This window comes from Cajanus cajan, chromosome 11 (assembly GCF_000230855.2).
Source record: "Cajanus cajan strain Asha chromosome 11, NIPB_CcT2T_4, whole genome shotgun sequence".
Taxonomy (NCBI): Eukaryota; Viridiplantae; Streptophyta; class Magnoliopsida; order Fabales; family Fabaceae; genus Cajanus; species Cajanus cajan.
In genome coordinates this window covers 7912014-7984102 of record NC_138527.1, presented here as the reverse complement: position 1 = coordinate 7984102, position 72089 = coordinate 7912014, and the positions used below count along the sequence as shown (strand labels likewise).

Here is a 72089-nt window from a genome sequence, read left to right as displayed (position 1 = left end):
ATAATATATGCCATAAATTGGGTGCTTTATTGAAACAACTAAAGTAGGAAGAGTCCTACACAAAGGAAGACTATCTACCTTGGGCACCACCAAAAAAGTAGCACAAGAAGTAGACTAAGTGAAGTCCACTTCTTCTTCACTAATTCTTGAAATTGAAATTCCTTTTCTTTAGGGATAATGGATTTATGAATCTCCTCATCAAGACTAGTGGCAGCATGAGGGTAAAAGTTAAGGTCTTAATGAATAAAGAGAATATTTTTCATAGGATTTTTAGTGATAAAACAATCCTCTTTAGTCATAACTCCCTTAGAGGATACAACTTCCTCTTTACTCTTCCCTAAACAAATTGATTTCTTTTTCTCTTTCTCTTCTTTTCTTTCGAATTTCATTTGTGCTTGATCCTCAGCCACTTGTTGAGGTGAGAGAGGATAAAGTACAAATTTCTTTTCCTTATGAGTGAAGGTGATTTCATTAGTAAGACCATTGTGTATAGTTTTCTTTTCAAATTGTCATGGTCTTCCTAACAAAATATGACAAGCTTCCATTGGTACTATATCACATAAAACTTGGTCTTCATACTTCCCAATGGAAAACTTGACATTCACTTGTTGACTAACTACTATGTCTCCATCTTTATTGAGCCATTGTAAGTGATAAGGTTGAGGATGTGACATAGTAATTAAACTCAACTTGTTAACCAACCTAGTGCTACAACAATTGTACCATGAACCACTATCAACAATGAAAGAACAATCATTATTTAAAACATTACATCTTGTATGAAAGATGTTCTCTCTTTGTGATAGGGTACCACTAGGTTGACTATTAAGGATTCTCCTAAGCATTAGGAGTTCTCCTTCATAAGGATAAACTGACTCCACTTTGGACACTTGAAGCTATGTTTCATCCTCACTCTCACTTGAAGAGGAGGTAGTAGTCTCTTCTTGACTACTATAAGTGTCATGCCCTCTTAAGATCATGACTTTCTTTGTAGGGAATTGAGAATCAATGTGGCCTCTCCCTAGACACTTGAAACATTTTATATCACTAGTCTTTGTGCTAGTGTGTGGAGTGTGGGTACCTTTACCCTTCTCTTTGTTCTTATCCTTATTCTTAGCTAATTCCTTGGAGGGTTCTAAAATATTTTTCTTTTCAAAAGATTTTTCCTCCTCCATGTAGTCTTTCTTAAGAGATCTAGAGTGGGAGCTTTCTCTTTTAGAAGAAGATTTTATTAACATTTGTTGTTCTACCCTTACACAAAGTTGGACTAAGTCATTTAAGTCCCTGTAGGGTAGTAGCTCCACTTGGTCTCTAATCTCTAAGTCAAGACCACTTAGGAATCTAGCTACAGTGGTGGCTTACTCCTCTCTAATACATGCCCTCATCATGTATAGCTCCATTTGTTGCCTATATTGTTCAACAATCATATCTTTTTGTTGGAGCTTTTAGAGATTGTTCATAAGCTCCCTACCATAATAAGAGGGAATGTGTCTCCTCCTCAATGCACTCCTAAGATCACTCCAATATTGGATATGAGGATGGCGCCTCTCTTTTTCCAAAGAGGTCCACCAATACATTGCATGCCCTTAAAAGCTAAGGGTTGCAAGTGGCACTTTTCTCTCTTCACTCACCTTGTGGCAAGCAAAGAGTTGCTCTACCTTCATCTCCCAATCAAGGTAGGCTTTCACATCATCCTTCCCAAAAAATTGAGGGAGATCCACCTTGGATTCCCTAGGTTTAATAGTTCTTCTAGGGGGAGGTTGATAATGGTCACCTACATTAAGGCTTTCATTGGGAGAAGAATACTGTGAAAGAGAGTTCCTACTTCTCCTCTTTTGTTTTCTCATTTCTTCTTTAAGCTTTTCTTCTTCTTGTCTAAGAATTCTCAATTCCTTTTCCAAGAAAGCAAGTTGACCCTCTCTTTCAATTTTCTCCTTCTCTTTTTGAATGACCTCTTGCTTTCTCCATAGTTTAAGTGATTTTAGCTCTTTAGTTAAGTAAGAAAGGCTTTTTGGAGAGCTATCACTTCCACTATAGTCAGAGTTTTGAGACATTTTTAAACAAAGTATTTTCACACAAAAATAGTTTTTGATAATATTTTTGAAGTGCTAGACTTGAAACTTAGAGGTCTAAGAGTACAAATTAAACTATGGAGGGAGGTGAGCTACAAAGAGCCACTTAATAACCAAGCATCTTCAAGTAAAAATCTCTAAACCCCCGTTGTACTTTGTCTTGCACAAAATGTTTTCACAAAGTTTTTTTTTTCAAAAAGAAAAATAACAAGCAAGTGCCTAATGTGTACAATTAAGCAATGCAATCAAGACTTGAAAACATAAATTGCATGAAAACATCAATTGCATGAAAACATAAATTGCTTGAAAACTTAAATTGCTTAAAACATAAAGTGCATGAAAACTTAAAGACAAGAAAACATAAACTAGGCGTATAAAGCTATAAACCTAGGTGAGAGCTTGGAAAATACCAAAGACTTCCAATGACCACTCTCACAAGTACTATACATATTACCCTAACTTGAAAACACTAAGGAGAGATGGAAATGCACCAAAGGCACTCCAAGACACTCCTAAAAAGGCCTTGTACAAGAAATGAAAGTAATGAAAATTACAAGAAATAAAATGTAAATTCACACCAAATGAAATGTAAATTCACACAAATGAAATGTAAATTCACACTAAATGAAATGTAGTGGTTGCACCAAATTTTAGAAAACAAAATTCAGCCACTAAATTAGTGACAAATTTAGAGACGGATTTATCAAGGAAAATTTTGTGACAAACAAATTTCCGTCTCTAAACTAGACACTAGTTCTCACAAAAATTTTCTAAAAATTTTGTTGCTCCTTTATCTCCAATTTCAGCCACCAATCCATGCAGCTCTCACAAGTGTGTCACTCCTCTCTTAGGAATAACCTTGATGTTGGTTATTCCTAGGTGTTTGGACTTCCAAAGCTTTCCTCCAATGGAGAAGCAAGCTTCTTAGGCCACCACAAAACCTTCCAATGTTGGCTTCCTTTGTAACTTGGCCTTCCAATCCTTCAAGAAACACTCAACACACCTTAAGTTGCTGGAATATTTATGCTAAAACTGAAAATGAACAATTAGGAGAAGCTACACTAAATGGTGGAAAGAGATGAGACAAGACTAGAAAGAATTCCAATAAAATGACAAGCAAAAATTAAGGCACCAAAGAAAGGCTAGCACACAAAGAAAATCCTATCAATGGCACTAGAGTAGATTACAAAATAAAATCTAAGATTACAACACAAAATAAGACTCAAAATCATGCAATGTGTGGCTGGACAGAAAATTAATAAGGCAAGCATACACAAAATCCAAGAGCTAGTCTTACTAGTTTAACTCCTTTTGGCTTTTTCTTTTGTTCTTTTTTTGTTCTTCTTTTTGCAAGTTCTCTTTCGCTTATTTTTCTTTTAAAACACAGGAGTATTAATACCTTTTATACATATATAAGTCTTCATATTTAATGAAGTAAAATTGCTGCGAGAAATTTCACAAAACAAGAGGTATACTAGTGAAATTGTTTTTCTAGTGCTTCACAATTTTGTTCAACTTTTTAGGTCACTTTCAAGCACTCCTTTATTTTGTTTTTCTAAATATTTTTTGAACACTAATACCTCTGTTTTGCCTCTATTTTAATGGAGTAAAAAGATGAAAAAGTTTCAGCCACAACAAAACAATTCAAGAAAACCTAATAGGAAGAGTGTTTAACAATTTTCTTGACAAACTTTTTTAATGTGACATAAAAGAAACCTAACTCTATGAAATTTGCTAGAAATAATAGCAAATTAAGAACTCAAAGATGTAAATCAAAAGCACATATGATCAGGTTCAAGATTATAAAACAAAAAACCACACCAAATATAGACACAAAACAACACAAAAATTAAGGTTCAACAAGCTAGTCTAGGATTCAATGACATGAAAAGGACTACACATGACTCTAGACAAAAAATATGATTCAAAAATAAAAACACATGTTATTCATTACTATAATCCAATCACGGATTCAGATTCAAGGAATAGGCAAGACTCAAGCAAAAATAAAAAGCACAAGCACAAGAACCTAAAGCACAAAACCGGATTGATTCAAGAGTAATGGAACAAGCAATAACATGAATCAATCAATTCTCATGTGATATTTTGGATCCATCGAAATATGTATTAGGCATAGATCCATACAGAAAACACAAATTTAGACATAGACAAGGAAGGAACAACACGGATTCAAGGAAGAAAAATTAGAACACATAAACTCAAGAGCATTAAGGCTCTAGATACCAAAAATGATAGAACAAGCTTGAAGAACGGTTGATGATTCTTCAAGTTCCACCTTCAATCCCTTTCTTATCTTGTGGTTAGACACGCCAATGATGAAGAATCACCTTTGAAGAAGCTCCAATGGTGAAGAAGCACTAAGGAGTGCTCGGTTACTCCTTGAAGAAGTAGAAGATAGAGGCTCCAAGGCACAAAGGTGGAAACCTTTGTGAAGGAACTAGGGAGAACTTGTTCCCCACGGTTTTGAGACTTTGAGAAGAGAGAATTCTTTTAGAAATTCTTATATCATTCATCCAAAGTGAGGGAAAATGAAAGGTTTACAAATTTATAGAAGTAGGTAGCTTATGGAGCAAGCTAACCTTAACCATGGTTCAAGTGAACCATGGTTTGGTTGGCTTGACCATCCAAGCTAGTTAAGAGGCTTGTGGAGCAAGCTTCTCACTTAGCTTGCTTGGAAAGCAAGCTAAGGAGAAGCTTGTGCCACAAGCTTCTCAAAGCTTCCAAGTGTGAAAGCAATTCCGGCCATGGATGGGAGCTAGGCAGCCTTGGTCATTTTGACTCCATGAATTATTTCCAAAAATGTTTGATTTGGTTTAGTTAGGTTCATCCAAAAATGATGAGACCTAGCTAAATCAAATCTATGAAAAATTAGGAGCAAAATGAGTTCAATATGTAAAATTTTGCCTAGGCCCAATTCTAACCCAATTACTAGTCACACCCTCAAGTATTGTTAAATGTCACCCCACTTCTACTACTGAAAATAGAAAATGAGTGTATCAAAAGATGAGGTTAAATGGAGTTAAAGTCTTCAAGTAACCCACCCTAAAAATAATATACAATGACTAATAAAAGGAAATAAAGTGCCTCACAAATACAAAGGCAAAAATAAGCCTATACAAGGGAAATATGTACAAGTTTATATACAATATAAGAAAAGGTCTTCAAAATCATCCCGTTTCCTTTGATTCTTTTAAAGTATCACCTCTTGAATTCTTTGGCCTTGACATGTTTCTATCATAACTATATATATATATATATATATTATATATATATATATATATATATATATATATATATTAAGTAAAATTAAAATTTTAGTAAGACTAATTGCTCTCACAGGTGTGAGAATGAACTTTCATTCATAATAAGTTTATATTTTATATAATTAAAAGTTAAATAATAATACATTTTTAAATGTACAACTTATTTTTAACTATTTTTAATTTTAAAAATATTGAAATTTGGTGATAAAAAATAAAAGTTGGTATATTGAAAGAGATATATAATTAAAAAACTTAAATTTACATATATAAAAAGAAAGAATAATTCTTTGTCCTCGTTTTCATGTTATTATTGAACGAATATTTATTTAATTATTTATTTATAATCATACAAATGTAAATATATCTTAGATTTATTTCATGAGAAGAAAATTTGCTAAATATATACTTGGTATTTAAATTTATACATGATCTATACTTATATATAAAAGTAATTGTACACAATTTTTTAAATGTTTTATCTGAACTTTTTAAATAATAAAAATAATATTAGAAGTTAACTATTCTTATAAAAATCAAGCCCAAGATCTTGTAGTTCAAGAAATGGGCACAACATCAATTGATTCAATAAACATTAATAATTTTTTAACATATTTAATTAAATATAGAGACATAAAATATCTCGCCAAATAAAAAAAATAAATACTTTTTTATCTTCATCTCCATCTTCTTCATCGTCTTAATTCCTAACCTGATACCTTTTTTATTGTTGAGCGAATATTCATTTAATTATCTATTTATAATCATACAAATGTAAATATATTTTGGATTCATTTCATGAGAAGAAAATTTACTAAATATATACTTATATGCATAAATTTATATTTTATCTTGTTTATTATACATAATAAGTTTATATAGTTAGAAATTATATAATAATACATTCTTAAATGCACAACTTATTTATGGAAACAATACTTACATACATAAATATACACTTTGTCCCGTTTAATATGCATAACGAGTTTATATTTTTATATAATCAAAAGTTAAATAATAATACATTTTTTAAGTCACAACTTATATTTATATTTGTAATTTTAAAAATATTAAAATTTAGCGATAAAAATAAAAGTCAGTATATTGGAAAAGGTATACAATTAACAAATTTAAATTTACGTATTTATATTAATATATTTCCCCTTAGTTACTACATGTAGTCTTTATATTTGTTCAACCATTATACCTTTTAAGATTTAAGAAAAAGAAAATTTTAAAAAAATAGCAACTACCATTCTACTTTAATGATTACCCCTTCATTATCTTTTATTTTAAGTTATGAATTGTCCTTTTTCTCTCAATCAAAATAAAAGAAATATAGTCTAATAACTAATTGAAAAAGATTTATGACTAATAATGGATATAGTGATTTCAAATAAAAAGAAAATTCTGATTTTGCATAAAAATTTATAAATATTAAATTGTTAAAATATTACATATATTTTAAAAATTTATATAAAGAAATGAATTCCAATTATTTCAGAAAAATAAAGCTTTGATATTTTTACAAATTTTTAATTTTTAAAAAATTTGCCGTGTTAAGAAGTTATTATTTTAACATTAAACAATAACATTTATATTATAAGAAATCAATAATTAACTTTTAAATAAAAATATTCTAAAATTGAAAATTAAAATGATACTCAGACTTTATTTTTGATTATTTCTTCAAAATAAAATAAATTCTTTCTTATTTTATAAATTTAAAATAAAAGATTTCTTTCTTATTTTTATATATTTTTAAATTTTTGTAGTGTCACTTCTTTCTAGAATGGTTTTGAAAATTTGATTTGATAGGTATAATGATATTGATTTTTTTTAATAAGTGTAATAATGATAATGAATTTTTTTAATTTGAATAAAATTAATAATAATAACAATATAAAAATAATAATAATAAATTTTAGACAGAATTTTTTTTTGCATTAGATGGTAACATATTGTGTCTTGACTAAACATTGTTTTATTAATAGTAATAAAAATAGAACATTGATTTGATAGGAGAAATCTAATAAAGTATAAGTACATTGGAAAGAGGAATATCATTGGAAAAATGATGATAATGAATTTTTTAATTTGAATAAAATAAGTAATAATAAGAATATATATATATATATATATATATATATATATATGTATATATATATATATATATATATATATGTATATGTATGTATATTTTCAGCGAAATTTTTTTGCATCAAATGGTGACATATGTCTCAACTGAACATTGTTTTATTAATAGTAATAGATAAAAAAAATTAATTTGATAGAAAAAATGTAATATAGATACATTGGAAAGAGAAATATCATTGGAATAAATATAATAATAATGAATTTTTTTAATTTAAATAAAATCAATAATAACAATATAATAATAATAATAATAATAATAATAATAATAATAATAAAAGAATATTTTAGGTGAAAAAGTTTTTGCATCAAATGGTGACATGCGTCTTAATTGAACATTGTTTTATTAATAATAATATATTATTTTCAGATTTTATTCATTTATTTGTTTCTGGGTATTAAAATACATATGAAATACATACATACATATATATAAATATATATAAATATATATATATATATATATATATATAAATAAAGAATTGATAAATGATTTAATAGATCATCGGAATTTTATATAAACGAAAGGTTTAATTGTATCACGTTATAATTTTGTTAATTGGTTAACAGGATGTCATCTACGTGAAAGGACTAATTGGGTAAAATAGTCATAATTTATGAATAAAATAAATATTTTTTAATTTTAAAATTAGTGTTTTAAAACTTGGCTTGTATCCCCCGAAACCCAGATACATAACCAGTTCAAGCTTGGAGTCGGATTGCATTAAACCTAATGATTATGTCATCAAACTAGTAAAAAATGGTCAGAACTTGGGTTGAACTATCAAATATTGATTCAAACTTTTTTTAAAAAAATTATTTACTTAATTCACTTTAAATTTTTATTTGACACTTTTAATTTTTGTTTAGTGGTAATGTTTTTTTTTTAAAAGAAAAAGGAACTACTTACTTCAATAATAAGTTTATATAAATTTACTTTACTCGATAACTCATATTCTGTATTAAATTTTAACAATCTAACCATTGAATTAAAAGTTCTTAATACATAAATCAAGTCTGCAAATTAAAAAAATAAAAATTATTTGATATTTTGTTTCATTAATTCAAAATTTAAAATTTTTTAAAAATTTTAAAATTTAATTTATACATTAAGAATTTTTAATTTATTGATTAGATTGTTAATATTTTTATGTACAATACAAATTGTAGAGCATAGTAAGTTTAAGTAAATTTACTCTTAAAATAAGTAAATCCCTTCTCTTTTGTAAAATATACCAAAAATGGCTTTGGCAGGTTTGAAGCCTTGGTTCCAAGATTGAGGACCTCATAGACCGCTTTGATGAGTGCATGAAATATATGATTTCATCTTATAATTAACACTTTGTGAATCAATTAAACATATTTGATGTGAAATTCTCCTCAAATTTTCTTAGTAATTCAAAGGAGAAGTGGTAAGATATGTTTAGTGAAGTATGAAATAATCTCACCTAACTTTGTGCAAAAAGTGTAATGACCCGCCATGACTGTCATACTACAGATCACACTACACACTACTGGAATATATATACTAAAATAGTATAATAAAATATTTGCAACATAAGTTGCTAATCAAGCAACCAACAACAACCAGCTATATACAACAAAATATGCTACTCCTGTGGCCTCTAGCAGCTATCTCCCAACCTATGCCTGCCCTGCTCCCATACAACGTATGATCATCGCACTCCAAATCACATGAAAACATGCAAGGGTAAGCTAGAGACAATAAACAACTCATAATACTTAAATATGAAACACAACAACTATATAATCATCTCCACATCCGACACAGAAGACAAACAACACATATATTATACATCTTAACATCATTTCAACTTATATTCAACATATCAACACTGATTAATACCTCAACACAACTACTATACAAATCATTGGAATAGTTACCATATTCATCATAACAGCAACCAACACATGTATTACACATCTCTCAACAACACATGTTTAAAAGTAACTTACAACATAGGTAATCTAGCGACGCTAGCATCATCATCAACTTGTATACAAATAAGCAACTTACAACATAACAACACTATCATCATCCTCCAAGGGTCAACATACAACACAATCACAACTTAACAACACAACAACATATATACAACTCGTATCAACAACAAATCAACTCATCAACAACTTATGCGTCGTCACGCATTTTAACTCAGAGATTTCCTACAACGTGGTGAGTAGTCTAAGTGGCTAGGTCCTACCGAACCGACAACATAGAACCTTTTTGGGCTTGCTAGGTAAACAACAAATTTGGATAGAAATCCACAACACGATAAGGATTTCTCAGACTTTGCCACTTAAACAAGGAAGTATAATACTCTGTCAGGATATAACAGTTGGGTTTAGGCCTACCACGACATTAGCTAGCTCAACTAAGCCACCTATGGGATTAGCCTACCGACTAAACTCCAAATACTACAATCCTCTGATACTCAGTTAGGAACTAAGTTCTCGACTTCGTACTTTACTTGAATTGGCCGCTTGTAATTGGTATAGGTCGACCTGGCCCCTATACCGTGGTCACTTTGTACACGTGTGCCTCAACCTTGCCCACACACGATATCAACTAAGTCCTAGAGGAGAACAACACAACAGCCACTCCAAGGGAAAACTTCCCAAGGAGGGTTTTTCAACAAATTGGGCTCTCAGAGCACCACAACTATCTCAATCCACACAATGGGATGAGAAACTTCGAAAACATCTCCCCTAGTCCTAGTGATCAACAACTTATCATCACAGCTTAATCAACTTACAACTCAACAGCACAGCTCAACTCAACAACTTAAACAACACACAACTTTTCAACTCATCATCTCAATCAACTTTTAACTTAAACAACATGGTATATCAGCACAACAACTCATCAATACTGTTTAACAACACATTTTAACAACACAACATCTCATTTCAACTTAAAACAACACAACATCTCAATAGTTAAATTCATAATTTATAACTCAACCATCACAAATTAGTATCTTTTCAACAAATAGTACAACATACAACTCTCATCTAACAACTTAGCAACATGGTCTACTAATAAATTTTGTATAAATCTCAACACGTCTACACATTTCACATCATGCTTCTCACAACTCACAACATTATCATTTCATCATATTTCACAACATATAAATAATCCACACATAAATACAGCAACTTTAGCAACATACCATGTATTCAACGCATTTTCTATTTGGCACAACTATTCATTTAGTTTACAACACTATACTCAACATGCATCTCTTCATTTCACTTTTTACTTATCATACATCTCAATGTAATTATACAACTCCATATTAGTTCTTAAAGTCACACACAACCAAACAACATACAATCTAGCTTCCCTTACTTGAAAATTGGCTCAAAATAGCCAATAAATGAGAAGACGAAGAAATTTCCTCCAACACTCGACTCTCAGACTTCAATCCTCCAAAAGTAAACTTTCTAGTGGACCAGAGTCCTTCTCTCTAAACTTCTCTCCCTTCCTCTCTCTCTTTCTTTCCCTTTTCTCTTATCCTCAACGCCTATTTATAGAGGTCAGGAGTGGCCAGAACGACCCGTTTTGAATACAGAACGACCCGTTCTAGGCTCCTTCATTATGTGAAAAATTCACGTGCAGAATGACCTGTTCTGAAACCAGAACGACCCGTTTTAAAAATAGAACGGCCCTTTCTGGCACGTCTAGAACGACCTGTTTCTAAACCAGAACGACCCGTTCTGGAGTTAAATTTAACTCACAACAATCACGTTTGGAATGACCCGTTCTAGTCTAGGATTTATAGGCTTATTTAGTAGTCTAGAACGGCCCGTTCTAGGCTACTAAATCACCCTTGTTTTAGTAGTTTGGAACAGCCCGTTCCAATCTGGGAATGCCCCGTTCCAGTCTTCTAACTACGTTACAAAAAGAACTAGGGAAAAACTGAAGGTACAACGCCCCAACGCTCCAACACTCATCGAGCACTCCACTAGTGAAGGATTGAAGGGAGCACAAGGAGCCAAAGACTTGGAGCTATAACTAAGATTTGGTGGTTGGACAAAATTCCAAAGATCCAATGCTACATTGGTGATGCTGGAGTTGCGATGCTAAATCTCTATAGGGTAAAGGAGTAGAGGCTAGCCTAGTGCCCTAACACTTAACCTAACTCCCCAATAGCAGAAGGTTCCTTTAGCATGAAGAACTCCTCAATGTTGCAAGGATGAGATGAAGCTGCAACGATGGAGCTTAAATTTATAACTTTTCCCTTACTTCACACATAACATATAAATAGGGGATTGTAAAGGAAGAGAGGACTGGAAAATGAAGGAGAAATAGAGACTTGAGAGAAAATAAAGCTTCGATCCAAGGAGGCTTTGGGAGATCAAGATCCTTTGGGAAAAAAGGTCATCACCCTATCTATTCCTTCTTTTCCCATCTTGTAATTTCTTATTATATCAGTTGAAGTCCTCATCATGAGTGACTGATTTGTCTTGGGTTGAGATTAAATGTAACTGTCAAAAACTTATGTAATCCTTTGGATCTCATTTATGTAATTCAACTTTTTAGATCATGTTTTGGGTTTGCTTTTAATGCTTAAGTCGATTTGATCACTCATATTTTGATTTGTGGTTGCAAATCTAGTTGGAAAATATTTTCTAAACCTTGTTTGAACCAACTCACCTAGCAACTGCAGGTGTTAGGAGTAGATTTGACGTTGTTAGCTATTTGCATCCTCATGCTTAATACAGGTATCTAACCTTGATAATGGAATCATAAATCAAAGTTAAATTCTTAGAGAATCAAGTTTGAGGAATTAGCTTGAATAGTTATAATGTATGGGAGACTATGAGAAATTGAATTCATATGTGAAAATCATTGGAAAGAATAAGTTGTGTGCAATAGTTCATTTGAATCCCAATCTCTCTTGTATTTGTCTTATTAACTTGAATCTACAATATATTCTCTTAAATTAGTTTTATCATTAATCATCTATTTTAATTACATGATCCTCGCATTATATAAATATATGTATAGTTATTATTACGAGTTGAACTAGAAAAGAAATAAGAAATATCTACAAATCTCTAGGAACGATATCTTCAAATACTACACGGTTCCTTGTCAACTTGCCAAGTGAAAAATATATTCACCACACTTCTACACCATTTAATTTTGTATATATTTTAGACAAATATAATATTTATATTTAAATTAAATTAAATTAAGTTTTTTTACAAATATAATTTACTATTATATATTTAACTTAAATAATTTATATAGTATTTTTTAAATTTAAACATATATATTAATTTATTTGATTCAATCGGTCTATACTTTAGTTATTTTGAATAATATATTGATTACAATTTTTTTAAGACTTATGATCGATTTAATTTTTAAAATATTATTTAAAAGCACGGTGAAAATTTGTAAAAGGAAAAAAGAAAGTAAAAAGGGTGTATCTTAAAACAGTAACTACACAAAATGTCAGAAAATTATATCCCTATTTCCAAATTTCTTTTGTTGTCTTGTCGTACATTGATAATCTCGCTACGCAGCTTTGCTAGATTTACCCTCCCGCGCCCTCCCTACTCCTGTTTTAATTTGGGAAAATAATATTCGGACACCTACAATTTTATTTGACAAATGGTGGGAGAAAAAGATATAGGTGTCCTAAATAATAATAAATAGAATAAGATGAAAAAGAATCCAAAAATAATGGGTTTGTTTAACAGCTTTTTTTTTTATTATTTAAGAGAAATTTGAGGGGTGGAAGATGGATTAGAGGAAAATTAAGAAAATGGTTTGTGTCGGTGGAGATGATTTAAAGCAGAATTGAGATGAGTAGAAGTTGGATCTCATATAGTGAGAATCACCCTCTACTATGAAGAGATTATCGTGAATTTGTGACATTTTATGGATGTGAATGCATTATGGTATTAGCGTGTCTTTGTATTCCAATACGTTACCATGTTAATACAATATATTATAGCCAATATTCAAATACCTTAACTAGTAATGCAATATGGAATGTTTCAGTCAAGAGACATAATCAGTTATGCCAACTACCATCCTCTAATATGTTACTATACACACACACAATAAATAAATATATATATATATATATATATATATATATATATATATATATATATATATATAATAAAAAGAGTAAAATAATAACTGGATATATTATATGTTTTACGTAAAATTTTAATTATATAAAATATAATTTTAAAATATTAATTTTTAATTTTTTTTTATTTAATTCCACTCTGTCAAATAATTAAAATTTTCACTTAATTTCTTACTTATTCTTTATCAAATTAGTCCTCAACTATTCTCTTACATTCCCTTCAATCCCCCTCTCTCTTCCATACAAAGCATGTGTTTAAAAAAATTAAAATATGAACAAAACCCTTGAAGTCATTGAAAAATTTAGGATATTCAATTTTGTCCCTCAGGTATTTCTGTTTCACTAAATTTTTTCAGAAGTAATTATAGGTGGGAAAAACATGAAAAAAAAATTAAATAAACTTTTTCATAAATTAAAATTAGCTTGTACATTATTAATTATACTAAAATATTATTTTTAACTTATGTATTAACTAATTTTAATTTATGTGGAAGTCTATTTTGATTATTTTCTCCTATTTCTCTTTTTCTAATGAAATACCTTTTCATAAGTTAAAGTTAGTGTTCCGGGTGAAGAACACTTGTCTCCTTACTCCTTTCTTAGCTGTCTTCGAGTCTTTCCGAGTCTTCCGTGTCAACCGAATTACTAACTCCGAATGGTGGGGAGGGTACCTGCAAAGGTACTCCGACGATCAAGTCAGTGTTCGGTTTAGAGCAATAAATGTGCTAGTGGGAATAGTAACGTACCTCATTTATGTCATATCACCTGTATATTTATAGTGACATGTTTGGGCCTGGTGGGCCTTCATTCTTGGGATGCGGGTAATACGTGAATTAACCTTAACCCTGTCTTAATCTGGCCTGGTGATTAGTATCTTAGTAGGTATCTGGTTTGCCACGTGTTCACCAGTGTTTGATTTGCCACGTGTTCACCATGGGTTTTTCACTATGCTTTCGGCTAGGCATAAGGCCGAAGGGGTGTTCGGCCAAGCTTGGGACCGAAGGAGTGTTCGGTCAAGCTTGGGGCCGAAGGGGTGTTCGGCCAATGCTTGGGGCCGAAAGGAGTGTTCGGCCAAGCTTGGGGCCGAAAGGACGTTGTTGAGTAACTACTACTCTTTGGGTCTTTCCCAATGGACCAGAAGAGTGTTCGGCCTAGCCTGAGGTCGAGGGGGTGTTCGACTAGGTATGGTGCCGAGGGGGGGTGCTGTGGTTCATCGGTTTGGGCCCCCCTCTCGGCCTATCGTCTGACCGAGGGGGTGCCACGTGGTATTACTCTTCGGTTCGGGCCCCCCTCTCGGCCTATTGTCCGACCGAGGGGGTGCCACACGGTATGACTCTTCGGTTCGGGCCCCCCTCTCGGCCTATTGTCTGACCGAGGGGGTGCTATATGGTGTGGCCCTCCGGTTCGGGTACCCCTCTCGGCCTATTGTGTGGCCGAAGGGGTATCCACCGGTACACTACCCCCCCAAGCCCGAGGATGAAAGACGAAGGGGTTTTATGCGAAAGAGGTTCGGGGATATTTAGGGTTTGAAATATGGGGGGACGTGCATTTTCGGGAGTCGTGTCGAGTGGATAGTGACAGTTGCATGCTACCGCCGCCTTAGGGTTTCGTGCCTTGGGGTTGTGTCGTTTGGCGTGCAGGTGCATTTATTATGAGCCTCTTGGGTTGCCGTGAGTGACTTATATATAAGTTGTTGAGGTGGGGCTCTTTTCCTTATACTTTCTCTGCATCGCCTCTAGTCTTTCTTCTCTGAGCCGAATACTCCTAAAAGGTTGGTTTTATTTTTTGATCTTAGTGATAATGGCCACCGAAGGTGTTACATTGTCGTCAGGGTCCTCGGCCAGCGAGGGGGGATCGGCCCAAAATCCGGATGCCGAGATATTGGCGTTTAACGCCGAAGTAGAGACGATTGGGGGTCTTAGTGAGTCGGGCCCCGAGCGTAGTGGGGAATCGGGGAGTTCCTCTGGGTCGGAATTGCCCGATGCCGAAATGAGTCCCGGGGATTATAGGCAAAAATTTCCCCCCTGTGAGGTCCCCGGGTACGACTGGGTTGATGGCGAAGTGGCGGCCTACTTCTCCCGTTTTCATGAGAGGGCCGCCGTGATACGCCTTCTTAGCCTTTGCACGTTGGGCCGATGGGAAGGTTGGGACCCTTATCCGATCATGCTTCGACGATGCCGAGCCGAAGGACCTGGGGAGCTCGATCTGGTTTTCCTTGCGAAGCGGGAAGATCAGGGGGATTTCTTTTACATGTACGAGTGTTTCTTTCGGGAGTTAGGGATGTCGCTTCCTTTTGATGATTTTCAGATGGGGGTCCTCCGTGTATTAAACGTAGCTCCGACCCAGTTGCACCCGAACGCGTGGGCTTATATGCAAGCGTTTCGGGTGTTATGTAAATACCATTACGTAGAGCCGACTGTAGGTTTGTTTTTGCATTTCTTCTGTACACGTCCGTCTAATAAGACGATGAAGTGGTTGTCGCTGATTCGGAACCCCGACCGACCGCTGTTGACACCCTTTACGTCGTCCTTTAAGGGCTTCAAGTCAGGGTTTGTGAAGGTAATCATAGACCCTGTAGCCGACAGAAATTATTTTTACGATGCCGATGGGAAGCCCCTTTTTCCTTTTTATTGGACTCGTCAGCCTCGGAAGTACGATGACTTCCCCGAGGATATGATGACCGATGCCGAATTGTCGGCCTTAAGCGTTCTTAAGGGATTGCCGAGGTGCATCCCGTCTCGGTTTCTGGTGCTGCTTCCCAAATCGCCTCGGCCTCGTTTTGAGTTAGAGGGTATGTGTTGTTTTATTTCCCTTTGCTCGTGCTTGTTAGGTTGATTTGTGACTTGGTGTGTTTTTGCAGGTTGGATGGCGCAGCAAGGTTTGGGCTTGTCATATCGGCAGTTAATGAGGAGCAGGGCTCCGGCTGGGTCCTCTGCTGAAGATCATCGCAGTGTCGCGATTGATTCCCAACCGCAAGTGATGGAAGCTCCCCAACCGGCGCCCCCTGTTATTGCTCTTCCCGACCCAAAGAGCAAGAAGAGGAAAGACAAAGGGAAGAGAAGAACTGACGCAGCCGGTCCGGAGGTGCCACGGCCGAAGCAGCGCAGGGTTGAAGGGTCTTCGTCGGACTTGGCGGTCCCTTCGGCCATTGTGGCCAAAGACTTTCTGTCTGAAGAGATCCGGCCGTCGAGGATGATGTCTTCGGATTTGCTGTCGGCTCAGGGTCACACGATGCTTGACTCGGCCTCTCCCTCGGCACGATGGGCTATGGCCTGTGAGTTACATGTTCGGGCAACGACCATTTTTAGGAAGATGGCCTTGGAGCCGATGGGTGATCTTCATAACCTCCAGAAGAGTTTGGAGGATACTAAGGCGGCCCTTCAACAGTCCCTGTCGGCACAAGAGGCGCTTTCCAACGACCAGGCCGCGTCCGATGCTGAGATTGCCCGATTAAAGGGGGCGTTCGCGGAGATGGAGGCTCGGGCCTTGGCGGCTGAGGAGGCAAGAGTCCGAGAGGCGAAAGAGGCCGCTGCTCGGGAGGAGGAAATGAAAGCCGAGGCCGATGCTGTTATGGCCTCTTTTTGGGCCGAATGCGAGGATAAAATTGTGAAGGAGCACGAGGAGGGGTTTTGGCACGCCGTTCGGCAGGAAACCCACTTCGGTGCTTTTCCCTCCGACTTTTCGTTTGAGTTGAGCAAGGACTTTTTCCAGGGAGAGTTCCTGGATTTTGCCGAGGCGCCGGATGACCTTGAGCCGGATAATGCGGCCCCGCCTCGATCAGCCCCCGCCGAAGACCCTGGGACGACTTTGAACGATGACGACGACGAGACCGAGCAGACAACCAGTGCCGGTTAGGCGGCCTTTGCTCTCGTCTTTTTGATGCATCTGTTTTGTTGATGATGTATAGGGATAGGGTATACTTTTTGTTCTTCTTTTTTGATTCCTTAGGCCGAGTGAGCCAAATTTGATTGTACCCCCCCGGCCGTTAGTGCCGTTTTTAACTGGAATGAAGTTTTAGTTCCTGTTCGGGCTTTCCTTTTACTCTTGCTTATTTACATAGATATTGTACCTTCATACGGACCTGTTTCCATTTTAACAACAACGTAGAATTTTCTTTAGCCGAGTGAGGTGTACCTTGGAGTGAGATTGCATGAAAGCCAGTTAAGATTTCAACCTTGGCCGAACAGGGTTGCTTGGGAGGGAATTGGTGTTCTATCTTTGCCGAGCGAGTGGCTCGGGAGGGGATCGGTGTTCGACCTTGGCCGAGCGAGTGGCCCGGGAGGGAACTAACTTTTCAACCTTGGCCGAGCAAGTGGCTCGGGAGGGAATTGTTTTTTCAACCTTGGCCGAGCGAATGGCTCGGGAGGGAATTGTTTTTTCAACCTTGGCCGAGCAAATGGCTCGGGAGGGAATTGTTTTTTCAACCTTGGCCGAGCAAATGGCTCGGGAGGGAATTGTTTTCTCAACCTTGGCCGAGCAAGTTGCTCGGGAGGGAATTGATTTCTCAACCTTGGCCGAGCAAGTTGCTCGGGAGGGAAATGTTTTTTCAACCTTGGCCGAGCAAGTTGCTCGGGAGGGAAATGTTTTTTCAACCTTGGCCGAGCAAGTTGCTCGGGAGGGAATTGTTTTTTCAACCTTGGCCGAGCAAGTTGCTCGGGAGGGAAATGTTTTTTCAACCTTGGCCGAGCAAGTTGCTCGGGAGGGAATTGATTTTTGACTTGTAATTAAATTGGACGGATAAATGATTCAGAAGGGGCTTGTTTCATTTGATATGGTGCCTCGTTAAAAACCTTTCCCAGAAAAACCTCCTTCACATTTTTATAAGAGGGTAAAACCTGAGGAAGGAAAAGAGTGCACCGAAACAATTACAATCTGTTAACTAAAATAATGCTTTAAGTGCGTTGCGTTCCATGTTCGGGGAATAGCCTTTCCCGAGAGCTCTTCTAACTTGTAGGCACCGTTCTTTAAGTTATGCATTATGCGAAAAGGGCTGTCTCAGTTAGGTGCGAGTTTGCCCTGAGCTTTGTCCTTCCTTGCTTCACCGGTAACTCGCCACACGAGATCCCCGGCTTGAAACTCCCTCGGTTTCACCTTGGTTCGAATTCTCTTTGCCAACCTGGTTCTACAGGCCTCCATGTTCACCAATGCTTGCTCTCGAGCTTCGTCTACCAAGTCCATCTCAATATTGAGATTTTCCCGGTTGCTATCCTCGTCAAATTGTGTTCGCCTGAGAGAAGGCTCTCCTACCTCAACTGGTATCATTGCATCTGTGCCGTAGGTTAGCCGAAAGGGGGTCTCCTTGGTTGAACTCTGAGGCGTGCATCGGTATGCCCACAAGATTTCTGGTAGCTGGTCCGGCCATGTTCCTTTAGCCTGTCCGAGACGTCGTTTCAACTCTTTAAGGATAACCTTATTTGCTGCCTCGACCTGACCATTGGACTGGGGGTGCTCCACCGAGGTCATTCGGTGCTTGATTCCTAATTCGTTCAAAAATTCATTGAAACGTCGATCGGTGAATTGTAGTCTGTTGTCCGTGATCAAGGCGTACGGGATCCCAAACCGGGTAATAACGCTTTTCCAAAAGAATTTTTGTATGTTGCTGGCTGTGATGGTGGCCAATGCCTCCGCTTCGATCCATTTTGTGAAGTGGTCGACGGCTACAACGAGGAACTTGACTTGGCCTTTTGCAGGTGGAAATGGTCCCAGGATGTCCATACCCCAGATGGAGAACGGCCAAGGGGTGGAGATGGAGTGTAACCCCTCGGGGGGTTGGTGATTTAAAGGTCCGTGCTGTTGGCAGGGCTTGCATTGTTGAATGAAATTCGAACAGTCCGCAACCAAGGTTGGCCAATAGTACCCTGCTCGGAGAACCTTGGCTGCTAGGGTTCGGCCTCCCGAATGAGTTCCACATACGCCTTCATGGATTTCTCGCAGCACATAGTGCGCCTGGTCCGGTGTTAAACATTTCAACAGGGGGGTCGAGAACCCTCTTTTGTATAAGTCCCCCGCGATCAGGGTATATCGCGCCGCCGTAATCCTCATCTTTTTTGCCTCCAATGGGTCATCAGGTAATGTTCCGGTTGTCAGGTACCCCTTTATTCCTGTCATCCAGTCAGGGCTTTCAGGCTGGACCTGTAAGCACTCTGGTTTGGCGATGCTGGGCTTCGGCAAATCCTGTTGTATCACACTTCGTAAGTGGCTGACTTTCTTGCTGCTGGCTAGCCTGGCCAATTGATCAGCTCTTACGTTGAGTTCCCGAGGCGTATGCTTGACTTGGACATCTTCAAAATCGGCCTTCAGCTTATTGAACGCATGAAAGTATAACAGTAGGGTCGGCTCTTTGATTTGGAAGGCGCCGCTGACCTGCCCTATTACTACTTGTGAGTCGCTCCAACATTGTAATTTTGAGATGCCCAAGTCTTTTGCCAGTCGTAGACCTGCCAAAAGGGCTTCATACTCAGCCTGGTTATTGGACGCTTTGAAACCGAAACGAAGTGACTGCTCGACAACTACGTGGCCCGGTCCCTCTAAGATGATACCCGCTCCACTGCCTTGTTGGTTCGACGATCCATCTACATGTAAGGTCCAAAGTTGTGCGTCGGGGATCGCAGTCAACGTGAATTCGTTCAAGAAATCAGCCAAGCTTTGCGCTTTTATGGGCCCTCGTGGTTCGAATCGGATGTCGAACTGTGACAATTCGACGGACCAGGAGACCATTCGTCCTGCCAATTCGGGTTTTCGCAGAACCTTGGTTATGGGAGTGTCAGTTCGGACGAGCATACGGTGACTTTGAAAGTAGTGTCTGAGGCGTCGAGAGGTGTGGACGAGGGCGAGGACCGTTTTCTCAAGGTGTTGGTATCTGGCTTCGGCATCTTGCAGTACTCGGCTGATGAAATAAATCGGCATCTGCTCCGATTTTTCTTGCACCAAGACGGTGCTGATGGCCCTGTCGGACACTGATATGTACATGATCATGTCCAGCTGGGGGTCGGGCTTAACCAACAACGGCGGGGTAGCGAGTATCGCCTTGAAGCTGTTAAAGGCTGATTCGCACTCGTCGGTCCACTTGAACTTGGTGGCTTTCTTTAGAAGGGACATAATGGGTCGTGATTTGTCTGCCATGCAAGGCAGGAACCGAGCCAATGAAGCTATTCGTCCTGCCAAGCGTTGTACTTCTTTGACATTAATCGGACTCCTCATGCTGATGATACCCTGACACTTGTCAGGGTTCGCCTCTATCCCCCTTTGCGACAACATAAAGCCTAAAAACCTTCCCCCCGCCACTCCGAACGTGCACTTAGCCGGATTCAGTCGCATGTGATGGCGTCGTACTTCGTCAAAGATGGAACGTAGGTCTCTGATGTGGTCGGGTCCTGAGGCAGATTTGATCACCATATCGTCTACGTACACTTCCAGACTTGTCCCAATCTGGTTACGGAAAATCTTGTCCATGAGCCTTTGATAGGTTGCCCCCGCGTTTTTTAAGCCGAATGGCATTACCTTGTAACAATAGTTCGCTGAATCAGTGATGAACGCGGTTTTGGCTTCGTCCGGGGGGTACATGGGTATCTGATTATACCCGGAATAAGCGTCCAGGAAGCTTAGTCTAAAGTGGCCGGCCGCGCCATCGACTAGTGCGTCGATGTGAGGGAGAGGGTACGCGTCTTTAGGGCATGCGTTATTGAGGTCGGTATAGTCAGTGCACATCCGCCACTTGCTGTTCGACTTCTTGACCATTACTACGTTGGCCAGCCAGGTGGAGTACCTGACCTCCCGGATGAAACCTGCTTGTAACAACTTGGTTGTCTCCTCTTTGACTGCTCGGGCTCTTTCTCCACCCACTTTCCTCTTCTTCTGGGCAACGGGCTTGGCGTCCTTACACACAGATAGCCGATGGCAATGGAAACTGGGATCAATTCCCGGCATATCGGCGGCAGTCCAAGCGAACAAATCAGCGTACTGTACCAGGACTTGTTTGATCTTACACGCATCCGTTTCGGATAGTTGGGAGCTCAGGAATGTGACCTGTCCCTCTTTCGTCCCGAGTTGAAAAGGAATTGTTCTTTCAATCGGCTCGACCCTGCCCTCGTCTGCCACTCTCGGGTCCAACTCCAAATCATCGACAAGGTCTCGCTGGCTGGTGTCTCCGATGACATTAACATCTCGAGAAGACCTCGGCGTCGGTGGAACTTTTAAACTTGCAAAGTAACACTCTCGAGCCGTCTTCTGGTCCGCGTGGAGGGTGATGATCGCTCCCTCTTCCGAGGGAAATTTCATGGCTAAGTGAGGTGTGGAAACGATGGCCCGGAGTTTGTTTAAGGATGGCCGGCCTAACAAAATATTGTATGAAGTGTTGGCGTGCACAACCACATATCGGACTTTGATTCTCCGCCTATGGTGGTCGTCCCCAAAGTAGGTGTACAGGTCGATTGTTCCCCTGGTATCTACTCGTTCACCAGAAAATCCGACTAAGGGCTCACCATAAGGTATTAGTTCTTGTTTGGGGATGCCGAGCTGTTCGAATGTTTTCCAATATAGGATGTCTGCCGAGCTTCCTTGATCAACCAACGTCTTCTTAACCACGCAATTGTTGATTTCGACACTGATGACCATTGGGTCATCCTGTATCGGGTCTACCCCTTTGAAGTCTCGGTCGGTAAATGTGATAGGAGGCATGTGAATGGTTGCTCTTCCCACGACATTTACCGACTTGATAGCTCTCAAGTGCCTTCTTCGGGCGGAGGACGTGCTTCCTCCTCCCGCGAAGCCTCCGGCAATTGTATTTATCACCCTCCTGGGTTGACTTCGTTCAGGCTGCCGGTCACTTCTTTCGGGGGTCCTGCTTCTTTCCCTAGATCGATGCCTTGGGGGTGCTCTATCACTGTTTCCTCTCCTTTCCCGAGAGTTGTCATATCTCCTCCTTCCCGACGGCTGGGTGAAGTTCTGGAGATGGCCAGACTTGACAAGGTCCTCAATGCGGTCTCGGAGAGCGTGCATTCTTCGGTGGTGTGTCCCCTGTTCTTGTGGAAATGGCATGTCTTGGTTTTATCCGCGTGGGGCGGAGTCATGGCTCGACGTGGGACTACTAGGATTTCTGTAGCTAGCGCCTGCTCTAACACCTTAGCTCTGGTGGCGTTGAGCGGTGTGTACTGCGTATACCGGGGCCCCCTGTGGGCTCTTTCCCTGTCGAGGACGTCCTTCGGGCGTGGTTTTGGGTTGAGTTCCTTCTCAACTTCCTTCCTTCCTAGAAAGGAGTCGGACCGGTTCTGGTTTCGGAACTCGGCCAACTCTTCCATCTGCATGTACTTCGTGGCTCTCTGTCGAAGCTCATCCAAGTCTCTAGGTGGTTTTTTGCATAAGCTGTTCACGAATGGGCCTGGTCGCAGCGCTGTGGTGAGGTGGTGCAAGGCCACCGCGGGATCTAGATTTCGAATGGACAAAGTCATCTTTCCGAACCTTTCCATGAAGGCTCTGAGGGGCTCCTTCTTTTCTTGGCGGATATTGATCAACGCAATGGACGTGAGTTGATGAGGTCGGCTTGTAGCGAACTGTATCACAAAGCGGGAAGATAAGGATGTGAAAGAATCTACCGTCCCGGGTGGAAGCCGAGTGAACCAATTGAGTGCGGGTCCTTTCAAAGAAGTAGGAAAGACTTTGCACATGATTGCGTCGTCATCGGTGTACAATCCGACCTGTGTGACGAATGCATCGAGGTGCTCTTCAGGGTCGGCGGTTCCATCATACTTCTCCAGGGTTAAGTTTTTCCAATTGTCGGGTAATCGAGACCCGGCAATGTCCGGTGTGAATGGTGTTCTTCCCTGCCTTCTTTGTTGATCTTGCGTTGCGGTGGTCGGCACTCCAGACGGCCGAGGAATATTAACTTCCTTGTACCATCCCGAGGATTCGCCATGTTCCCGGGTTGACTGAATTTGTGCGTCGTGCGTGGGCTGCCACGTCCGGTTATCACTCCTAAGCTCGGCGTTCTCTCTTCTTAAAGCTGATAACTCGTGAGCGTCCTTTTCTCGGAGCCTCCTGAGTTCCATCATTTCGGCCCTTAACTGTTCGAGGGCCGAGGAGGGATTAGGTTGCTGGGATCGGTCCACGTATGATTCTTCCATTCCGTCGTTCTGATCGGTTCGCCGTATGGGAGTACCTCGGGGCATCCCGTAAGGGTGCTCGGTGGCTACGTTCTCTTGCTGACTTCTCGTAAGTACCATCTTGCTCCGGGGTCGAAGACCGTTCTAACTTCGGGGTCGAAAACCGTTCTAGCTTCGGCCCCACGGTGGGCGCCAAAATGTTCCGGGTGAAGAACACTTGTCTCCTTACTCCTTTCTTAGCTGTCTTCGAGTCTTTCCGAGTCTTCCGTGCCGACCGAATTACTAACTCCGAATGGTGGGGAGGGTACCTGCAAAGGCACTCCGACGATCAAGTCAGTGTTCGGTTTAGAGCAATAAATGTGCTAGTGGGAATAGTAACGTACCTCATTTATGTCATATCACCTGTATATTTATAGTGACATGTTTGGGCCTGGTGGGCCTTCATTCTTGGGATGCGGGTAATACGTGAATTAACCTTAACCCTGTCTTAATCTGGCCTAGTGATTAGTATCTTAGTAGGTATCTGGTTTGCCACGTGTTCACCAGTGTTTGATTTGCCACGTGTTCACCATGGGTTTTTCACTATGCTTTCGGCTAGGCATAAGGCCGAAGGGGTGTTCGGCCAAGCTTGGGACTGAAGGAGTGTTCGGTCAAGCTTGGGGCCGAAGGGGTGTTCGGCCAATGCTTGGGGCCGAAAGGAGTGTTCGGCCAAGCTTGGGGCCGAAGGGGTGTTCGGCCAAGCTTGGAGCCGAAAGGACGTTGTTGAGTAACTACTACTCTTTGGGTTTTTCCCAAGGGACCAGAAGAGTGTTCGGCCTAGCCTGAGGACGAGGGGGTGTTCAACTAGGTATGGTGCCGAGGGGGGGTGCTGTGGTTCATCGGTTTGGGCCCCCCTCTCGGCCTATCGTCTGACCGAGGGGGTGCCACGTGGTATTACTCTTCGGTTCGGGCCCCCCTCTCGGCCTATTGTTCGACCGAGGGGGTGCCACACGGTATGACTCTTCGGTTCGGGCCCCCCTCTCGGCCTATTGTCTGACCGAGGGGGTGCTATATTGTGTGGCCCTCCGGTTCGGGTACCCCTCTCGGCCTATTGCGTGGCCGAAGGGGTATCCACCGGTACAGTTAGCTTATACATAACCTAATTTGTAGAAGTTTTCTTTTATTAGTTTTACCAAAATTTTATTTTTAATTCATATATTAATTTTAACTTATGTAAATATTTATTTTAAAATTTTTCTTATTTTTCTCTCCTAAAAATATTTTTGGAAAAACTTATTCAATCGGAACCACTTAAACAGGCTTTGATTGATGAATGGTGGGAGCACATGCTACCAAATATATGTGACGACTAAGGTGTGATGAAATAGGTTGACAGACACAAAGGAATATACACCTAAGGTCAAAAATGAGGAAATGTGGTATAAGGATAAACCAAAATTAACTCGAGAAGTGGCCAATGTTAATCGTGTAACTTAGGAATTAGTTTACATGATGCAATGTTATATGGAACACTGTATAACAGTTACTTTGGTCGGTCATATACTTCAGATTCACAATAGTTAACAATTCATAACTTTGTGTTTTAATTTCATTTGATGAAACACTTTACAAACTTATTTTATCAGTCTCGAGATTTACTAAAGCAGGTTCATGTAATCAACTAAAATCTACACTCAAAAAATTAAGTAGTTTCATTTTCTGTCTAAGCAATCACAATCTGGATTCTGAAAAGGACTCAACCAGAACTACATACATGCCTGGTCGGTTCCACCAAGTCCCCATCTTTGTTACCATTAAGCTGGTTCCTGAATCTATATTCCAAAATCGAAATCTCATCACCTCATCATGATCATTCTTTAACTAAATTACCTTGTTTAAGACCAGTTGGCAACTAACTAACTAAACCCAATTACAAACAACAAAATTGCATTGCCTCTTAATCTCTTATATATGCAGATTTAACTTTGCAAAAATATTAATAACACTACGCTCTTTATTGAAATTAACAACAAAGTAAATGAATTCACTGGTACATTATGACAGAAGCACACTCATATTTCAATTCAAGTGCAAGTTCCATTTCAAAAAAGATCAAAAGCACTCTACTTCAAATGAACACCATCAATTCACCCCTAATGAAAAACAGAGAAATGGTAATGTTGCGGAGAATTAACGTTCCCCACAAGCTCGCGGTCATCAAAGTCATGAGGAGGTTGTTCACCATCGAGCGCCGCAACCGAAACCGGATCCGAACCATGCCTCAGACGGTGTCGTTTGCCCTTGTGAGCAAAAAGCACGTGCCGTACGCCATGAAGCACGAGCCAGTCACCGCGATACATCTCGGGAAGATCCACGGGCACGCCATTGAGCAACAAGGTGTGAGTCCCGGACTTTGTGACGTTGACAGCAAACCCACTTTGGTAGGTCCCAATCAAGGTCCCATCCTTTAAGGATGCAAGATCGCACCATGCGATCTTGCGCGGGACGAGGTGGTGGCGGAGGAGCGCCGGGAGCTCAGTGAGGTTCCCGGCGTTCTTGGCCACCGCCTCGTCTGGTGGGACGAAGAGTGTCAGTTCTCGGGGATCAGTGATCGCCGGGAACTGGAGGTCGAGGATGGAGGCCATGAGGGTGAAGCCGCGGGAGTGGAGAAGGCGGCTGGCGTGGGAGAGGGGGTTTTGGGGAGGAGGGGGTGGTGGTGAGGCTTGTTGGAGGTGGAAGTGGGGATTGAAGAAGGAGTGTGTGGCGAAGATGGCGAGGTGGGGGTTGCGGAAGATGGGGGAGGGGTTGACGGTGACGTTGTTGATGGAGATGTGGTGGTGGGGGGTGGGGGTGGTGGTGATGGTGAGGGAGTGGCGGGGGAGGAGGGTGGGGATGCTGGCGCCGGAGGGGAGGGAGGTGAGGCTGTGGAGGGAGAAGGCGTGGGGGAGGAGGTGGTAGCGGAGGAGGGAGAGGGGGAGGTGGTGGTGGGGGAGGTGGTGGAAGGCGGAGTCGGAGGGGGCGAAGATGGTGAGGGAGTGGTGGCTTTGGAGGGTTTGGGAGGCGAGTTCCAGGTGCAGGGCCATGCGATGGAAGCCGGCGGTGGCGAGGATCTCCGCCGCGTCGAGGAGGGGGGAGGCGGCGGAGAGGGAAGGGAGAAGGAGGAGAGAGAGAGTGAGAGCGAGGAGTGTAGTGGAAGCCATTGGTTGTTGACTTGTTGCTGAAGGAATGATGAGAATTGAGAAGTGAAGAGAAAGGAGAGATTGGAATTTCACATTTGGCGGCAAATTTGGTTAGTTCAGTTAGGAGGTTGGAATTTCGTTGGGACCGTTTTGGTTAAGAATTAGAATGGGCTGGGCTTCCTCATTTGGGCCAGCCTAGGAAAAAAATACATTTTTTATTATATGGACTTTTTCAATAATGTTTGATGGGAGGAAATAGAAGAAAATGGAAGAGAGCAAAACTTCTTTCATCTAATTTTAATTTCCTATCAACATTAGGACTTAGGAGGATTTGGAGGGAAGGAGATAGAATTTAAAATATTTTTCGTATAATGGTCAAAATATGTTTATGTTTTTTAAATTTTAAGTTATAAAGATGTAGAGATAAATTAATTTTTTAAATTTATTTCCTCCTCTTGTAAATTAAACAAGAAAAAAATTATTTTCCTTTCATTCCTTTCAACTAAATAAAAGTTTTGACTTCTCTCCTCTTCTTTACACGTTCTTTTCACTTTTCTTCATTAAAATTCCTCTTTTCCTTTGAATTAAACATACTGTTATTATATCCAATATAAATGAAAAAACAGTTATTTGTAGATTTGTTTTTTGGGCAGAATATACATTGTCATAAAAATTTTATATGTTTTTTCTTTTGGTTCGTCCCTGGAGTATCCACCGCCGATAGCAGTGACTAATTTTCTCGCTACGTTGGAGGCACCTCAAAGGGTGGGATAGCTGGCCCCAAGATTTAACGCGGCTGCATACACAAGGCAGGATTCAAATTCTTATATGTTTTTAATGTACGGGATGCTTTTTTAATTGTAAACATACAAAAATAAAGTACAAATATACACAGTTGTAAAATTTAATATTATGCTTTTTATATTTTTGGTTAAAACCCTTATTTGGTCCCTTATAATATTTTTTTGTTTCAATTTAGTCTCACTTTAATTTTTGGTTTCAATTTGGTCCCCAATAATTTAAATTATTGCAATTTGGGACTTTCGTCCAAATGATTTAAACGGAATTAATTGTTGGCCACGTGGATGTCAGGTGGATGCCACGTAGATGCATAGGTGGACGCCAAATTTCATGAATACACCTGAAACCAGAACGGCCTGTTCTGCGTGCACATGTTATGTGTTAATTTTGCAACTGGAACGGGCCGTTTCAAATGCAAATTTAATACACCATGAGTGCATCAGAACGGGCCGTTCTGAAATCAGAACGGGTTGTTCTGGTGTTAGAAAGGGCCGTTCTGGATTCAGAACGGCTCGTTCTAGAACTCTAACTTCATGCATGCGTCGACCAAAATGCTGCAATGTGATTCAAAAATTGAAAATAAAAATTCATAACATATCATAAATTCAAAGATAGAAACATGGTTCAGAAACTGAAAACAAAAATTCAGAACATAACATATACTAAAAAAGTTCAACGAAATTACTGAGAAAGGAAATCATCTGGGTAACGTTGAAGGGAAACCCTAAATCACAAAAATTCAAGTTGTACTTCCTCAAGAACAGGTTGTTATTGTTGGGGTACATCGTCAATGACTTCAAGAGGAAACATCGTTTTGTTTCATCCTTGACTGTATAGTGTTAATTTGGTAGTAAGTAGTTCACTCCAATTTGACTAACAATGAAATAAAATCTGCTACCATTGTCCTTAGTGATACACTACATCGTCCTTAATAATACATTGTATAGCCCAAATGTTTAGCAATTGAAGTTATCAATCCCATTGACAATATTACCAAATCTAGTGTTTAAAATGCTTTGTACCTTGGGTCTTTTTCCTTGCACGATTCACAATCGTGAACTATAGTCATGACCATTCTAGAACCAGAACGACCCGTTCTGAAACCAGAACGACCCGTTCTGAAACCAGAACGACCCGTTCTGAAACCAGAACGGCCCGTTCTGGTTACACTATTGGTGTGTAAAGTTTGCATCTAGAACAGCCCGTTCCAGGTACAAAATTTACACACCAAGAGTGCAACTAGAACGGGCCGTTATGGTTTCAGAACGAACTGTTCTGGTTCCAGGTGTATTCAAGAAATTTGGCATCCATCTACGTGACATCTATGTGGCATCCACCTGACATTCACGTGACCAACAATTAACTTTATTTAAATCATTTGGACGGAAGTACCAAATTGCAATAATTTAAATTATTAAGAACCAAATTGAAATAAAAAATTAAAGTGAGACTAAATTGAAACAAAAAAATATTATAAGCGACCAAATAAGAATTTTAACCTATATTTTTTCTTCCATCAATTTCAGTCTCTCTTATGCATTGTTTGGAATGTAGGAGGAGAGATAAAGAGACATGTAAGGATGCGTATGCATTTTTCAAAATATTTTCCTTCCTTTTCGTTTGATACGTATGAAAATAAGAAATGAGAGAAAAAAAGTTGCACGTCACACGTTAAAATTGGTTCCCTCCAATTTAGGGGGAAAAAATCAACAAAAAGGAGTAAAGAAACATAAAATTATTATTATATCCTTTATATTACATCATATACAAATAAAACAAAAATACTAAATTGTCCGAAGTTAAATTCCGAAACATCCTCCAAACGGTTAAATTTTTTTAAAAAGTCAAATATTTTATAAATGTTTGGAAAAATTTTCGAATGATTATTTCAGAGGATATAACATTACTCTAAATAAAATTACTATATCTAATTTTTATTAGTCATTTTTATATTTTATAAATATAATTGTTTCTTTTCTCTTATTTTTTTTCTTCAAATCCTAAATCAAATAATTAACCAAGTTTATTAACTAGGTGATTGTAAGGTGTATCTTAGGACACGAGGTATGGACTTGGTGTTCCTATGAACTATTCCTACAGTTTTAAGATAATGATTTGTCAATAAAATTCATGTCTCATGAGTATAAATTAATATTTTCTTACAAATTTCTCTCTTTTATGAGATGTGAGAAAATTATTATTTAATATAAAGAAAGTGATGTCTTTTAACACTTTAATAGGAGTTCTTATAACTTTAGAATATGAGAGAAGTTCATAAATGTGAGTATAGATATGATAAAGAAAAAAAAAGGTTTAAATATAATTTTTGACCCTATAATTGATATTTTTTACTTTTAGTTTCTATAAAAAAAATTTTAATGTTTCATTTCTAATCTTTTATAACATTTCAAAAATAGTTATTACCGTCAACTTCTATTATAAAAAAAATCTTATGTGACAACAAAATATATATTATATTTGTTTTATTCCACTTCACCATTTTCATGTAAGTAAATTGATTTTAATTTTTTTTAGACAAAATTTTAAAATGCACTTTATTGTTGTCACTTCATCGTACTTTTCATACATACTCTCTTTGGACCGTGGAATGTCATGTCCTGAGTATTGTAAGTGGTGAACTTGGACCACCAGCTTTTCTTCTTTGATGTGATACCCTACTTGTGGTGATGATCATGTTAGGTGACGACAATCTTGATGTCTTTAGTCAACCAATGCAATTTTCTTAGCCTTGGAGGAGGTGATATTGGCGCCAACACCAATGAAGTGGTGGATGCTCTTGCGGCACATGAGCTCTCTTATGATAGAAGACTAGCTTAGCGTGAGGTCGAACTCTTCCATGGTGAGATGGGGGTCGGTGGCGACCTTGCAAAGGCGGTGGTCATTAAGAACAAGATCGTAGCAAATTGTGAGAAGTTGCTCTTCATGGGGAGATTGGCATTGGATTTGGGAGGTTTAGGGTTTGCAATGTCGGATTTGGATAAAAAAAAAGGGAAAGTGTGATTGCAAGGATAGAGGTGAGTGCAAGGGTTTGGATGCGATAATGTATTTTGAAATTTTGTCTAAAAAATATTAAAAATAATTTATGTACGTGACAGTAGTGAAGTGAAATATAATGAATATAATATGTATTTTGTTTGTCAAGTAAGATTTTTTTAACAAGAGTTGACAATAAAAATTATTTTTGAAATGTTATAATAGATTAGAGATGAAACAGTAACAAAAGTTTTTTTACGGGAACTAAAAGTGATGGAAGCATGCCTAGGAAGGCAAGGGATGACACACTAAAAGAGCCAAGAGGAATGGGCTAGACATGAAGGTTTTTGCCAGTCAAGGCCCATTGGGCCCGATGGGCTTAGAAGGCCCAAGCTGAGCTTCACATGGGTTCCATATTGTATTTTGTTAGTATAGGTTCTTATACTTTGAGCTTGTATTGTATTTTTAGGCCTTGTATTTTGGCCAAGTAGTTTAGGAATTTCATTTCATGGTCATTTGAATTTAGGGTTTAATTAGGATTGCATGTGTATGTTCATTAGAATGTAATTAGCTTTGCATTTGGTATGCATTTCGGCCATGTCCACACATGCACATGGTGTGACCGAAATGCAACTCAAATGGAAGACAAATTACATTCCAAATGAGGTGCACATGGGTGGTTCCGGGTTTGGCTCCAAATTTTGAATTTTGAATTCAAATTTTGGGCGCCTAAGGTTAAGTAAACCATACCATGGTTTCACTTAACCTTAGGCTAACCCATGGTTCCCTTTAACCTAATTTTTCCTATATATTCTAAGTGGCTGAGAGTTGTAAGTTACTTTTGGATATATGAATGAGTTTTTCACCATTTGAAAACCTCTCCCTCCGAAAGTCACTCAACCTACCTCTACTCTCCTTGAGCTCCTCTCTTTGTAGAGCTAGGTTGCTAATCTTCTTCCAGACTTAGCTTGTTCAAGTTTAAGGTCACATTGATGCTTCTTGGAGCTTTCTTCCTTGCCATTCTTCCAAGGAACCAAGAAGGATTTGAAGGTGTTCTTGAGGATTCACTAAGTGGAACCTCATCAAGTGGTATCTAGAGCTTCGGTCTTCAAGAGATAAGCCTCTCATTCTTGTCTTTTGATTGTTTGATCCATGGTTCATCATTGTTCATCTTGTGTTCTTGTCACTTTTTGAGTTTAATTTTTCCTAGATCTATTTTGTGCCTAAAATTTGATGGATCTAGTTGTCATGTTGCTTGAATGATTCATCTATGCGTTTATGATCAATTGCTTTCATGAATCATGCTCCATTTCTTATGCCTTTAGGAAAATTCTGCCTATGATCTTTTTGATTTGCTTGAGTCCTATTTGAATTTTTTTTCGATCATTGAGTGTTTGAGTATTTTCTTTTTGAATCCAGGTCTAGAAGTAATATGTAGTTCTTTCCTTGTTAATCATTCCTAGCTATGCTTGTTTAACTTTGTGTTTTCATTTTCATCTTGAAAAAACTTTTCTGGATTTGGCCGAGATCCTTGTATTCTTGTGTGCTCATAATTTTGTTTTGATTGAGTTCATAAACTACTATTAGTTCATTAGTAGTTTTCTTAGATTTTAAGTTTCTTATGTTCTAAAATGTTTTGCAATTTTTTTCTCTATCCGTGAGTTTGATTTTGTGTAATTCCTAGTTGCTAAATTTTTTTTGTTTAAGCTCCATTTGAATTTTGAATTTAGGAGCCAAAACCGTGGCATGTGCATTACAAACAAGCAAGTGAAAAAAGCATGTTGAATTTACATTACATCTTGACCTAATTTCCTTGCCATTTGGATTTGAAAATTTGAAACGGTTTTGTGCTTAAAATAAAGTGTGTCCGAGATTGTATGCTTCAAAATTTTAAAAGGAAAAAGGCATCTCCTAAAGATTTATAAAAAAAATATATATATAGAACAAAATTCAAGAGAAAAATGCAAAAGCAATTTGATTAAAAAAAAATTAGCTAAACCTAATTGTCAAAAGTAAAAGCCAAACAAGGAGATTGTATTGAAAGTGTCTTAATGATCTTCTCGGCTTGACCATTGCATCTTGTGTATACATTTTTCAGCTTACCTATTTTGAGTGTTTTGGTTTTGTTAATCAATTCTAGAACCTATCTAGGTTAATTCCTTCTTGTCCTAGCCAATTCTTTGTTCTTTGTTCATCTATATTGTCTTCTTCTAAACTCTATTCTTGTCTTCCTTAAATCTCAATTCTCTTGGATGTTTGTGTTCATTTTTGTACTCAAATGTGACCTAAGTTTTAACCTAGTCTATCTCCATAGAAGCTAGTTCTACAAGGGTCATCAAAAGAGGACCAAGAAAAGGAGGAGGAAGGGACAAAGAGTGCTCTCGGATTTGGCTACTAAAACTTTAAACACTAAACACTTTGCTGGCTGGAATTTTGTGGCTGCTGGACTTTCACATCCGAGGAGACACATTGGAGTTTCAATTGATTTGTAATTGAATTTTTTTATAAAAAAAAATAGAGTAATTAGTGACGGATTTAGAAACCAAAATTTTCCTTACTACTTGAATTTTCCTTACAAATTTGGTCTCTAATTCTTCACTAATTGTTGGTGGCTGTTTTTTGAAAATTCTTGAAGCCACTTGTTTTAATTGCTGTTCAGTTTGTAATTCATTGTAATTTGGCCATTTTTAGGAGTGTCTTGGGTGTGTCTTTGGTACACAACCATCTCTCCTTAGGTTTCCAATTTCGTTAGACTTGGTGGGAGTGGTCCTTGATTGGTCTTTGGTACCTCTCAAGCTCTCACCTTAGGAACACGTTTAGATACTTTTAAATTCTTGCAAGTTTAATTGTTTTAGTACTTTAATTCGTCTAGTTTATCTTATTTCACAAATCACAAAAACATAATTTTCATTGAAAAGATTTTGGTGGAGATTAACTACAAGGGGGATTAGTAATTTTTACTTGAAGAGGCTTGGTTATTAAGTGACTCTTTGTATCTCACCTCCCTCCAAAGTTCAATTTGTATACTTAGTCCTCCAAGTACTTAGTCTTAACCTTGTTAAAAATTGCTTTCAAAACTTCTTTCATCAAAAGAAATCTTTCTCCTATAATGGAAGAATTTTCTACTCCTCAAAGTGATAGTAATTCAAGTGATTACAATGACATTGCCAAAGTATCACATGAATTAAGATCACTCAAAATTTGGAAAGAGCAAGAGTCTAAACAAAGACTTAAAGCAAAACTTGAAAGAGAGGCACAACTTGCACTCTTGGAGGAGGAAATTCAGATATTAAAGGAAAAGGAAGAAAAACTTTTAGCAAAAGAAAAATTGAGAAAAATAAGAGAAAAAGAAAGAAAAAAGGCATTATTCTTAGGGAAGAGTAAGGAGGAAAATATCTCCCCTAAGGGACTTGAGAATGAAGAGAGTGGTTCTAACATTAAAAATCATTTGCAAAATACTCTCTTCATACATAAAGACCTTAACTCTTACCCTACACCTACCACTAGTCATGAAGTAGAAATTCTAGAACAAAATACTTTAAAGAAAAATGAATCTCAACTTCAAGATATAGTGAAGAAGGAGTGGACCACACTTAGTTCTACTTCTTGTGCTACTTCCTTGGAGGTGCCCAAGGAAGATAGCCTTCCTTTCTTTAGGATCCCTTCTACCTTAGTTATTCTAATAAAGCACCCAAATTTTGGAATATATTGTTTGATAGATACATCTTGTCATATTTCATATTCTATTTTTGTTCTTATGGGAAGTTCATCTTTAATTGAACTTAAATTGCATCCTTCCCTACAAGACCAAAATAGTTTATATGAATTTTCAAGATTTCACAAAACATTATCTTTTTATCTACCAAACAATGTGATTCAAAATTATTTAGGAAGTTTTCTTCTTGTATTGTTTTTTAGAGCATGCCTAGGACACCATTTATGGTACTTTAGGCAAGATGTTGTAGTTTTTAAAAATCATTCTTTCCCTTGTATTAGTTTTAGTGCTATCACATTTTTAGGGTTTCCTTTTAGGTTATGTTTTGAAGAACAACCCATTTTCACTTTTAGGGATTTTACTTTCAAAAGTTTAGTTTTTGGGATAGATGGAAGGATTCCTCTTAGGATTCCTTTTAGGATACACCATTCATTTATTTCAGATAAACATATCACCTCTAATACATGGTATTTTGTGCATGTAGGTAATGATTCCTATCATATGCATCCTCATGATTTGAGAACAAATCCTTTTCAAGAGGGAGGGAATGATGGAAGCATGCCTAGGAAGGCAAGGGGTGACACACTGAAAGAGCCAAGAGGAATGGGCTAGACATGAAGGTTTTCGCCAGTCAAGGCCCAATGGACCCGATGGGCTTAGAAGGCCCAAGCTGAGCTTCACATGGGTTCCATAATGTATTTTGTTAGTATAGGTTCTTATACTTTGAGCTTGTATTGTAATTTTAGGCCTTGTATTTTGGCCAAGTAGTTTAAGAATTTCATTTCATGGTCATTTGAATTTAGGGCTTAATTAGGGTTGCATGTGTATGTTCATTAGAATGTAATTAGCTTTGCATTTGGTATGCATTTCGGCCATGTGCACACATGCACATGGTGTGACCGAAATGCAACTCAAATGGAAGACAAATTACATTCCAAATGAGGTGCACATGGGTGGTTCCGGGTTTGGCTCCAAAATTTGAATTTTGAATTCAAATTTTGGGCGCCTAAGGTTAAGTAAACCATACCATGGTTTCACTTAACCTTAGGCTAACCCATGGTTCCCTTTAACCTAATTTTTCCTATATATTCTAAGTGGCTGAGAGTTGTAAGTTACTTTTGGATATATGAATGAGTTTTTCACCATTTGAAAACCTCTCCCTCCGAAAGTCACTCAACCTACCTCTACCCTCCTTGAGCTCTTCTCTTTGTAGAGCTAGGTTGCTAATCTTCTTCCGGACTTAGTTTGTTCAAGTTTAAGGTCACATTGATGCTTCTTGGAGCTTTCTTCCTTGCCATTCTTCCAAGGAACCAAGAAGGATTTGAAGGTGTTCTTGAGGATTCACTAAGTGGAACCTCATCAAAAAGTGAAAAGACGATAAATTATAGAAATGAAAATGATATTTAAACCTACAAAAATGTAAATTGCATCCCTCTTCCCATTTTTGAGAGATAAGAATATTTCATTGTCCTCTCCTTTTATATTTAAATTTATAGTCCACTCCTTTTACAATTCTAATATATTATGATACTTTACCCAATTTTTAAAAAAAATCATTAAAGTTCTATTACAAAAAAGTTATTACCAAAACACCATTTTCACTAACATCTTCTCGTAGATGTAAATATTACACTACCTTCTTATATTAAAATAAACATTTCCCCACAAATATATTATACATTAACAATTTATCTATTAATTTACATATTTAATCATTATTTTAAAAAAATATTATAAATTTTACTAAAATTAGTTATATATTAAAAAATATCTTTTGCATTATTATTCTTACAATTTTAAAAAAAAAATTATATATCAAAATAAAAATAATATATATAATAAAATCAAATACAAGTATTAAGATAATATTAATCAATGTAGTTAATATAATATTTTTATAAACATCTAAATATGCAATTTACATTAATGACATTAAGTTAAACAAATTAAATTATATATTTTAACATAAGAGAAGATAATATTGTAATACTTTTATCACTTAGCGAAAGATAAAGTAATTTAATTTACTAAAAAAATTGTTTTAATTAGTTAACTTTTTGACCGTTAGGATTTTGTTTCTTCAATAATCTATCTTTGTTTTTACAATTTCTTCAAATTTTTATTCCTAAACCTCTTTTTTTAAGTAGATCTATACTTTTCTTAATTTTTTACTTAAATAATATCCCGTTTATATTAAGTGTCTGCATGGCAAATGATGACCATATTAGGTTTGCCATATGTTGTTTTTTTCAAAGCACATACTTCCTTAACTAAAGTTAGAATAATCTTGAATGATCGACACTCTATATTTTGATGCTAATAAAATATCATATCATATTTGAATTAAAAATAATAATTTATTAAAATTAGAAATAAATTAAATTGAGATAAATTTGATCCGACCTATATGACACATTCTATCCCACGTATAATAATAAATACAATATATAAAGTTGAGTGAAAAAGAAATCTATAATTATGAAAATAACATAAGTCCAAAAATAAAATCACATTATCACTAATTAGAAACGATACACTAAATTGAATATCATCTAAAATTAATAATAATGAAACCAACAACTATCATAAACATGAACAAAACCAAAAATCAAATCCTAACTAAATCCTAATGTCACATCTTATCAAAGCATGAACTAAAGACAAGGTCTAAGTCTTGTCTCCAATATCACGTTGAGCTTCACCTACATCAACATCAACATAAAACAAGCGCAAGAAACAAAGAGTGAGAAACATCTCACTTTAGCTTACAGAGCAAAATATAGCCAGGTAATCAAACATACAACAAGAATAATAAGGCAACTAGAACATAACATTGTTGTAGTGGGTGACTGCAAGGGACATTTCTTGGAGTTCAAGAAATGGGTTTATCTTTAGGATTCTAGGTGTTTATTACAAGTGTATGTGATTGTAATATCTAAATATAAAGATAGTGAAAAATCTCAATTAGGTTGATTGAGAATTGGATGTAGGTCATAGTGGTGATGGCTGAACCAATATAAATCTTTGTGTCATTTCTCTATCTCTACACTTTTTATTTGAATTCTTGCAATCATTGATTAAATTAATGTGTGAAATCTCTTATATTTGAATGTTGCATATCATATAGGATTCAATATATAATTTGTTCTTAAATTTAGAAATCAATCTCAACATTATATCCTGTATAATCTAAATCAATAGACTTATTTGGAAATATTTTAGGAAAGTTTTTGAAAGATAAAGATCTTGAAAACAAAATTTAAAATATTCAATTCACCTCCCTCTTGGATAAAGCCATTTTCTCTAACATTATCATCTACAAACTCCTTTAGTTGCTACATATAAGTAGTCTTCTCAAGGTCCCCATAAAGAAAAACTATTTTGACATCTAATTGTTTCAGCTCTAGATCATACTAATTCACAATTTCCATCAAGATCCTTATGGAATAGTGTTTTACCATAGGTGACAATATTTCATTATAGTCAATCCTTTTAATCTAGGTAAACCCTTTTGCCACAAGCCTTGCCTTCTCCACACTCGAAATACCTTCCTTTTACTTGAAGATCTACTTGCATCCAATTACCCTTTGATTCTTGGACAGATCCACAAGCTTCCAAGTTTGATTTTTATCCAAGGATTCCATTTCTTTATTTACAACTTGCAACTAATACTAATTTTCCTTACTGTCCACAACCTTTTTAAAATTCCTTATTTTTGAGTCTTGTATCTCTTTAGCCACAGTAAAAGCATGGCAGATACAATCAACATACCTAAATCTCTTAGGAGGTACAATATTCCTCTTAGTCATATCTCTTGTTAGTTGATGGTCTAAACCAATAGACGATAAATTGTCTACTGGTACATCGTTTGTTAATATAATATTGTTTCTAGAATCATTAGTAGTGGACTCCACCTCAAACTGAGTTTTCTCGTTAATCATTTTTTAGTTCCTTTCTTCTAGGCTTTTGCACATCATCCTTTTTCTAGATTCATCAAAGTGATATCTCTATGCATCTGACCCCACAATAGTGGTCATTAGAATCAGTGTATAAATACATATATACAATGTTGTCTACCTCTCTAAACTCCTTCCTTCTGCGTCTAAACCTGAAAAGCAGTATGATATTATTGAACATAGAACAAGTTCAGAATTGACCAAGACAGGAAGTTGAATCGTCTATTCAATTTGATGACGTCACAACCTCTCAAAGATCCACCTCTATCTCTGTGATCACTGTAGGAGAAATAGGAAAATAGGGATAACCACGCTAAGAACTTCTGTGTGTAAATTTCTCATAGTGTACGTATTTCTAAGTCAAGTTAATAATGTATATACTTTGTCTTATCTAAAATTATTGATTAACATATGGATATAATAACTCTCCTGATATCAGACTGCTTCTTAAAACTTATCCACTCTGTCTGAATAATCATAGTAAGAAAGATTGAATAATAAAAATAATCATAATAGTTTCCATTTGATTATACAAACTCCTCATGTAGCACATATTTATAATTTAGATTAATGTGTTTTTCCTCGAGCTCATGACTAGCTACAGGATCATTATTAAGCACCTCGCTTACTATATAAGCTTTTCTGATATCTAATCAATTTTTTAAAAAAATATTCATCTTGATGGCCATAAATAAGAAAAATTGATAATAAGCTTTTACTGTACAACTGTTGTTCCTCCCGTGCACGTCTGATGATTCAAGCAATTTAGGTTAAGTACACATAGTTCATGCATGGTTATCATTTTGATAGTTTGAATGCTCTGATAAAATAAAAAAAAAATTGGATTATCATCTGATCAAAATATCATTGTCTGGCTATAATAATTAATCTTGATAACTACTCTGGCATATAATTATTTTTGATGATTATAAAAGGGAAGAAATAGAAAAGAATTGATTAATATATCAGTTTATATCAAACTCGGCTAAGAGACAATCTAGTAAGGGGGAGTGCATAAACTAAGGGGGAAGACGGGAAGACGAAAAATGGATGCACAAATACTTATGATATAGTATATCTGAAACCATTTGATCAATTATATTTGTCATCATCAAAAAGGGGGAGATTGTTAAGTCAGACGAAGATGAAAGCAATTCTCAGCAAAGTTTTGAATGAGACAAATATAATACATGTTGTTATTACTAACAAGTGTGTTAGTGTTTCAGATATAAGTACAGGTAAGCTAAAGAATAGAGAATATACATCTACACCAGAATCAAGAGATATGAGTCAAGCATTGGATTAAGGTTGAGTAAATGAAGGAAAACATCAGACGAAGACACCTACACAAAGGAATAAAGAACAGGACACGAACAACCTAGACGAAGGACAAAAGCTAATAAGACATCAGATCATGGACGAGGAAAAAACATCCTAGACGGAGTCGAAAAGCTTATGCAGCTGACCAGATGGAGACTCAAACACACAGACGAAGATCAGGAATGTTGGACTGTGTCTGAAGAACACAATACGACAAACTACCTAGCATCCACACTCTCAGAAGAATATATGAAGTCATCAAAGTGTAAGGAGAAAGAAAAGAAAAATGGACTAGCGCATATCCACAAATCAAAGATGCATGTGTCAGAGCAAGTACACATACCAGTCAACAAAGGACAACACCTCTATATCATGAAAGTACGGAGATATCCTAATGCTAGATATAGAAGCAATCAAATGGTACAAAAGACCTCGTAGAACACAGATTCAGCAAGTAAACATTTAATACAAGATCAAAGGCATTAAATACAAGAATCCACAAAGCCTGCGCAAAATAAACAAGATTCAGATAATGGTCAGTCAAACATCAAAATTACGATGGATCACAGATGGAAGAACATTCAACAAACATAGGATTGAAGCATCAGATGAAAAGCCAAAGCAGACTAACTCAAGCACAAGACAAAAGAAGGTTAAACATCAGACAAAGCTCATGTAACCTTCAGATGAAGAGTAATCGAGGAAAGGCACGTCATAAGAACCAAACAAGTCGAGGTAGATAGCAGATGAAGTAAATGACAGAGGAAACTGGGCATCAATAGATAAATGGAAGGAACACGAATGTGTGCCAGATGATCCTAAAAGTCTAAATATCTAGACAAAGTTGTATCAAGTGCAACTGCTCTAAAGCACAAATTAGACGAGGCATATGTCTAAGGTCAAAAAGAAAGTCAATCGTACATCAAGACCAAAAGTAGCACAGACTAAAAGATATTCTGGATGAAGACAAGTCTGTCTGCAATACTGACCAGACCATATAAGATGCCAAAGCATCAAGTATCAAAAGACTACTCAAAGCATCGTCTATGATCACACAAAAGCCCTCAACGTAAAACGTATGATCTAAATGAAGGAACAAAAGAGAAGAGAAGCACGCAAAAGCAGAGCATGCATGTGTCAGAAAAAGTGCATTACTTTTTCAGAAAAAGGACAAAGACTATATTGTTGCATGACCAGAAAAAGACAAATAATTTATGGGTCTCAGATAAAGTCAAACACTACAACAACAGGACAGAGAAGAATACACCCAATGTCTAAGAACTGGAAGCAACATTTAATGCAAAACCAAATGCATTAAATGAAAAGATCAAACTAGAACAATTATATTAGCTTCAACGGATATATGCAACGGGAAAATTTAACAGGCCTATAAGTATGCAATAACATCAAACCGAAAAATAAGGGCAAGAAGCAATGAAAGAATGACTATAGGCATTGCCCTGGTGTTTGAGCATTAAGCACCAAAAGTAATATCAAGCCCAAAAGAAAAACAGAGAAATCGGAGATCGATTCTTCATAGTCAAATCTACAATGTATCATTGTATTTATCTTTATAGTCTAAGGTGTTCCAAGTGTACTTAGGAAGGAGACCTTAGTGAGTGTTGTAATCTTATGTATCCTCTTTATAAAGAGTAACCCACACACTCAGAATCTCTGTAGGACTAAGGTAGTGAAACCTTAGCGAGTGTAGAAAGTTTTTAATCCTTTCTGTGAGAGTAATCCAAACACTCAAACCAAAACTGTCTAGCCAACATTGTAAAGCTTGAAGAGGCTAGGAAAAGAATACTTGTAAAGCCCGGAGGGGCTTGTCAAAGAATACTCACTACTAGCTAGAAGTGGCTGAGAAGAATATACTAGCACTGGTGACTGAAGCTGGCAGGCTAGGAGTGGTCGAGAATACTTAGAGAACCATAAGTGGTTTAAGAATACTATCGCTGGTGACTGAAGCTGGCGGGCCAGGAGTGGTCGAGAATACTCAAGTCCAGGAGTGGACGATAATACTCAATGTTCTTCATTTTGATATCTAGTGGGACCCTTCAGTTGAAGGAGACTGGACGTAGCTCAGTTGAGCGAACTAGTATAAAATGATTGCATTACACTTTCAGTTTAACTAGGAACAAATCTTCCTTATTGAGTAAATCTTTGTGAAAAACTTCGTCCAATATTTACATACAGTTAAAATCACTCTTCAGACGAAGCTGCAAGTTCGTTTAATAGATATATTACATTGAAATATTTTATCTACTGCTTGTCCTTAAACGAAACTATTTTGAAAAGGAAAATGTAAGAACTTAAATAATTATCATTATGAAACATTTTCTTTAGTAGACGATAAACCTTTCAGATGCATTGACCTTATGTTAAACAAATTCTGCATAACAGTCTGACGTTTAAAAGTGTATTGGACGAAGAACATTAATTTTGCAAAAATGATTTAAAAATTCCTTTGTACACACACACATATTCAACCCCCCTTCTATGTGTTTTTCCGCTAACTTCACTTGACTCACTTGGACCCACCTTTCACAACTTGTAGCCCTTCACACCCTTTGGATAACCAATTAAGATACATTTCACAGCTTAAACCTCAAGTTTGTCTTTATTGATATGAGCAAAGCTAAAACACCAAAAACCTTCAAATTTGAATAGTTTGCTAGTTTATCACTCCAATTTTTCATAGGTGTTTTGAAATTTAAAACTAAAGATAGACATATGTTTATTAAAAACATTGTATTATTTGTAACATCACCCTAAAAACTCTTAGGGAGACATGCACCTAACAACATACACCTCACGCATTCTAAAATGGTTATGTTCATCCTTTCAGCTAAGCCATTTTGTTATTATGAGCTACATTTTTATAGCTTTTAATTCCTTGTTTCCTGCAAAACTCATTAAACTGCTCTAAAACAAACTTCATACCATTGTCAATCCTTAAAACTTTTAGTTTAATTCCTGTTTGATTTTCAACAAGAATATGTCATAGGTTAATTTTTTCTAAATGTTCAAATTTATTTTTCTAAATATAAATTCACACTCTTCTGGAAAAATCATCAATCATTGGTGAGAAAATAGGAACCCCTTCCATGAGTCTTCAACATTGAAGGATCCCACAAATTCGAGTGAACATACTCAAAGGGTTTACTAGAAATATGCATATTAGTCTCAAATTTAACCTTAAGAGATTTTCCTAAAATGCAATGATCACAAAAATCTAGTTCACCCAATTTATCACCTTTTCAACAAATTTTGTTTTCCTAGTTCCACTAAACCTTTTTCACTAACATGTCCAAGCCTTAAATGTCATAATTTTGATTTATCATGCAGAGTTTAACTTGCTACAAATGCATGAGCAATAACAATATAATCATCAATAATGTATAAACCACTCCTTTTAGTTCTCTTAGAAACTATTAAGGCACCATTAGATATCTTCATCATACCATGTTCAATTTTAGTAGAATAACTCAAACCATCAAACATGCATGCTTATTAACAAAATATTTCTCTTAAGTTCAGGGACATACCTCACATCTTGCAACAAAATAATATGGTTATCAAACATTCTCAAATAGATTGTACCCCATACCTTGCACCTTGCAAGCTTTGTTGTTCCTAAAAAGCACCACTCCATTTTCCTTGAGTTCCAAAGTCTCAAAGAAATCCTTCACTAAACACATGTGGTAGGTACATCCAAAATCCATATACCAATTCCTTTGCATTTTTGATGTTGATGCCATTAACACCCCTGCACTCCCACAACCTTCTGAAACAACAACGACATCCAAATGATCCACAGAGTTTTTGGATTCCTTGCCTCCTTTCTCAAGATAGTCTCTCTTGAAATGACCAGTCATATGACAGATATAACATCTAATCTTAAACTTTGTGTTGCTCTTCCATTTTGATGTAGATTTTTTTTTCTTTGGTCCTTTCTTCTCACTGTTTCCCTTTGAGGTGTTCAAGCTTTCACCATTATCCTTTGTCTTCAATTCTTGCTTATTTTGAAGTTCCTTAGTTTGAATTAAGGCTTGAACCTCATCCAAGGTAATGGCTTGATCTTTGTCATACAAAATAACATCCATGGAATGTTCAAAGGATTTTGGTAAAGAGTTGAGAAGGAACAAAACATTATCTTCATCTTCAAGTTTTACCTCAATGTTTTCCAAGTCATCAAGAATCTTGTTAAAATCTCCAAGTTGTTCTTGATTTGATTTTTATTTTATCATCTTAAAAGAGTAAAGTTGTAGCTTCAAACGTAACTGGTTTTCCGAAAGACTTTGACATGCATAAAGATTCTAGTTTGACTCATATGGCAACAACTGTCTTTTCTCTTGCAACCTCCTTTAAGGCTTTATTACCAAGGCATAAGATGATAGCATTTCTTACCTTATCAATCATCTTTTTTTTTTTTTTTTTGCGATAATGATCCAAACATTTTTGCCTCACCCTTTATGATGGAAACCCTCCATGCATGGATGGATTAAGGAGCATCAAAGAGGGAAATCGGACTCCTTGGATCATGGAACTTCAAGGTTTCTAGCCTTGATGATGGTGGTGGCCAAATGGAGGTTATTGAGGCTAGGTGTTTGATGAAATGCTAAGGTGGTACTCTAGGGTTTTGGATCATTTTCATTGATGGATGAAGGTCACTCCTAAAGGTGAGAACACTCACGGTGAAGATGAAAAGGATAGAAGGCCGAAATGACTAAGGGGACTAAGGAAAGAATATTAAGGCTCAAAGGCTCTCTTAATATCATAAATTCCAAAGTATTTAAAAGGAGGCTAGCCTAGGGTATTTATGGAAGGGAGGATGCATTTAGGGTTACATTTGAGAGTGCATGGCCAAGTAATGCAATCCAAATGCACTTCAAATGAAACCTAAATTAGCCCTAAATGCTACTTGGTGACCAAGGATGGAATCTTTGGGTATGGTTAAGCTACATCTAGGTGCATGATAAGACCATGCAACCTAGGTTCCCTCCACTTGTGCCTAAGCCTTGCCAAGTCCAAAATAAATCCAATGCCACCAAAAAATATGTCTAGGCCTAGTTTCCAACCTTAATAAAATACCCTAGCTATAAAATAAAATCCTAAAATCTAAGGCACCCTATAATACAAGGGTAAATGGGAAATACAAGTAAAAATAAATCCTATGACTAAGACACCCCAAAATACAAGGGTAAAATAGGAAATACAAGTAAAATAAATCCTATGTCTAAGGTACCCAAAATACAAGAATAAAATAGAAAATTAAAGACAAGGGTAAAATTGGAATAATAAATTTAATGCTAACAAGGCTTACGAGAATGATTAATAGCCATAAGAAACATGTCTCTAAGGGTGTTATCTCCCCTATCCTCTTCCAATCTCCTAGCATGGACCTAGTGATGGGTCCTACATAAAGTTCCAAGGATGGTCTTCCATCACTTTAGAGCTTCTACAACTCCCTGTTGCACCAAGATAGCTTCCATCTTTATCTTCCATAACCCATAGTCATTGTTTGTTGAAAACTTCTATATATCATGCTTGGTTGTTCACATGATTCAACCTTTCTTTTTCTTTCTTCTCCCCACAGATGATGCCACTTGTTAGTTCTAAAGGAAGAAAGAAAAACAAACAAGAATAAACTATATGCAATAACAAACCAAGAACATAGAAACGAGAAAACCAAACAAAAACGTAAAAATGTAAATGCAAGAAAAACATAATAGCAAAACAAAAAAGATTGAGAAAAAAGAAGACAACAAATTTATGTGGTTCAACAAATTTGGCCTACATCCACAAGAGATAGTAGATTCCACTATCTAAACCAATATGAAGTCTTTACAATAGAATAACTTCTTGCTCTTATCAGAAATTCCTTGACCTCTCTAACCGATTCTCCTTTCCTCTCACATATCTTCTTCCCAACTCTCCGTGCTCACTCTTAGCACTTTGCTCTCATGCTTTCTCTCTCTGTATCACGTTCTTAAAAAGGATTCCCTATATATATATATATATATATATATATATATATATATATATATATTTGTGTGTGTGTAAGTCTTATAAAATAGCACAAATGGAACCCATCAGACAAATGGAGATAATATGTATAGTCTACACCCATCAGACAAATAGAGATTGACTGAACTTATAAGACTATACAAATGAAAAACTTTAGAAAATATATAGTTGATACATTAGATTTTGAGTCATAATCAACAGTCAATATACTACCTAAGCCCAAAGCAAGACTGCTCACTCCCTCTTACCTTGATGAGTACTTGTAGACAAACATAAACCTCTGAGGTAATTGTCTTCATGGTCTATAGACAGTTCTTTAAAGCACGTAAAAGTAAGAAAAGAAAAGTGAGAAGCATAAAACATAAAATTGACGCAATCCCTTTAAAAAAATTTCAATCCACGTTTAACCAATTAGTTAGACTAATAACTATGGTTAGCTTCTCTTCCCTTAAAATATATAAAACTTTTATGATGTATAAAATAAACATATTTTTTCCAACACAATTATAATTACAATAAAATATATAAAAGATTATAATAAAAACACATATTTTTCTACAAATACTTATTATAACAAAATATCAATAAAAATATATTTTTCTCTAATAAATATTATACAAAACAATTTTATAAATATTTATTATTTAATTAAAAATACTCATAATTATTAAAAACCTCTAAAATATTTTATTAAAACTTATTTAATTAGTTAAAATATCCTTTGAATAATTTTAAAAAAATTGAAATGTTAGGACTCAACTCGATAAAAAAATTATTCAACTCATAATTACATTTGAGTTCATTTGAATCTCTTTAATTATTATATAATCAATTTGATTTAAACACACTAAAATCTTCTTTAAATTCGTTAGCTCATTTCATATTATTTTTTTTATTGTTATATATTTTATCTAAATATTTATTTCATAAAAAAGCATAAATTAAAATGAAATTAATTTTAAAAAAAAGTTGGATATCTACTGAGCTATATCAAGTACAGACCTCATTACCATGGTTATCAAAACTGGACCAGACAGCCAAGAAACCGGTTCTTGTCCAATTTGATTAGGGTTAGCCCATAAACTCTTTATTGACAAATTGGTCCACAATTGATCAAATCAGTTTAAAATTTTAAATTGATCTAATTATTTTTTTAAAAGTATTTTTAATAAAAAATACATATTTAATAAAAATTATAAATTAGAATAAATTATTTGTAATATTTTTTATAAATATCATTCAATCATTGATATTAATTTTCAATTTTAATAATTTTATTTTTAATTATTTTTATAAAGAGTGGTTATGTCCTTTTCCCTTTTTCTGAATAAGAGTGATTATATCCTTTTAACTATAATAATTAATATACAAATGAAACTTATCAATCTCTAGTAAATAGTTGGTGAGGAAATTTTTAAGACATGGTTGTTAGACAATTATAAGACTTTAGTCTTTGAAATTGTCCGATCCGACATGAGTCTTTGAATTAAAGAAATTAAAATAAAAAGCATAAGAAGAATCTTTGCCGAACTAATTTCTCCCTATTGACTTGGAACTTTCGAAGCTATAGTGTACACATGTCATTTTTGTAATCAATGATCATAACAAAAAAAAAATTTGTCCAATCCCACGACATGAGTTTTGAATATAATAAATTTTTTTACACAAATTATTAAAACTTAGACAAAGACTAATGTGTACATAAGAAGCATCTTTACGAAACTAATTTTTCCTCGTTGACTTGGAAATTTCGAAGCTAGCCAGTGTATACCAATCATTTTTGTAAGCAAGCATCTTAACTAACATGATAGAAAATTCAGGGATAATTATTCGTACAAATAAAATATTAACATTATCTTTTCACATGACAATAGGCTGTATTTTAAATTTAGAGCCTTCTATGAATTATATATGCATTATTGTCGACCAATAAGTAGTACAAGCACTTCTTTTATTAATTAAACACGAGTGACGTTTTGTCACCATCTATTCTTATATGATAAAGTCAAGTCATGAGTCATCTTTCTAAATTTTAATTGTTAGGTCACGCATATATCCATACAGAGAAAGAAATCTATTTTTATATAAAAGAGCTACATAAATTTGAGTTTTATATATATATATATATATATATATATATATATATAAAGAGGGATCTGTTTATTCTAGGAATAAGTCTACTTAGATTTACTTCGTTCAATAACTCATGTATTGTGGTCCGGGGATTACGACACACATACACATGTCTTCATATTGGTAAGATATTGTTCGCTTTGAGTTCAACCCTCACGGTTTTAATTGTATGTATATAAACTCATGTTCATCCTCTTGTTTGAATGATGTGAGACTTTGCTTGCATCCGAATAATCCTCCCCTCAAACTATTGATCCACGAGTATTAACCGATGGTGACCCATAGAGCTCCATCATGACCTCACAACAGCAGGACACGGCTCCTAACCCTTCACTATTAGGAAGACTTTCGACACAAGGGATCTTATATCCAGATCCACCTACCAACTCCATCATACTCGTTGAGTTGGGCACTTAACCAGACCATCGACTCTGATACTACTTGTTGTGTATCAGAGGTTACTACACACATATACATGTCAGGTTACTACACACATACACATGTCTCTACATTGGTAAGATATTGTCCGCTTTGGACCCAAGCCTTCACAATTTTTCTTTTGGACATCACCCAAAAGGCTTCTCTATCAATGGAGATAATTGTGTGTATATAAACCCATGTCCATCCTCTTGTTTGAATGATATGTGACTTTGCTTGAATCCCAACATCATGTTCTACATCAAATTTCAACAATCCAACCATTGAATTTAAAATTCTTAATACATAAATCAAATCTGCAAAGTTTTAAAAAATTTGAAATCCATTTGATACTTCATTTCATTAATTTAAATCAATGTATAAAATAATTTTATGATTATCCGTTAATTTGAAATAATGAAATGAAGTATCAAATAATTTTCAAATTTTTTAAAAATTTGCAAATTTCCAAAAATCATGATGCATTTTTATGGTTTTTTTTTTGGCACATGATGTATTTGAAATTTGCTGGTACATGATATGTATAATAATAAAAATTTATATTCTTTTAGGTTGTGTTCTAGTAATTAAGATTTATTTCTTTTTGTCTCACACAAAAAATTACCCAATTATATACACCTCTAATAATAATAATACTAATAATAATAATAATAATAATAATAATAATAATAATAATAATAATTATTATTATTATTATTATTATTATTATTATTATTATTATTCATTATTCATGAGTCATTATCACAACACTTACTTGTATCATATAAATGAAGAGTAATAATATATATATATATATATATATATATATATATATATATAATTTTTATATACCCACTCTCTTACATTATATCACATATTATACCTACATTTTTCTCCCCGTTTCATTTTCTAAGTGTTAAATAAGATTTGGTTTCCATGGATTATTTTCCATAAATATATCAAAGAATCTCGGCTACGGAAAGGAACCACAGGAAAACTCCCCACACAGACAGACATACTCAATTACATCACTCATTTTACAACCATATGTTAAAATCAATGCAATTCAAAAGATTGCTACTAATTAGTATTGACTTTCATGAAATTCGTTGACTTAAAAAATTAATTGGCAAGAAATTTCAACTTAATTACAGGAGATAACAGTTATAGAGTGAAGGCAAACGAGTGAAATCTTTCATGCGCGTTTTGATTGGATAATGCACAATAATGAACTGTACGTCAATTACTATATGTCATTTTTAAAAACAAATGATCACCCTGTAATATCCGAATCATAGAACATACATATTAACTGCCAGATATATATATGGCTGCAGAAATTAATTTGAATGTTCACCAACGGAGAATTAATCTCAAATTTATTAAAACACAATTCCTCAACGACTCAAAAGATCAAGCATATTATTATTATTATTATTATTATTATTATTATCCTGAATTCCATCAATACGTGAAAACTTTAGTTTCACGTCTACACACAAGGAAACGAAACTTAGTGTTTATGAAATGAAATAGAATAAGATGCATTTGGGGGAGTTTACAATAAGTTACAAAATTACTTTGAACATGTGTGACACTCACTTGCCATGTTTCTTCCTAAGATACTTGTACCAAATGGCAAACAATAAAATAATTCCGAGGATCCCAACAGAAATTCCGATGATGATGCCAAAAGTGGATGAAGATGAATCCGAATCTGAATCATCGGACGATGAGAAATAAGACGTTGGTGGAGGAAATGTTGGCAACGTTGGTGTCCACGACCAAGGTTCGGGAACCGATGGTTCCGAAGGAATTCCCGGTGGTGGAAGATAATTACTTGCCATTGCCCTAAGTGTTGTGAAAACTCACTTTCAGTGACGTCTTGTTTGATGAAACTTTGGGTATGTCTCTTCCTACAATACTTATGACTTATGACTTAGGGAGGAAATAATTTTATAGGCAAAATGCAACCATGAGGGTTGCAATTAACTCTTTTTTTATTATTATTTATTTATTTATTCTTGGCTCCGTTTAATACTACACAACTTGTAGGTTGGGGTGTAACGGAAACCAAGTAACCTTCCTCGGGAGAGATGTTCCAAGATATTATGTTGTGTCATCTTGATTAGTCAATTATGTAGGCTATGATCAACGGATTTTAATTAGGCAGAAAAATCTTCAACCTTAGGAGCAATACGTGAGAAAATTCAATGATCGATTATTTGGAACATGAGTGGATAAGAAAAAGGTTTTATAACTTACAAACATCATTAATTAAATTCAGAACAACTTATGAAACGGGTGGAGAGATTTTAAGTAATGAGGACATATTAATATATATATATATATATATATATATATATAATTATATTTTAATTTGTTTATTGTATATAATATGTGTTTATTTTATATAATCAAAATTATAATATTTTTTTTCAATACACAACTGATAATATTATTAAAATTCAAAATAAATAAATTTAATATATAAATTTAAATTTAAATTTATAATAAACCATTTGAACTATAATATAAGATTATTTTAACTATTCATTATTTTTTTAAAAAAATAGTATTTTAGTTTGTATATTTAATATACTAAATATTTATTATATATAACTAAATTTTATTATAAACTATATATACAAATAAATACTTTATTTGAATATATATATATATATATATTATTTAAAAAAAATTAGATCAAAGATATATTTTTAACTATTGATAATTTATTTTTAAAATATTAAATTTTAATTTATAAATAAATATGTTAAATAAGAAAAATTAAATTAGATAAGAAATTAAAAGAATTCTTAAAAACATTTCCTTAAAAGAATAACTCAATAAAATTCTCTCATGCAAAATAGTTGTTTGTATTTAGTATATAAGTGTTGATATTGAAATTTATTGATAAAAATAAAATACAATATATTGAAAGAAATACAAGATTAAAAAATTCAAACTTACATATAAAATAAAAGAAATATGGTTAGAAATAAGTATTTGAGAGAGATTTTTTCACTAATTGAGGAAACAGTACATGAAATAGAATTATAAACAATAAAAGAAAAAATATATTAAAAACAAGAAAATAAGATTGTGTAAATTTATGGAGCAATACTCATATTATAAATTATATTTTTTTTTACGATATTTCAAATTATAAAATAATTTATAATCATTAAAATACATTGAATTAAGTAAGGTTAAAAAGTAAGAGGGGACAATTGTCCTCAATCTTATATGAATAAATCCATCCCTACTTATAAGGATGTTGACTAGTATAGTTAGTTGGATAATAAACGAGTGTAACTTACACTAATGCAAAAATGACATAATAAATCAAGATTTAAAATAAGTTATATAAGAACCAATTTTATAGGAGACTAAGGTCATACTCATTAAAATTGGTTCTTATATAATCAATTTTGTATGGTAATATAAAAAATCGGTTCTTATATAATCAATTTTGTATGGTAACATAAAAAATCGGTTATCCAAGTAACTAATTTTATAGGTTATATACAAAATAGGTTGATATACAATCCATCTTGTCAAGTTTTTTATAATTCTGAACACCCCATCATTCTCATTCACATTTGAGCTCTCTCCTTCGATCTCCCTTTATGTACCTTTGAATGAACCAACCAATGAGAGAAGGCCAAGGGGTGGGTGAGCCACACAATTCTGTTATAACAAATGCGGATCAATAGTGTCCAAGAAGAGAAGAGAGGGCACGAGCCACAACGATCGAGTTGATGGGTTATATGTTTGAATGACCTTTATATGTGAGATGAGGGGATAGGAATGGATGAGGAAAGTGAATGTTGTTGATCTATTTTCTAATTTGAATACTTTCCACTACATGAAAAATGCTAATTTTCGACAGAAATTTCTGACAGAAAATGGTAAATTTTCAACGAATTTTGTTTTTTCTGACGGATTTAAATCCGTCGGAAAAAAAAAATCTATCGAAAATAATTTAATCTGTCAGAAATTTCTGACGGAAAATTTTGACAGAAATATCCGTCAGAAATTATATATTTTTTTTTTAATTTTAATAAATTTATTAATATATCAGTCCTCATATTTGGCCTCTCAAGCGTTCTACTTCACGACATTTCACTTTTTAGCGTGTTTTATCCTTACTTGCGCAATTTCTGGGAAACTTCCCACAAGGTCACTCATCCCAATACTACTCCAGGTCAAGCATGCTTAATTGTGAAGTTCTGATGAGTAAGGTACCGAAATATATATGTATGTTGTCAGTATAACTTGTACAAATTAATTCATTTAAGTCATCCTCAAATATACAATCTCATACTTGTACTATAATAATAATATATAATAATTTTATATTACGAATAATAATAATAATAATAATAATAATAATAATATATTCAATTATTCTTTATTTATATGTACTTACTTTTATAATTAACATCTAATTATTTCTATTTAAAATTATAATTTAAATTATTTAATTTTATAATTTATAATGATAATATAATTTATAAAATTATAAATATTTATTTACTACATACTTATAAATTAAATTTTAACATTTTAAATAAATTATTAATTAATTTAATATGTTTATTTACCTTAAATAAAACATATAAAATTCAAAAAATGTATTTATCCTTGTTTCATTTTCTAATTATGAACCATTAATAAAATACTAACTTAAAATCTTATCTAATTATATCATAATATTCTCATATCAAATTTAAAACTAGATATTAGTTATACAAAAATATTAAGACCATATAATAAATTGTCAATAAGATTTTAGTTAAATAATTTAAAATAATTAATGTTTCAATTATATTGTTAATTAGCAAATAATTTATTCCAAAGCTAATTAATTTTTTATATATTAATTATTAGTAAAATTTAATAACTTTTAATTTAACAATTAATTGGATCGATGAAACTCAACACACACCATGAGTTATTGAGCGGAATAACTTTATCAAGAGTTATTTTGTAAGTTATCTTAAATCAAACATATAAAATTCAAAAAAATGTATTTATCCTTGTTTTATTTTCTAATTTTCAACCATTAATAAAATACTAACTTAAAATCTTATCTAATTATATCATAATATTTTCATATCAAATTTAAAACCAGTTCTTACATTTTCGACAAATATAAATTTGTCGGAAATATTCCATCAATAATATAGCCATTCCTACAAAAAAAAATTTCATCAAAAATATAAATTTTCCCACAGATTTAATTTTTTTTATATGAAATCATCTTCGATTAATATAACATTTTGTATATATGATTTAAGAGTAAAGAATTTTGAACTTAACGGTTGGATTTACAAAATTCACATTTAATATAAAGTTATTGAGCGGTATAACATCTCCAATGCAAGCAACTCATTTGAGTTGCTTCATGCATTAAAAAATGAAAAAAGTGGTCTCTAGTGTATCATGTCAGCATTAAGCAACTCAAACACAAATTTACTCCAATGGTAAGAAACTTTAAGAAATTCAACTTTTAGAATTTTTTTTTAATCATTTATGAACCAAATTTAAATTTTTATTAAAAAGGATAATTGCACTACGATGAAAGAAAATAAATTACGAGAAAAAATACACAATAAGTAGATTTTTAAAATAAAATAAAGCAATAGTAAATACATAAATATTATACGAAATTAATTTTCATCATTATTATTTTCGAAACGTTCGCAAATATGTTCAATAAGATCTGCTTGAAATCTGGTTAGGGACGGTTGCTTGAGGAAGCAACTCTCTCTCTTCTTCAAGCAACTCATGTTGCCACGTCAGAATCCTCCAATGGCAAGAAACCGGGACTTGAGTTGCTTCATGGGACAAGCAACTCCCATTGGGGAGTTGCTCTTAGTAAAATTTACACCGCTGTAATTATAACCCTCCTTATATATATATATATATATATATATATATATATATATATATTAAATGTGACTTTTACTAAGTATTACACTACTCAATAACTTTATATTAAATGTGAATTTTGTAAATCCAACCGTTAGATTGAAAGTTCATATCTCTTAGATTATATATACAAATTTTTATATTAATCCAAGATGATTTGATACTTCATTTTTATAAAACAAAATTGATGTAATATATTCATTTCAAAATACATTAAAATATGAACACTTTGATTACCTTCCAGTTGTTGTTCAATTTTAACAAAATTTGATATACACGTATAAAGTGATATGAACTTTCAATTTAACGGTTGGATTTACAAAATTCACATTTAATATAAAGTTATTGAGTGGCGTAATACTTAGTAAAAGTTACACCGGTATAATTATAACCTCCTATATTATATATATATATGTAATTTTAAGCTTATTACTTCTAGAAAATAAAAAAATAAAAAAAAATTCTTCTAAAATATAAAACTACTCTTTATGTTAAATAAACTAATATATGCACTAATTATTTAATAAAAAACTCATGAAACACACAAATATGATAATATTCACACTTGAACTTGCTTACTATAATTTTAAAGACAATATACTAACATCTCTAATTAGTTTATAAATATTTAAAAATAAATATTATTTATTTAAAATAATTGTTAAGGTCGAAAATATTAATTTTAAAAGGTTTAAATATATTTTAGTCCCTATAAGATGGGTGATTTTGATTTTGGTCTTTGTAAATTTTTTTTATTTTTCATCCTTGTAAGATTTATAAAGATTATTTCCTACTTGTAAAATGAGTAAAATATTTTTCTTTGGTTTTTATCCCTCTTAAATATAAATTCACTAGTTTGATTATTTTAAGGTAGATAAATAATATTTATTTTAAAAAACAAAAAAATTTAGAGGTGTTAAATATCAATATGATAATAGTACATAATTGTTGTAGGTGACACCTAAGATAATTATTTATCTTTTTTTTTATAAATAAAAAGTAGTTAAAAATGATTACATAAAAAATAAGAATTAAAAATAAAAATTCCAATTTTAGAAAATGAAAATAAGAATTAAAAATAAATTAAAAATAAGAAATTAAAAATAAGAATTAAAGATAAAAAATTTCTGACGGAATATTCCATCAGAAATTTTCTGTCAGAAATTTCCGACGGATTTATTTTTCTGTTGGAAATTTTTGACGGATTTATTTTTCTGTTGGAAATTTTTGACAGATTTATTTTTCCGTTGGAATTTTCCGTCAAAAAATTTTCGTAAGAAATTTCCGAGGGATTTATATTTTTGTCGAAAATTTTCGATGAAAAATTTTTGATGGAAAATTCCTTTAGAATTTTCCGACGGAAATATAAATCCGTCAGAAATTTTTGACGGAAATATCTGTGAAAATTTTTTGTCAGAATATAAATTTTCCAACGGATCCATATCCGTCAGAAATTTTCTGTCGAAAATTTGCGTTTTTCTTGTAGTGTTCTTTGTTGATTCATTTCTTGTTCCTTATTTGGAACTTGATATTTTTTACTATAGCAATGTACTATTCCTTCTAGTATTTCATATTAGGAAGTTGAGTTTTTTTTTTTTTCGAATTTGTTGATAAATAAAGCAATACACTCTTCCATTCTAAATTGTGCACATTACATTTAGTGCTTTCATTTAACCATGGAAAAGAAACACATTTGCAAGAGCTTATTGTTAAGGTTAAGCGTAATGCAAAGTCTCTAGCATGCCTCAAAGGAGCTAATAGTGCCAGATTCAAGTGGATAAAAACCCTTCATCTTACCATTGAAGGAAAATTTACCCAAATCAACAACGTTTTGGTGACTTTGTTATAGTATAACTCACCATCCCACAATTTTCTCCATGGTATTGTGAACTTAAGGAAACCCTATTTCAAGTACAAAATGTGAAACTAGAATTTCCTTTGTTTAAAGGTAAATAAGAAATGGAGTAGAAGTTTAAGGTGGAGCAATTTTTTTTATTACTATCAAACTTAGGATATTCATCAATTCATCTATTCGTATGGGTCAAGATGTTGTACTATGGTTTCAAATGATGAAATGGTCTCAACCATTTTAGAATTGGAAAATGTTCACTCACACCTTCAAATTGGATTTTGGTTTGATTTATGAGTCTATTTATGGTACGCTTTTCAAGTTGTACCAAATAGGTAATATCAATAAGTACTACTTGGAATGAACATCACTAACAAATTGTGTATATTGGCTTAAGCAATGACACCCTCCTTGTTTGTTTTGTAAGAGGACATATGTAGGGATGTCATGATCTATTTCCTGATTTCCATTGTGATGGTTGTTTATTTAGCCAAAATTTATAAGGAAACATATGGTTCTACCCCTAAGTCATTCAAAATCTTGAACACTAACCCAAGTTACCTAAACAAAGCTTACTTCAATACAGCCAAACCAAAAACTTCCCATTACTCAACTGAAAATAATCCACCACCCTTACTACAAACCCCTCCTACTATACCTATGCACCAAGCATAATGAAATCCCAATATCATACACATTACTCATATGAGATGTTAATTCGTAGAGAGAAAAAACCCCTCCTACTAGACATATGCATCAAGCATTATGAAATCCCAACATCAAACACATTACTCATGTGAGTTGTTAATTCTTAGAGAAAAAGGTTTATGTTACTAATTTTGTGATGAGAAATTTTCATTCTCTTATAAATTCCCCTATAAACAATTGATGATGAGGAGGACATAAATGATGACTTGGAACCCCCTGAACCCCCATCTCCCATGATAAAGGATAATTAAGCAGAGCACCACTTATCCCTAAATGCCTAGGAAGGTCTAACAATGTGGGAACCATTCAATTTAAAGGTCACATTGGGAATATTAGTGTCCAAATTCTCATTGATAGGGGTAGATAAAAAAAAATTTTACAACCAAGGATTGATTAATTCCTTAAGTTACCAAAAGAACCAACTCCCTTGTTCGGAATCCTAGTGAGAAATAGCCAAACCATGACAGTTGAAGGTGTAATTCAACAACTTCCTTTGCTCAATTAGGGAGAGAATTGATTGTCCCAATGTATTTGTTGCTTGTGGAGGGAGCAAATTTAATCTTAGGCACTTTTTAGCTTACAACATTAGGCTCTCATGTGGCAAACTATGTGACTCTCACTTTAAAATTTCATCTGGCTAACAAATTATCTCCTTGCAAGGGGAAAAACCCACTAAACTTGTCCAAGCTCAATTTCATCACTTGAAGAAGATGCAACATACCCATGCTACTGTGGAATTATTCATAATTCTACCTATGTAACCTGATGGGCCAAAGGATACAATTTTGGAGCTCCTTATTGATATTGCACCAAATTTAGCACATTTTCTTCATTCTTATAGAGGAGTATTCAAGACAGCAATAAGGCCGCTTGCTTAAAGAAGACACGATCATACTATGCCTCTTCAACATTACTCAAAAGTTGTGAAAGTCAATCCATATATATATATATAGTTAGAAAGAGAAAATTTAGAAAATGGTACATGAAATGCTTGATCAAAGGTATAATCCAACCAAGTAATAGTCTATTTTCCTCTCAGTTATTCTAGTTAAAAAAAAAGGATAGTAGTTGGAGACTTTGTACTAACTATAGGGCCTTGAATACCTTACAATCAAGGATAGTTTCCCTATGCCTACTGTAGATGAATTGCTTGATGAATTGTATGGAGTTAAGTATTTTTCTAAATTAGATTTTCAATCATGTTACCATCAAATTGCTCAATAGTAATTGTAGTTTAAGGGTCAACATATAAGATCTTCAATTGTGCTCTTACATTTTTTATTTCATCTGATTGAAGGTCAAGGGGGGTCTTATTCTGACAATTTCTCACCCACTTTCCATACTTATACTATTATTACCCTTAGTTATGTTTCCATGCAATTCAAGTTCTCATCATTCCTAATCCTCCACTACTGTTACCCTTCCACAGTAAACCCTACCTAGATTCATTTTTAACTGTACAATGTTGTTAAATGAAATGACTTCCCCACTGACATTGAATTCCCCACACGTTCCCATCCCATTACCAACGCATATATCACCACCACATCCCTACTAGCCTCTTCACCCTCATGTCGTCGAAATCCACCATCCTCCACCTCTGCTAGAGCCCTTGTGTCTCCTCCTCTTCTTCTTTATTTCTCTCTCATGGATGCTCCTCTTTAGAAATTCCTACTACTCTTGCTTTGTTCCTTCCAATTCCTTGTCCCGTTCCCTTTCCTATCTTTATACGTTTGTTATTAACAACTGTTGGGATATAAAAAAATTCCAAATCGATAAAATAAGAAGAAAAGTAACAACTTATAAGGCACACACATACTCCAATGATTGAAAGGCCTTTTGGTTGACGACCAAAAGCAAAACCGCGAGGGCTTAGGCCCAAAGCAGACAATATCTCATCATTGTAGAGTTGTGTAAAATAATCTTATAAAAATAACCTTCATGAAATATCCCCTCAAACAAATACCATAACATAACCCCATTAGTGGTATCAAAGCCACAAGTTGGATTCAGTGACAACCCTCGTAATCCCTCATAATTGATAATGTGATATATAAAGACAGATTCTGCTGCATGAAAGGTTTGGTCCCTTGTTTGAAGGGAGGATTGTTGGAATACAAACAAGTTTCACATTGATAAATTAAAAAGAAAAATAACAACTTATAAAACACACACATACTCCAATGATTGAGAGGCCTTTTGGGTGATGACTAAAAGTAAAATCGTGAGGGCTTAGGCCCAAAGCAGACAATATCTCATCATTATGGAGTTGTGTGTGAAATAATCTTATAAAAATAACCCTCATAAAATATTCCCTCAAACAAATACCATAACATAACCCCATCAAAAACTTAGTTTCCTTATTTTCAAGTATTGTGTTAGAAAGTCCCTCATCCATTCAAACTACTTTTGCACCTCTTGTATTTTCATCGCATTTTTTATATGTGGCTACAATAGGAATGAAATCCTATGTGTACCCAACTAATGAATCTGATGCCATTTTTCTGTTTTGTTGTAATATTATCGAAAGGCTTTAAAAGACATAATAGCTTCCAAATTATTTATTTACTATTACTTCCACTGATTATAGGTTCTCTTGTTTGGGGCCAAGCCTATGTCTATTAGATGTAGTATTTACTCCATTGTAATTTTATTATTTTCTCCTTTTGGTGCATGGGTTGGTTCCTGTTGTTAGTTAACTGATTTTTTTATATCTTTTTATTTTTATGAATCACTTTTTTGCTTTGTTTCTTGTGTATATAATATCCAGTTACCTTATTGTATTCATTCAACTCACTATAAGAATGTATTCATTCAACTCACTATAAGAATATGAACTTTTAGGTTGAGTATGAAAGCTACAAACTATGTTACTATGATACACAAGTAAGTTTGAATTGGATGAATAAGTTTCACTCTTGAAAAGTGTGGAGAAAAGATAGACACTAGAAGAGCGGTTGAATAATATATATAAAAAATTCGTACATTTTCAAGTATGTGAAGTAGTATTTGCAACAGACGAAGGGTTAGTAAGAGTAATCAATAAACACAAAAAGTTTTTATATTGGTTCACCTCAATCATCGGGGCTACATCCAGTTCCCAATCTAACTAGATTGAGTTCTACTAACTTTCAACAAAGTTACAAATATTCTTTTACGAAGTCATTTCTAGCTTAAATAAGTGTTCTTTGACTAGCCTCTTCAAGCCACTATCCAAATATTCTTTTACAAACAAGCCTTTCTAGGCTCAACCCCAAGTATTCTTTTACAAATAACTCTCTCCAGGCTCAATTTCAAGTATTCTTTTACAGTCAAGTCTTTCCAGGATCTATCTTGTAACGATGATTATGTAGGTATTACAAGGTTGCAGTTGTTGTCTCTTTTAGATGTGATTGCATTAAATCGTTTATGTTGGTCCTGGGTATAACACGAATCTAAAAGGGGGGGTTGAATATATTCTTCGCTTAGATGGCTTCTAATGGTCTTTCAAACCTTATTTCTAATTTCTTTCTTTCTTAGACCAGTTTTAGTAAATCATATTCAGATTAATAATTCAATCAAAAAAACAATTTATCATATTTAATACACAGCGGAATAAATATTGTAATCCAAATTGATTTTAGTAATTACCTTATTTCTTTATTACCAAATTGCATATAACATACATAGATTTTTCCAAATTGCATATAATATTACCAAATTGCACAAAACAAAGGCCATGATTAGTGATTTGGGCCTTGATTATAAAAATATTCACGTGTGTCTAAATGATTGCATGCTATATTGGAAAGAGTGTGAAAGTGACAATTTTTGCAATATTTGCAAAACTTCATGATGAAAGGAATTCTTCAAGTACAATCTGAGTTTAACCAACAAAAAAAATCATAAAATTTTGAGGCATTTTTTGTTAATTCCTAGACTTCAAAGGCTATTTATATGCTTAAATACTATAGAGTCAATGAGGTGGTAGGAAGAAGAATGCTCAAAGGATGGAAAATGAGACATCCTAGCAACCATCATCTGACTACTAGCTACAGACGCATGATATATGACAGTAGACCCTTCCAAAATGTACAACCCATTACTCCTCTTTCCCTTAGCAACCATAGAAATTCCATTAGACACCTCCATCATCCCACGCTCCACCTTGGTGGAATAGCCCATAACATCAAACATACTTATGAACATAAGATTTCATTTGAGCTTTGGAACAAACCTCACCTCCTATAGTAGCATCTCCCAACTATCTAACACCCTTAATTTGATGGTTCCTATGCCCTGCACCATGCAAGCCTTATTGTTCCCAAGAAGAATCATTCGAATCTCCTTCAATTTTAAGATCTCAAAGAAGTCCTTTACAAGATACATATGTAAGTATATCCTAAATCCATGACCCAACTCTTAAGTTAGTCATTAGAAGATGCCACTATAACTCTAGCGGATTCATAACCTGCAGATGCCTTTACAACATCAACTAACTCTTGCAAGTTTCGAGAATCTTTCCCTCCATTCTTTGGACATTGCTTCTAAATGTGACCCAACTTTTGGCACTTGAAACATCGTGTTTGCTTCTTCCAATCAGACTTTCACTCCTGATTATTCTTGGCCTTATTTCCTTTTTCTTCCTTCTTCTTTCCCTTTCCCTTTACCACTATCAGACTAGTCGCCATATGAACCACTTTTGAATCTTAGAGCTTTTGAAAATCCTTGGTTCGAAACGAGGTCAACACCTCTTCTATGGTGATCGCCTATTCATTCCCATATAGCAATGCATCCTTAAAATGCTCGAACAACTTCGGTAAAGAATTGAGTAGGATTATAACCTTATCTTCATTCTCAAGCTTGACATTGATATTTTCAAGATTATCCACCAACTTGTTAAAATCCACAAGTTACTCCCCAATCATTCTTGATTTCATCATCTTGAACGAATATAGTTGTTGTTTCAAACAGAACCTGTGAGCCAATGACTTTGTCATGTACAAAGCCTCCAATTTTGCCCACATGCCATAAGTTGTTCTCTCTTTCGTGACTTCCCTCAATACCTTATTCCCAAGGCATAACACAATAACACTTCTTTCCATATAAATCATTTCTTCCCTGTCATCGTCAAAGATGGTGACATGTTCACCTCCCCTTTTAACGCTCTTTCACACCCTTGTTGAATCAAGATTACCTCCATCTTGACCTTCAACAATTTGAAGGCATCACTTCTAGAGAACTTCTCAATGTTAAACTTCATGGCCAACTTCACTAATTTTTCTTAATTGCTTTGTCTCTCCATAGAAGGCACCACTTGTTTAGACTCGAGGAATATGAAACACACAAGACAAGCAAGAAAGTCAAGCAAAACATAAGAACGATAAAGAATCAACACAGAGAGAAAACTCAATATGAAAAGACTAAGAAATGAAGGAGTGTAAAGGCATTGATTTTTCACTTCTACTCTTATGAAAATTGTTAAATATATATATATACACACACACACATATATATGTGTGTGTGTGTGTGTGTGTGTGATACACAACATGCCACATGATGTAACTAACTCACATGCCCTATACGAACAATACATAATTGAAGTTAGAAGATACTAAGGTATTACAACAATCAAATGCTATATGGTTTGCATTCATGAATATCAGACGATGAACTCTAGACGCTCCATGAAATACAACCCCTAGACAAAGCTTCTACTTTACTCACTTACAAACCATTAGAGGATTCACCAATTTGAAGTTTTTGAGTCAATACAAATAGTGGTAATGTTGTTCGGGGTGAGGGAGGAAACATAATCAAAACTTGGTTGGGAAAAGAGGCAAGATGAAGTTGGTGATTCTAAATAAAGGTAGAGATGCTATTTTAAATTTGAAACAATACTTAACCTACAAATGACATAGTTCTAGCTCATCTTGTAATGCCTCGCAGCCTTTTCTCATTTCTTCTTATCAAATTTTTCCTTCCCTTCTTCATTCTCACATTCAGAATTCTTCATTTTTGATTGAAGGCTGAGGTGTAGGTGGAAGATCATCTTCCTTGTGTTTACAGAGCTAGGAAGCCATTTTTTCTCCTTTGACCTTCTTCTCCGTCTTCAACGGGTTTCTTTTTACAGAGCTTTGATTTGCAGGTTAGGGGAGTTCACATTTTAATTTATTGAGTCTATCAGTTGATTTTGATTTGGAGCGATAAGTATGTATGTGGTTTTAAGTAGGAAAATGGTATTGAGAAAGGGGTTTGAATTGTTGTAGAAGAAACGCGTGGATGAGTAAATTCTTGGTTGCATGTTGATTTTATAAGTTATTTTAGTTGATTTACACTATGGTGAATGCTTGGAACTGGTTGTATGCTTTGGGGTTTTCTAAAATTGCTGGTTTTGGTGAAAAATTGATGTTTTTATGTGCGCTATTATGAAGACATGTCAGGCACGCATTCATGGTGTCGGGTGGGTCTATAGTAGAGAACCAATTTTCTCGTTCGTGCCGAGTGCGAGGTTAGTCAAATTGGGTGAGAACTTGAAATTGAGTCTCTGGCTGAAAGGCGCCGGGCACAGAATGAGGCATGTTGGGCACGGTATCAGTAGGATGATGATGGTGAACTCTACTTCGGTCACACTAGGTGCGAAAAGGAGTGCGTCAAGCGCAACCTTGGCAGAGGGTTTTTAGTTGCTTTGTGCTAAGCGCGAAAAAAACCCACACTGAGCGCAGATGAGGCAGGGAGCCTCGGGTTGATTCACGCTAGGCGAAAAACTAATTTTGTCACACGAGATTTAGAAGGTAAGTCTCTGACTTACCATTATCGAGCGTGGGGTGTAAGGCGCCGGGCGTGGGACTCCCACGGAAAGTCCCTAACTTGGGTTACACCAGGCGTAGATGTAGTTACGTCTGGCGCGTAGGCACCAAGGTATAACCTGTTTCCTTGGCATTGGGCACGGGCTTGGCCACGTCAGACACATGTTGTATGTTGAAGAGTAGTTGAGCAGTTGATGATTTAAGTTGATATATGTTGTGTGTGAGGATGTTTAAAAGATGTTATGTTAAGAGTGTTGTATATCAAAGTTTTTTATTAAAATTTCTTATTATTGTTTATTTCATGTTGTGTTGATTAAAGTTGTTTAGTTGATTTCAAGTTGTTAGTTTTGGTGATTAAAGTCAATAATTTGATGACTATAGTTGCTCAAGCTGTTTATTTAAGTTGATTATGAGATGTCTATCGTTGTAAAGTTATACCAAGATGTTTATTGTTGTAAAGTTGGGGACATATGTCTAAGATATATGTCCTATGTTGAGATACACAATACTAAGGCGATAAGTTGAAAGTTGTTTTTAAAGTTGAATTTCTTAGCACTGTGTGGGCGACATAGAACTAGTCGATCCATGTCATGGTTGAATCACCAATCTGAGTAAGGTATTGGAGGGTGCGTGGTACTTGGAGGGTAATGTGGGCTAACTTCATATTTGGATTAGTGATGCAAGCCAAGGCCGTGGCAGGCCCATACCCAAACCCTTCTACCCTGACATTATACTGGACCTCCGAATCTAAGTGGCATACCTGAGAAATCGCCTATTGTTGTTTACACCTGGTTCTATTCAGAGTTCCTAATGATATTCTATACTAAACCTGGCTGAGATAGGTCTAACATTAGATTCAGTAGGGTTTATGCCACTTATTAGACTGCTCAACCTCAATTGTTGAAGATCTCCTAGTTGTATATGTGTGACGATGCATTAGTTGATGTTGTGGTTGATGTTGCATTGTTGTTGTATATGATGTTTTATTATTGATGTATATGTTGTGATATAATAGTTGAAGTTGAAATGTTGAATTGATGTAACCTATTGTTGCTCATTATATGTTGAATGTTATTTTATGATGTTTTATACGTGTTATAATTTTATTTCTTTACAAGAACTTGTGAATAAATACATACATTTTTAAAGAAAAATATTTAAACATTATGCATTTATTTTTAAAAATATTTTTATATTTTAAGAAAATGAAAGTACAATATATTGAAATATTTATTCTAAAAATAAACAGGAATAAATCAACAAATCCATTATTAAATAACAAAGAAATGTTTAATTTGTTCTCAAAATACTCATTAAAACATGCCACTTAAAGCCAAAAAGGCATTATCTGGAATCGAGAGAGTTAATAAATTAAAGTAAAAAAATAAATAATCATTATAACTAATTTCTTTTGGGTATTTTTTTTTAAACAATCGAACGAATTTTTTATTCCATTACATTACAAAACATTCAAACAATTGAATTTTCATTCCATTATAAAACATCCAAAGACAACATAATAACATTTTCATTTTGTTCTATTCTAATTATTTATCTCATCTCGTTACTTTATGATCTATCATTCATTTCATTCTCTACCACTGATCTAAACATAATCTTTGAACATAAGGGGCAAGGAAAAAGAGAAAAAAAAAAAACATATGAACACAACATTTGCTTTACATGATTGAACATGCATCTGGGTTATCATCATCAAAGAGCCTCATAAGCTTCATCTCTGGAGACTTAGGGTCACCTATTGCATCAGGGACACTTCTGACAAAACCAGATGGTGCCTTAATATCATATGCCCCTTTCACATAAGGAAATGTCACTAAATTTTTTGAGTCAATACCAATAGTGGTAGTGTTGTTCGAGGTGGGGGATGAAACATAATCAAAACTTGGTTGGGAAAAGAGGCAAGATGAAGTTGGTGATTCTAAATAAAGGTAGAGACACTATTTTAAATTTTAAAAAATACTTCACCTACAAATGACATAGTTCTAGCTCATCTTGTAATGCCCCGCAGCCTTTTCTCATTTCTTCTTATCAAATTTTTCCTTCCCTTCTTCATTCTCATATTCAGAATTCTTCATTGTTGTTTGAAGGCTGAGGTTTAGGTGGAAGATCATCTTCCTTGTGTTTACGGAGCTAGGAAGCCATTTTTTCTCCTTTGACCTTCCTCTCCGTCTTCAACTGGGTTCCTTTTGTGGAGCTTTGATTTACAGGTTAGGGGAGTTCACATTTTAATTTGTTGTGTCTATGAGTTGATTTTGATTTGGAGGGATAAGTATGTATGTGGTTTTAAACAGGAAAATGGTATTGAGAAAGGGGTTTGAATTGTTGTAGAAGAAAGGGATGGATGAGTAAATTCTTGGTTGCATGTTGATTTTATAAGTTATTTTAGTTGATTTACACTGGTGAATGCTTGGAACTGGTTGTATGCTTTGGAATTTTCTAAAATTATAGATTTTGGTGAAAAATCGAAGTTTTTATGTGCACTATTATGAACACGCGCTGGGCGCACATTTATAGTGTCAGGCAGGTTTGTAGCAGAGAACCAATTTTCTCGTTCGTGCTGAGTGCGAGATTAGTCACACTGGGCGAGAACTTGAAATTCAGTCTCTAGCTGAAAGGCGTCGGGCATGGAATGAGGCACGTTAGGCGCGGTATCAGTAAGATGATGATGGTGAACTCTACTATGGTCATACTGGCTGGGAAAAGGAGTGCGTCGGCCGCAACCTTGGCAGAGAGATTTTAGTTGCTTTGCAAGAAAAAATCCACGCTAAGCTCAGATGAGGAAGGGGGCCTCGGGTTGATTCACGTTAGGCAAAAAAATGATTTTGTCGGACGAGATTTAGATGGTAAGTCTCTGACATACCATTGTCGAGCGTGGGGAGTAAGGCACCAGGCGTGGGACTCCCAGGGAAAGTCCCTAACTTGGGTCATATCGGGCATAGATGTAGCTGCGTCGAGCGCATAGGCACTAGGGAATACCTTGTTTCCTTGGCATTGGGCACGGGCTTGGCCACCTCGGACACTTGTTGTATGTTGAAGAATAGTTGAGTAATTGATGATTAAGTTGATATATGTTGTTTCTGAGGATGTTTAAAAGATGTTATGTTAAGAGTGTTGTGTATCAAAGTTGTTTATTAAAATTGCTTATTGTTGTTTATTTCATGTTGTGTTGATTAAAGTTGTTTAGTTTATTTCAAGTTGTTAGTGTTGGTGATTAAAGTCGATACTTTGATGACTATAGTTGCTCAAGTTGTTTATTTAAGTTGATTATCAGATGTCAATCGTTGTAAACTTGTACCAAGATGTCTATTGTTGTAAAGTTGGGGACATATGTTTAAGATATATGTCCTATGTTGAGATACACAGTACTAAGACGATAATTTGAAAGTTGTTTTTAAAGCTGAATCCCTTAGCACTGTGTGAGCGGCATAGAAGTAGTCGATCCATGTGATGGTTGAATCACCAATCTGAGTAAGGTATCTAGTTACAAATATAGTCTCTAACTAGGTACTGGAGGGTGCGTGGTACTTAGAGGGTAGTGGGTGGGCTAACTCCATATGTGGATTGGTGATGCAAGTCAAAGTCGTGGTAGGCCCACACCCAAACCCTTCTACCCTGATAGTATACTGGACCTCCGAATCTAAGTGGCACACTTGAGAAATCCCTATTATTGTTTACACCTGGTTCTCTTCAGAGTTCCTAACGATGTTCTATACCCGACCTGACTGAGATAGGTCTAACGTTAGCTTCGGTAGGATTTATGCCACTTATACTGCTTAACCTCAATTATTGGAGATCTCCTAGTTGTATATGTGTCACAACGCATTAGTTGATGTTGCATTGTTGTTGTATATGATGTTGTATTATTGATGTATATGTTGTGATATAATAGTTGAAGTTGAGATGTTGAATTGATGTACCCTATTGTTGTTCATTATATGTTGAATGTTATTTTATGATGTTTATTGCTGTGAGCTCACCCTGGATATTTTTCCCTTGTGGTTGGAACTACTCTGATCATATTTTGTTATGCAAACAGATTAGGAGTAGATGATGCTGTAACAGGTGAGTGGATCTTGGTTGTAAGTCAACCAAAGGATGGATATTTTGTTTTATTTGTTTGCTGGCTACTAGATTGTTTTAGGGTCGATTTAGAAAAGTATGTGTAAATTTCAAATTTGTCAATGTATCCTTTTCTAAATCATACGTGGAATTATCAAATTAAAATGGCGGCATCAAACAATATTTTTATGTTATTACCTAGTTAATGTATATTTACTTATCTTTTAAGAAAAAGAAATTTACAATATATTAAAAATGTTTTTTTAAAAAAGAAACAAGTACGTGTTAATTTTATTTCTTCACAAGAACTTGTGAATAAAAACATACATTTTTAAAGAAAAATCTTTAAATATTATGTATTTATTTTTAAAAATATTTTTATATTTGAAGAAAATGAAAGTAAAATTAATTGAAATATTTATTCTAAAAATAAACAGGAATAAATTAACAAATTCATTATTAAATAACAAAGAAATATTTAATTTGTTCTCAAAATATTTATTAAAACTTGCCACTTAAAGCAAAAAAGGCATTATCTTGAATCGAGAGAGTTAATAAATTAAAGTATAAAAAAAAACTAATTTCTTTTAAGTATTTTTTTTTCAAACTATCAAACGAATTTTTTATTCTATTACGTTACAAAACATTCAAACAATTGAATTTTCATTCCATTATAAAACATCCAAAGACAACATAATAACATTTTCATTTTGTTCTATTCTAATTATTTATCTCATCTCGTTACATTATGATTTATCATTCATTTCATTCTCTACCACTGATATAAACATAATCTTTTAACATAAGGGAAAGAAAAAGAGAAGAAAAAAAAAAAAAACATATGAACACAACATTTGCTTTACATGATTGAACACGCATCTGGGTTATCATCATCAAAGAGCCTCATAAGCTTCATCTCTGGAGACTTAGGGTCACCCATTGCATCAGGGACACTTCTGACAAAACCAGATGGTGCCTTAATATCATATGCCCCTTTCACATAAGGAAATGTCACTAAATTGTAGGGTACAAATGGCCAAATGTTTGCTGTTTTTCCTGTGTTCCTCACTTGTTCCAGAACCTCCTCTGAATCCACATAACCAGTCACAGTTACCCTCTGTTGCTTTTGGTTCACATCAAATGATTCCACCCCTGAAACATTTCATTATTTCGTCTCATCAGATAAGAAACTAAATAAAAAGTTTAAGTTTGATAAATTATTAGTATTATAGCATTTCATGACTTAAGGGTGGAATTTAATGTGTAACATTTCAAGATTAAAATGAGTATAAAATTATATTTACTACGCCGTTAATATATTCTAATTAAATTCTCAAAATAATTTAACCATCTCACTTTGTTTATAGCTACAACAATAGTTTGGTCATATATAGTTTTTGAAATTAGAGTTATCTAATTTATCCCAAATAAAAAACTAAGATTAAACAATTTCATACAAGAAAATTGATGCAATTAAAAAAAAATGTACCAACAATCTTAAAGTATATAATTAATTGCACTAATCATCTTCCGTAAACTTGTTTAACCCCATTTTTAATTGAAGTTAGACAACCCCTTTGAAATTAAATAATATCTGAGGCATATTTAAAACAACACAACTTTCTCCTTGTTATTTTAAGTTTACATAAATTAGAGTATTACTATTGGTGCCCACAGTTTAATTTTAATAATACTAAGATTTTTATATTGTCAATAAATTAAAAAAAAAAAAAAAGATATTTTTTAAAATAATTATTCAAAAGTAAATAATTTAATTAAAAATCTTTTCCTAAAGTTGACTTTAATTGTTTTGTCCTTCTTGCATATTTTATTTATTTTGGTTAAACATGATTATTTCAATAAAATAGTTATATTTTCATCACTTAAAACTCAGACCAGGATGGACAGGAAGTTGCATAGAAAATGATCGATAGCTTGTTTGACTATTAAATACAAAACAAATTAATTGTAGATATATGGGAAAGATCTCAAGAAATTACCTACAACCTCCACCTAATTAGTATATATATTGGTTAAGATATTTTCGTGACGAAACAGGTTTGACCTTATATTAATTACTAGTATAGTATTGCATCTGCTTCTATTAGTGGTGAATGTTGTAAGTTATTAATGTATTTTGACTGGACATTTATAGGGTTCCAATAGTTAAGTATCATTTAATTATATAGTAACAGTTAAATTAAGTTCTAGTAGACAAAAAGTCTATAGTTTGATTGAATTAGAATCGATTGCTTAATGGTTATTACCATATTCTTTTTTGAAGAGGAAAAGCAATGAAACTAATATTCCATACTTTTGGGTAATATGCAATTTGGACTAAACATGAATATAATGCGAAATTATATTTTATATACCAAAATATACAATAAAGAAAAATATACAAGAGAAGAGACAAGTGTATGACCACAAAATGACTAATGTGATGAAGAAAAATAATATTGAAGAAAATGTTGAAAAAGGTATTTTATAAATAATATAACTTATATAACAAAGTGGCTTTTAACTGCAGGTGTATAAAATATTGGGTATCAAATATATGGTATAGTGATATATTGCAAAGTGTTTGATTTGTTCGTTAAGGGATAATGGAGAGAACATGGTTTCTTTCTTAAATACCATAAAAATCAACCAACATGGTAGTCAATTGAAAGAAATAATGAAGAGTTTTATATGATGAACCTTCCAAGCCCTCCACAGCATCTGTAACCTTTCTTACACAACCTTTACAATCACATTTAACCCTGAGATGAACTGTCTATATTATACACAAACAAAATCGATTTCATGATTAGGTATATAGAAAAAGTGATCAAAAGGGTTAAACATAAATAGAAAATGAAGAAAATTAAACCTTCTTGGGCACAAGTTTCTCCTTTGCTGGTTTGCTACAAGCAGTGAAGCATTCTAGAAACCCCATTTGCAAAATGCACCAAGAAGAATATGTTCCTCGGAAAGAGAGAACTTTGATATGAAACTTAATAGTTTATGATCATCAAGATGTTCTGGGTTTGTAATGGTTTGGTCCAACCACGCGACATATATATATACATTGCACTATCCTCATCCATCTGAATTTTGGACATTCAAATTTGTTACTAATCTATTGTTACTTGCACATCAATATATTGATGTGTACCATGCTCTCATCATCATGTGCTCAATTACTGGGAAACATCATACTATATATATTATTGCAATAGGATATTGACTTGACTTTAATTAGTTTTGGTGGTTGTACTTGGTCGTGATAGTTACTTTGGCGATAGATATTAGATTTTTTAAGCTAACTAAAAACTTTGAATGAATACTTTTAAATTTAAATAAAACTTTAACCTAAAATCTTTATATAAAACTTATTCGCATGGCTCCCTTCCATGCCCCATTTTATAGGGAACTTCAAAGTGAATTTATTTCATTATATTACATCCATATATTAATTTCATTCATTTAATATACCTATCTTTGCTGTCATTGAGATAAGAGATGTCGTTTCTAACTCATCTATTTATATATATATATATATATAAAATGAAAAGTTGAAAAATCATTATATAATAATTCAGAAATTGTAATAGAAAAATAATTCAGAAATTACAATAGAAAAGAAAAAGAGAGATTTGAGATGATTTTTCAATCTTTTATACTGGATAATCTAGTATTCTTATGCATGAAGATAATTAATTCGATAGTTGATATATATATATATATATATATATATATATATATATATATATAATAAATACATACACTAAGTTAATTTCTAAAATGTGTAATGCACTGTTTTAATTTATTTATCTGCATATTCTGACAAAAAAATTTCATAAGGCAATGAAATAATATTTAAAATGGGAGATGCAAAAATAAGAAATTAGTAACTCATAAAAAAGAAAAGACACAAAGAGAAAGAGGTAACAATTAGAAAATAGGAGAGAACTAATCGGTGGAAAACGAACTGACTATTACGGTTATAACTAATCAAGAAAATTAAAAATTAATTAACTTTAAAAAATTACACCAATTAATTTTTAAAATATTGATAATTTAAAATATAATCAAAACCACAACGGTGAAATAATTAAACTTTATTAAATTGACCAAAATTAACCGGACGGTAATAAATCAATGATGGTTTTAAGAAGAAAAAAATTAGCCTTTTAAAATATCACATAATATACAACAAAACTAAATTAAATAAATCATGGATATTCTCAGTTCTTGTTCACATCCACCCACAAAATGGAATATTCAAGGTAAAATTTAAATTTTCAGTAGTTTTTTACAAGCCAAACTCTACAGGGTAAAGACTCTAAAATGTTTAAGTTATAAATATAATTAGAGTGTGTGTATGTTGAACCTATTAGGCTTACTTATAAGACACTTTTTTTCGAGTTAGGATGGTTTTTCTTACGTGATGATGTTTGAAAGACATCCCTAA

The 72089-nt window shown here is 34.5% G+C and overlaps 2 protein-coding genes across 2 annotated transcripts; both read right to left on the bottom strand.

The window, feature by feature from the left end:
- Positions 1-25876: 25876 nt before the first annotated feature.
- On the bottom strand, positions 25877-26923 carry LOC109815214 (putative fasciclin-like arabinogalactan protein 20). Its single transcript, XM_083067268.1, has one exon. It carries the CDS (start codon positions 26921-26923, stop codon positions 25877-25879), a length of 1047 nt encoding a protein of 348 aa, XP_082923394.1.
- A 38999-nt stretch (positions 26924-65922) lies between these two features.
- Positions 65923-70778, bottom strand: LOC109815218 (heavy metal-associated isoprenylated plant protein 22). Its single transcript, XM_020379866.3, has 3 exons — positions 70506-70778; positions 70334-70409; positions 65923-68785 (listed from the first exon to the last, which is right to left on the bottom strand). Exons 1-3 carry the CDS (start codon positions 70569-70571, stop codon positions 68493-68495), a joined length of 435 nt encoding a protein of 144 aa, XP_020235455.1. The 5' UTR covers positions 70572-70778; the 3' UTR covers positions 65923-68492.
- Between the last annotated feature and the right edge of the window lie 1311 nt (positions 70779-72089).

Excerpts from the sequence above, each read along its gene's own strand:
- LOC109815214 (XM_083067268.1), bottom strand. The coding sequence starts at position 26,923 with ATGGCTTCCACTACACTCCTCGCTCTCACTCTCTCTCTCCTCCTTCTC.
- LOC109815218 (XM_020379866.3), bottom strand. The coding sequence starts at position 70,571 with ATGGGGTTTCTAGAATGCTTCACTGCTTGTAGCAAACCAGCAAAGGAG. Across the intron at positions 70,410-70,505 it reads AGAAACTTGTGCCCAAGAAG|ACAGTTCATCTCAGGGTTAA; the intron begins GTTTAATTTTCT and ends TGTATAATATAG. Across the intron at positions 68,786-70,333 it reads TGCTGTGGAGGGCTTGGAAG|GGGTGGAATCATTTGATGTG; the intron begins GTTCATCATATA and ends GAAATGTTTCAG.